Source organism: Talpa europaea, assembly GCF_964194135.1.
Source record: "Talpa europaea genome assembly, chromosome: 16".
Lineage (NCBI taxonomy): Eukaryota > Metazoa > Chordata > Mammalia > Eulipotyphla > Talpidae > Talpa > Talpa europaea.
Genome location: NC_140084.1, coordinates 21,911,518 through 21,980,995, shown reverse-complemented (window position 1 = coordinate 21,980,995; position 69,478 = coordinate 21,911,518). Strand labels below are relative to the sequence as shown.

General features: G+C 43.1%; 1 protein-coding gene across 1 annotated transcript; it reads right to left on the bottom strand.

The window, feature by feature from the left end:
- Positions 1 to 12,541: 12,541 nt before the first annotated feature.
- Positions 12,542 to 61,536, bottom strand: N4BP1 (NEDD4 binding protein 1; the record flags this gene model as incomplete). Its single annotated transcript, XM_084257516.1, has 7 exons — positions 61,324 to 61,536; positions 36,136 to 37,829; positions 21,451 to 21,581; positions 19,060 to 19,156; positions 16,144 to 16,251; positions 13,977 to 14,084; positions 12,542 to 12,899 (listed from the first exon to the last, which is right to left on the bottom strand). Exons 1-7 carry the CDS (start codon positions 61,519 to 61,521, stop codon positions 12,542 to 12,544), a joined length of 2,694 nt encoding a protein of 897 aa, XP_084113642.1. The 5' UTR covers positions 61,522 to 61,536.
- Positions 61,537 to 69,478: the final 7,942 nt, after the last annotated feature.

Sequence of the window (69,478 nt, the reverse complement as noted above, 5' to 3'; positions counted from 1 at the left end):
AGGCTGACGAGCAGGAGCTCTGGACACCAAGACAATATCCCTGAGAACAAGGGGGCTGGGGAGCCCACGGCCCCCTTTCATGAAACGCCTCCCCAAGGGTCCCTGTCTGGCTCCGCTCTTAGGCAGCTCCCCCTTGCTCATGGGGTACCCCAGCAATCGCCCCCCCTCACCTGGTGTCTCACTGCCCTGGGGCCTGCGGCATCGCTGGCGTCCACCTTCTTGCTCAGACGGGGTGTCTCCGCCATTCAGGCTGACGCGGTGGCCGCCAGGTCCACGGGAGGCGCTTCTGGACTCGGTGCTGTGGCCCCCGGCAGAGGAGGCTGTTTCAGGGGGAGTGAGCGGCGGCTGCCGAGCAGCATTTCCCGCGGTGCAGGCGCGAGGCCGGGCCTGTTACCTTAGCGCCGCCAGCCCCTCCACCCGACCAGGGCCAGTGCGTGGCCAGGAGTGGACCAGGGACGCCAGCTCAGGGCCTCGCTGCTGACAGTGCAAGCGGAGAGGGGGTTTCAGCGCCTGGGAACAGTGTGGGCCTGGGATTTCGACACCCAGTTTTTGTTTTGGTTTGGTTTTCTGTTGAAGGGCTGTTGGTGCACAACCTTGCTAGTGTTCTGAGAGCGCAGGGTACCTGGCCGCCCCCCCTTAGCTCTCCCATCACCAAAGCACCCACAGCCTCCTCAGCCCATTGTGCTCCCCCCTCCGTCACCCCTGCCCCCCACTCTGGACGCCTCAGATCTGTGGTCAGCTTTCAAGGGTTGGTTTCAGTCTTGGTCTGTCTGGCCGTTTTGCTGCGTACACACAGAAGCAGAGCCCCAGGAAGGGCCCCATGAGGCGGGGAGGGGTGTGTGGCTGCTGCTGTTCACCTCCTGCCTCCAGGCCCAGCTCCTGATAAATTTGCTTCTGGCTGCAGCCAGGTTGGGAAGGTGTCTGTTCTCGTCACCCAGTTTCTCACCAGAACATGGAGAAGTGCAGATCCGGGCCCTGCTTCGTACCCCATACACAGGCTCCCACAGGAGCAGAGGGAGATGCTGGCCAGCCAAGGGATACAGGCTGCAGCTGACTGCGTGAGGGACCTGGGCCACAGGTCCGTGAGGGCAGAGCCCAGGCTGCCTGGTTTGTGCCTACAAACCAGGAAGGAGTTCATGGTACAAGCTGCCAGACGCTGATGCACTGGGTGGGGCAGTGGATGAGCACCGGGGAGCCTCCCTGGGGGGCTTCCTGGAAGAGTGGGCTTGCAGCTGGCAGACCATCCTTCCCAGATCCCAGGGTCTGACCCATGTGGGTCTCACAGCGCCAGGCCTGTAACAGCGTCGGGACCGGCTTACGTTTCATACCGGGGCACAAACACCCAGAGAGGGGAAGGGCTGAGCTACAGGGAGTCCACAGAGAGCTGGACCAGAAGTGGGGTGTCCCTGACCTGAGGGAGACTGGCCTGTGGGCAGGGGGTGAGGATTTCCGCCATTGTCTCCCACCATGACTGTCCAGAGAGGCTGGGGCCAGAGTCCAAGTCTCCGCTCTGGACAGCTGGATGGATGCGGTCACCAAGCGCGGCGGACAGCAGGCGAGGGGTGTCCACCTTCCAGGGAGGGTGCCAACCCGGGCTCTGTGAAGGCCCTGGATGCAGGCCCGCTGGATGCCACACTTTCAGTTAAAAAAAAAACAACAACCAACGAAACACTTTGTTTTTGCTGCCTTTCTCTGGTCTACCGCCTGGGCATGTGATTCTGAAAACTGATACAATTTTTATAAGAAAAGTGCTTTTTTTCTTGGAAAGCTGCATAAGAGGTTTTTGGTAGATTTGCTCTCCGCAAGTGCCTCCTGGGTTCCCTTTGGCAGGGTCTGGCTAGTAAGGCCCTGGGAATGAGGGGGAAGGGTGGGGGCCCCACACAATTCCAGGGGGGGCAGTTCTGGAAACCGTAGGTGACCACTGCTTCTTGGCCACGTGCAGCAGGGCCATGCCCAGGAGGCCTGGAAGAGGCTTTTAAGAGTTCAATTCTGCCTGTTCAGGAGGAAGGTGAGTGAAGCCTTCTTAAAGCCCCTGAGAAGTCAAGGTTATGGATACCTGGGTCGGGGCGGGGGGTGGGGGTGGCCCAGGATTCCCTTGCAGAGACTGAGTGTACTCTCGGGGAAACTGAGGCTGGGGAGGAAGGAGCTCTCTGTAGAGGAGTTACACATTGAGTCATGGGCTAGGAATGCAGCTCTGACCCTAAGCTCACCCGTTTTCCAAAGAGGAACACGTGTTTTCCCGACCCCAGGGAAGGCCGTGGATCTTTGTGGGTACAGGCATCGGGACCGTCTTGCCCCTCGGTCCTGGATCTTGAAGTGAAGATGGAGGGCCAAGGCCTGGTTGCAGAGGAGACGCCCCAGCTCAGCGGTTGGAGGGGACTTAGTGAGACCATTTGGTGACAGACCCACCTGCCTCCAAGGATGGAGGGGTTCCAGCGCAGACTCTTCTCCCCTAGGTCCTTTCTCGTACCCCCTGGGAATGGAACTGGGTGCTTGGAATTTAGGCTGCCCTCCAGCTGCAAAAGCCAGTGAGGGCGGGGGCAAGAGCTGCCTGAGGCACAGAAACACAGGCTGGGAAGGGAGTGCATGTCCCTGCCGGCTCCCCCGCAGGCAGGAGAGAAGGCAGAACATGTCCTCAGGACACAGACACAGACCCACCTCCTCCCTGAGCCCTCAGCCTTTCCGAGTCCCTCACCCTGCCCCATGGCCTTCCTTTCCACTCGCCCCGGTCAAGAAAACTCTCCTAGCCACAGCCCCTCCCCGGCGAATCCCCTCTTACCCTATTCCTGCTTCTGGACTGCGGTGTTCCAGCTGTCAGTTGCCCGCCCCACCAGAAATTGAGTCGTCAGGAGGCCTGACTAAAGTTCACATTTCCATCAAAGGTGTTACAGGCTTCCTTTTTCTCTGAATCCTCTCCAACCTTGTTGTTGGGAGTCGTAAATCCCAGAGGTGTGAGATTTTTAGATCTCATTTTAGTTTTAATCTCCATCTCTCTTAATTAGGAGTGATGATGAACATTTTTTCATGTCTTTTGGCCTTCTGGATGTCCTTTAGTAGTGAATTGTCTGTTCATATTTGCTGCCCATTTGTTAACTGGGTTATTTTGTTGTTGGATTGCATGAATTGTTTTTTTTTTAATTTATCTTGGATATTAATCCCTTACCAGTGATATAGTGTATAAATATTTTTTCTCTTGCTGTATGGAATCTTTTTAATGAGAGGTAATCCCAGTTATTTATTTTTAATTCCCTTGTCATAGGGATTGAGTCACCAAAAATATCTTTATTGCTGATCTCTTAGAATATATTGCCAGTGTTTTCGTCTATATATTTTATTGTGGCAGGTGTTAGATCTAAATCTTCAATCCATTTGGAAGTACTTTTGTGTATGGTGTTAGTGAGTAATCCAACTTCATTCTTTCATGTATGGTTTTCCACTTTCCCAGCACCATTATTAGAGACTTTCTTTTCCCGCATTTTATGATCACAGATGTTTTATCACAGATGATGTGCAGATATATGTGTGAAATTATTTCTGGACATTCAATTCTGTTCCAGGGGTCCACGTATCTATTATTATACCAATGCCATATTGTTTTTATCTTTATTTATTTTTTTATTTTTAAAGATTTATCTATTTATTTTTATACAAGAGCTGGGGCACAGGCCAGAGGTGTGGGAGGATGAGAGGATTCACCAGAGACAGAGCGGGGAACAGAACAGGCAGAATGACTGAAATACACTGCTGAGGGGAGCAGCGGGCGAGACAGGAGAGGTCTGCTGCGCCATGTGGGATTCTCACCAGCCAGCCGGGATCGAACCCACACTGCACCACCGGGGAGGCCCGCCATATTGTTTTTAATACTGTTGTTTGGTAGAGAAGCTTGAAGGCAAGTGATGTGATACCTCTATTTCTCTCCTTTCCCTCAGGGTTGCTTTTGCAATTCAAGGCCTTTTTTGTGAGTCCATGTAAGTTTCAATATATTTTGCTCCATTTCTTTGAAAAATATTTCTGGGTTTTTGATGGGGATTGTGCTAAATTTGTCTGTTTTAGGCATCACAGTCATTTTGATTATATTGTTTCTCCTCCCCTCTACCATCTCCTTCCATCACTAAGTCCTTTAACAACATCTTGTAGTGCTCATGGTCACTGTATACCTCTTTTGTTAGTATGATTCCGAGGTATTTCTTTTTGAAGCAATTTTAAATGGAATTACCATTTTAATTTCTTTCCCCTCTGTATATAAAAAACTCTATGGATTTTTGGATGTTGATTTTGTAGCTTTGCTGTATTCATTTCTCGTTTCTAATAACTTTTTGATGGAGTCTTTAAATCTTCTATATGTAATCTCGTATCGTCCGCAAATAGTGATAGTTTCACTTCTTTTCTTATTTGGATTCCCTTTGTTTCCTTTCCTTGTCTGATAGCTCTGGCTGAAATCTTTAATACTATGCTAGGTATCCTTATTTTGTGCTGGATGTTATGGGAAGGTTTTCAGTTTTCACCACTGGCTATTATTTTGTGATATGTGGCCTCTTTTATATTGAGGTAGGTTCCTTCTATTCCATTTTGTTTTTTTTAATCATAAATGGGTGTTGAATCTGATAAAATGCTTTCTCTGCATCTATTGATGTAATTTTTTTTTGATGATATGGTGTATTACAGTAACTGATGTACACATATTAAACCATCCTTGCATCCCAGGGATGAATCCCACTCGACCATGACGTACTCTCTTTGTGATGCACTGTTGAATTTGATTCACCATTATTTTTTTGAGAATGTTTGTATCGATGTTCATCAAAGATATTGGTCTATGCTATTCTTTTCTTACGCTATCATTGGTTTTGGTATTAAGGTAATGTTGGCATAAAGGGTATTAAAGGATTCCTTTTCTTGTATTTTTAAAAACAAATTGAGCAAGGTGGGCATTAGTTCTTTAAGTCTGATAAAATTCATTTGTACAGTCATCTGGTCCCGGGACTTTGTTTTGTGGAAGATTTTATTACTGTTTCAATTTCCATGTTTGTGATGAGTTTATTCAGCTCATTTGTTTCATCCTGGACTAGTCTTGGCAGATGATGTTGATATAGAAATTTATCCATTTCTTCAAGGTTACTGAATTTATTGGCACAGTTAGTTGTTCGTAGTAATCTTACAAGCTTTAAGTATGTTGAATATCTCTTTCCAGCCCTGTGTGCTTATAATGCTTTTCAAAAAATCTGCTGATAGTCTGACTGATTTTCCCTTATAGGATACCCTTTTTTCTCTTGAAGTTTTCAATATTCTGCCTTGTTTCTCAACAACTTTATGGCTGTGTGTCTTGGTGTATGTCTATCTGGTATTATTTTGTTTGGAACTCTTGGGGTTTATTGGACCACAAACTTCTAGTTCATTTCCCAGAGTGAGATTGTTTTCAGCGATTATTCATTAAAAAGGGTTTCTATGCCTTTCTTTTTCTTCTGTGGTCCCTAGCTCTCTTATGTGGATGTATTTCCCTTTAGGTTGTCTCAAAGAGCTTACACTATCTTGATTTTAAAATTCTCTTTTCTGTACCTTATTCTATTATTGTGTTCTCCACTATTCAAATTTATCCTCTCCATTGCTTCTGTTTGTCTGCTATTAAGGTCCTCAACTGTATCTTTTAAATCAGCTATAGTTATTTCTTAACTCCATTATTTCTGAATATAGTGGCCTCATATTTTCAGTTTTACTTTGTTTTGTATCTTCTGTGGTTTTTTAAGTTCCATCAGCATCTACTAGACTGTTGCCCTGAATTCCTCTTCTGTCATGTTCCACAATGCCAGAGTGGGTGGCTCCTTTCAGAGTTTTGTTGTTGTTGTTCTTGCATCTGTACTGGGTTCTCCTATCTCCTCATTTTCAATTTTGTATGGGTTTTAATATGGATAAATTCTCAACTGTTATTTTTGTACCTGTTGGGAGTAGTTGGGGGAATGGTACCAGCCAAGAGGTAGAGGTATGAAAGAGGACTGGGGCAATAGGCATCAAGGGATCACTGCTACACCCAGGAATTTGATATTCTTGTTGTCAACATTTCTTTGTAGGGGATGGCAAGTGTTCCTGAGTATTTCAGCAGATGTGTCAGATAGCTCTGCCTGGACTTTAGTAGTAGTCTCTTCTATAAGAAGTCCAGGTGCTCTGACCCAATTCATGTTAATAGTTGTTCTATGCTGGGAGCCTTGGATTAAAGCCAGTAGACCCTGCTCTGTGGCTCTCTGACCCAAGAACCAAGAAATAAAGTGGAAGGTGGGTATGATGTACACAGGGGCTCACCCTGAACAAAGATGCAATCCTGGTCAAATTTTAGCTTTAAAATGTGCTCTTGGCATCGAGTGTAGACACGGGCCCCACTATGGAAGGCAGCTTCCTTCCAACATCTCCTTTGCCCAGGCAGAACAACTATGACCAAGGGCCCTCTATTCTGTTTACTAGGTGGGGAGAGGAGTCCATCTTAGGTGTCATTCTGGCTCCCAAGTCATCTCTGGGGGAGCGTTGCAATTTAAGGAGGTGGAATGGCTGGTTGGAATCCAAACCCTGAATCCTAGACACCTTAGTTTTAAGAATTGCAAGTGTCTTTGCATCCTTGTGTCTTTCAACTCCAATAAAACAGAGACCTGAGTTGTGAGGATTCAGCAAGACAGACGAGGCCTGGTGCATGCTGTGTGGGCCCTCAGGACTGGCTTTGCCCCCCATCCCATAGCCAGGCAGTGGCTGTGCAGGCTTCCCTCCAGTTCCCTTTGGTGATGACACTCAAGAGGCCAAGTGTTAAGGAATGGTATGTAGGTCTCACACCTGGACTTCTGGGGACCCACTTGAGGCTCTGAGGAAGGTGTCAGCAGTAACCAAAGTGCCTTGGCCTGGTCTATGCTTAGTGAGTCAGCAGGGACAGATGGGGGCATTCTGAATCTGGGAGACCTCTGAGGATTTGGAAACAAACCTCTGACTTTTGTCAGGAGAGACGAGGATGATTTGTAGGGGTAGAATGTTAATGCAGTCTCAGGCCACAGGAGAAACAGTCACCCAGATGGGCTCTATTTCAGTTCTGAACACACCAATTTCTCACCACGCCCGTGGAGAAGGAAGTACCACTCCCATTATTTTCCAGATGCAGATCTGGAAGAGTACAGACAGTCCTAAGTCCAAACAAACAAACCTGGTCTCTGCCCAGCTAGGGGATTCACATCAGGGAATTTTTGAGACACAACCTCAAGAGGAAGTGGGGGTGCTGGGAAGGGAAAGCAGCTACAGGAAATAGCCTGCTTGAGGGTGGGAGAGAGGTTTCAAGTTACTCAGAAACTGCCCTGGCTCTGACACCATTTTCTGAATGGTACTGAAGTTCTGTTGGCACCAGTGTCTGGGATCTTTCTGAGGATAGTCTCCCCAGCTTAATCTGCCAAGTCCAAGGAGAGTAATACATATTCCACACAAGACTCTTGATCTTCAAGGATGTAAATCCAAGCTGACCCTGCTCATGTAGAAGAGAAAGCACTAGAACGGGGCATCTAAGGGCCTGCGTGTGATCACGCTTCCATGAGGACAAGAACTCTTAAATCTCATGTTCCCAGGAATCTTGTCGTATTTCTGCTTCTCCCAGATATCATCAGGCAGGAAACTACCTCTTAACAGATCTGAACATGACATTTCTTGGCCCCCACCACCAGAGTAGAAAATCCATGGAGCAGCTCTGGTTGGATTAGTTTGGGCCAGGTATCGTTTCCTGGTCAACCTGTGGTCAGGAAGTTCAAGCATGCTGTTTGGCTCAGTCTGTGTTAGGTGTGCCTCCCTGATGTGCTGCAACCTTGAAGAAAAAAATGGAGCCAGGCCAATGCCTCATCTGAGGTCCAGCACAGCAGAGCAGTGGGTTCCTGAGCTCATCTGTTGAAAACTGATTTTTGTTTTTTAAGATTTATTTATACAAGCACTGGGTACAGTCAGAAGCGTGGGAGGGTGAGAGAATTCACCAGAGCCAGAGCGGGGAACAGAACAGGCAGACTGACGAAATACACTGCTGAGGGGAGCAGCAGGCGGCAGGAGAGGTCTGTGCCATGTGGGACCCTCGCCAGGAGCTGGGGATCAAACTGGCACTGCAGTGGCTGCAGGAAGCTTTGCAGCCCAGCTCTCAACCACTGCACCACCGGGGAGGCCCTGAAACTGGATTCTAAAGGTCTTGTTGGCCATCAGACACCGCAGTCAAAAAGGCACTGTCTTTTAGTTCAATTAAGCAGACGTTTATTGAGCACCTATTAAGTGCAAGGCACTGTGCTAGGTGCCATGGAAAATACAAAGAGTGAACACAGACGGTCCCTGCCCGCGAGGAGCTCACAGTCTAGAAAGGGAGGTAAGACACAGTACACGTTCAGCTGCAGTGACACCAGCCAGCGTGGTAGGTGCCAAAAGCAAAACACAAGTGCTGTGGGGTCACAGAATACTACGGGGGTTGCTTCTGGTCAGAAGCATCGGTACAAAGAAGATTCAGGGATGGGCCTCTGAAGGGGAAGCCATTTGGGAGAAGGACATTTCTAGCAGAGAGGAGGGGCATTTGGAGGCAGGAACCCACAGGTAACTGTGGGAATTGTGAGGTTGCAGTGAGTGCCTAGGGAGAGCTATACAAAGTGGACTAGTAAGTATGGCTGGGAGGTGAAGAGCCAATACTAAACTCAGGGAGTCTGAACTTGATACTCTGGCCACTGGACATCACTGGATGGGGAAGAGGGGTGACCAGCAACGCGCTTTTGGTAGATAAATCTAGCAGTGCCGTGTGGTCTGGAAGGGAGGAGAGCTGAGAGGTGCGATGACTGGTCAGGAGCTGACACCCGCATGAAGGCCATGAGAACATGACAAGTGGGTGACATTAAGACAAGGACAGGGTGATGAAGGGACGCATGGCATGGCAGGGTGGGGAAGGAGATCGAGGAACAGATGCATACTATGGGTCTGGGGAGTGGTTTAAGGATGTCACAGGGTGTCTGGATAGAGCTGGATATACACCCCTGAAGGGCAGGGCCAGAGGTGGGCATCATAATCACTGCAAAGAAGGAACAGTAGGACTCAGAGTGATCCCTAAGGGTGAATAGCCACCTGCAAGGGACGCACCCAGGGAGCATGCTGAACTTACAGATTTCCACGCTTTACTCCAGAGCTACTGAATAGATGCCTCTGGGGGTAATGCCCAGTAAGCTGCATTTTCCATAACAGCTGCCCCACCATTGAGTCCCAGAGCTGGTACAGTTTGAGAACCACCTGTGGAGAAAGTCTGCCAAGGACAAGTCTAAGAAAATAGAGCAAGGCCATTTAGGAGTAAGGGAAATCCTGGAAAATATGGTCAATGATGTCAAATGCTATGCTCAATGAGTGTGGATGCCACTCTGACAGGTTGAGAAGAGGCCTCTGAATTCAGTCAGTGGCCCCGACCACTTCTCCCAGACCATTTCTATGTGGTGGCATCAAGGTCAAATTTGCAAGCCGAGAAGTGAAGGCTGGAGAGGTAAGGGGAAGCAGCAATGGACAGAGATGATTCTTAAGGGAAATCAGGTTATTTTATCTTAATATAAAGGATCTGAAATATGTGAGGGGTGGTGGGGAGGTAGATAATGAATTCGAGTGAGTCAGAACAACTGACAACTACATGAGAAGATGAGAGAGACTCAGGACAAAAGGAGGACAGCTGAGGACATGGAGGTGCTGGCAGTGGACATGGAACATGAATTCCCAAAGGAAGGCCACAGTGTGGAGGTATGTGGGAGGCAGGTTGGGAGAATGGTGCCAAGCCCATCCTCAGTGGGCCCAGTGCCTGGGGTCATATCCCAGGGCGGGGGAGGGGCAGAGGTAGGGTGCTAAGGGCATCACGGAGAGCAAGGCTTCTATATGTGGATCCTGTTCCACAAGTGCCACAAGATGACTAAGCAAGCAAGACCCCATCCTCCTCTCACTGACACCAAGGCTGCAACAGGCCCGAGTCCCTGGCAACATGGTCAAGCCTGACAGGAAATGCTGACCCCAAATGCCTGAGATGAAGTCTAGCGTGCAAACTGCAGGGCCTCAAACACAGGCTGCCTGACAGAAAGGTCCAACAGGGCTGGGGAATCACGTAGGCCCAGGAACCACGTGGCACCACCACCTGACCTATCCTTAAAGCCTGGGAGGCCTCTCTGAGACCTGAGGCCAGTCTACTGACTGAGGATGGCGTCCTCTGTCCTTCCACAGCAACGCCACGAAACGAAGGACACAGAGCCACTCTACACCAAAGCCTGAAGGTGTCACAAAATGAGATGGCGTTGCTGCTGACATGCCCAAAGCAGCACTTCAGAAATCTACCACGGGAGGCAGAGACATCTCTACCTCCATCAAAAGTCAACAGAGATGTTCTACCACCACCAAGACATTCCTATGTAGCATCGACACTGAGCCAACTTTTAAGAGGCTGAGAACAGGTAATGACCTTTTTCTACTGGTTTGAAAATTGTTTCTAAATATTAACAAAACTTGATGGATTTCAGAAAGAATGGTGAATTGTAGTTCATGTTTGCTTCATTATGTTTCTCAAGGTAACTAATGCTTTTCTGTATATCCCCGCCCCCTCAGTCTTCTGTATCCTTCCTTCCCACACCTGAGAAAGGACGGGGGTGGGCAGGGAGCTCAGAAACAATACTAAAAACAGAGGCTTACCTAACTCAATGGTCAAAGGTCAGGTCACTTCCAGGTAGCCTAAGAAACTCCTGACCCTGGGCCAGCAGCTCCCTCTGGCATCAGCAAAGGCTCAGCTCCTACAGGAAGTCCTGGGGCTAACCCTTGGCAGTCAAGGTCCTTCTCTGAAACAGGAGAAATAGCGGACTGGCAAGGCTGCCGGGCCAATCCCTGACTTGGAAGGTCCGATGGCCCAGCCATTGCATCTCTGCTGTTTTTCAAAACCACCTCTTCTGAAGCTGAAGCACAAGGGGCTGCGACTGAGTCACTTCCTGGCCCACCTCAAGTCTTCCACCTCCAATCCACAGCTGGATGACAAGGGCAACCTGCCCCAAACCAAGAGCTGACAACCAGTTCCACATCAGGATGCATCTTAAAGGTGTCCAAAAGAAAACATGACTCAACTACAAGCCTGACCACCCAGAGGACTCTGGATTCACCCAGATGACCTCAGGACTCTAACACACCTGGAGGGAGTGGCAGGGAGAGCTACTCAGTTATGCTTGTGGCCAGCAAAGTCCCCTCACCACCAAGAACAAGCAGCACTGATTCCTCAGCAGCTGGTCCTGGGGCCAGGAGACACAATCCACAGGGTGGATGTGAGAGTGACCGTGAGCATCCTGGGGAGAGAACAGGTAGAAAATGCAAAGCCCTTTGAAGGTCCAGAGAATAGTAAAGTTAAGAATTACTGTGAAAAAGAACGTCACTGACACAAAAATTGGGCAACACTGAAAACAAACAATATTAAGATATCAATTCTGAGACTCACAGAGAGCTGCTTAGGAGGATACTAAAGAGATAAACAGGAAAAAATAAATACAAGGGCTCTGGGCCCCCATGGAAGCTACTAATGCTATTTATTGGCTTGGGTCATTCTTGAGAATAGAAAACCATCTTTTTTGGCAAAGCTGCACAAACTTCACATGGGGATTTTCACAATAATGGGGCTCTTCATTACACTCCCTCATACCCCATTATTATCTCCAGAAGCTAAGTCAGGACTTCTAGAGTCAGGTCAAAATATTGAGGCCTCAGTGAGGGTGTCAGAACACTGGGCAAGGGTCTGGCCCTGTGTGCTCATGCCACAGCCTGGATGTGGGCATGGCTGAGTGTTAACACTGAGCCTCAGTTCCCCCTCCTGCAGGTGACAGGGAAGAAGGGTTGTATTACATCAGCTCTGAAGTTTCTCCTGACCCTGATGCTCTGAGTCCTACTTTGCCCTGGTCCTTAACAGTGGCCGGGCACACGATGCCATCTAGTGGCACCACTTGTCCACTCTCACAAATGGCTCCAGGGAAAGATCTCCAGGAGCAAAAACCAATTCCTTAAAGACTCTTAACTCCAGGGGTGAGGGCAGAGGAGGCTGGTAGGGTGAGCACACTTCATGTTAGTGGACATGACATAGTCATCTCAAGAAAATATACTTTAAGAGGTCTTGCTTTCCCTAAGAAAGCAACTCTTTTTTTTTTTTTATTTATTTAGAAAGGCTAATCAGAGCCATTTGTCAATATTTCAGATTTAAGGAAAATAGTTTAAAAAACATAAAAATGTAAATACACTCAAGAGTAACTGCTATTAAACAGTTCTGAACAGGCAGAAAATGTAGACTTTCCTTTTACAGAAAATGTTAAATCTGTAATAGCAGCATAATTTATATATAGAAAAAAGCTGGTTCTGAAAACCCAGATTTTTTAATACACAAAAACATTTTTGCCACTATACACAACAGCATTTCCACTGGGAAATCCGTTTCTTCACATTATGTTACTTCTTGCTGTCACACACAGATACCAGCTCAAGCGTGACCTCCAGCCCTGAACTCCGCTCCCGACAGCCTTCAATCCAACACCATGGCGGAGAGTGCGTTCAGGTCTTTCATGTATGGATGGGCCACCAAGATCTGGTCGATTTTCAGTCTTTGCTCAGAGTCAGGGAAGATCTTCAGAAGGGCATCCCTCAGCTCGCTGGTTTCCGCAGAAGACCTCTGTGCTGGCATGGGCAGATTCTGCTGGATACTGGGAAGGCTCGACAGAAGAGGGAAGTGGGGTGGCTGAGGAAGCCAGTGGCTGGGTGGGGTGCCCTGAACACGGGCGGGAGGCTGGTGGCTGGTGCCGGCTGCCTGGGCACCAGGGACTCTAAAGCTGGGGTCAAACATGCCCACACTTGGCAGGGCATTGAGCAGCGGCTGCATATCTCTGTGGATGTAAGCAAAACCTGGTGAGTTGGCTTATAAGGTAAACTTGAAACCCTTCTGAAATATCTGCTGCTGACTTTGAGGCTCAAGACGCTGCTGCCTGGCTTCTGAAGGCAAGAGCGAGGACTCCAGTTCGAGTAGGATGACACTGATACATCTCCAGGCTGGCGGTGGCAGGGGTGATAGCTCTTTGTGAGCTAGTCTACCCACCCAGACCTGTGCTAGTTCGTTCAGTCGTTTGGCTCTAAATCAGGTGGCACCAGAATCGCTTGGGAGCTTTCAAAAGATATAGATAGCAGGGCTCTCTTCTGGAGATAGCGATTCTGTGTGGGCTTGATAGCACTTGGAAAACGGGACCTCCTCTGAGCAGAGGTCCAACTCATGGATTCTTCCTTCCTGCCAGGTCTGAGTGAGGTATTGGCACCCACAACTTGTATGCTCGTGTGTGTGTGTGTGTGTGCAAGCGTGCGCACGCACGTGTATAGGGCATCTGTTCATTAAAAAGCCTGACCTGATTTCTGGCTTACAGTTGAGAAATGGGACTGACTGAACACTTTCCCACTTCAACTGAAAAGTTAGTCCCTTATGAGGGGAGTTACTACTAACTTCTTAGTCAACTAGTTAGCACCTTTGTAAAGAGCACTCGGTGAAGGGAAAAAATAGGCAGGATCGACCCTGCGGCCAGGCTGCAGAGGCTGTGAAAAGAGCCAAAGAACACACCTTCTATGAAGTGGCGGCCTGGGGGTCGGGCCTTGATGCTTGCACACAGGCCTCAGGAATTAAAAGCTCGACAAAGGATTTCCAAATTAAGATGCTTGGGTAAAAGAGATTTACTGACAGCCAGCACGTGTTAAAAGTGGCTGCAATTCTCTTGCTATGCGTAAGAAGCAGGACCTCTGGTTTTTGGGGGAGGGGGGTGTCTGCATTCTTAGTTTCTGCATATATTACACCAGGACTAACCTAAGGCAATTTAAAAAAAATGTCATTTCTAGTCTTCAGAGACAGTACTTGCACTAAAACCCAAAGAACTTTATTGAAGTGACCTTGTAAATACAAGACAACCTGAGAAAGGAAATACCTAAGGAAGCCTTCCTTCCGAAGGAATTCTTCTAGTCGAGGACCACTTCTTCCCAGAGGATCATCAGGAACCATAAATATGTCCCCCACGAAGGTATACTGAAGCAATCTACAATAAAGAATAATTAACAATGCTGGAGAAAACACTACACTTTTATTGCTGCAGGAAATGAGAGTGGGTCTCAAAGTCGCCACCCAATTCCAATCAGTAGTCGCCTAATAAGACTATTTAGTTACCTGAAGAACTTCTCTTAAACTTCTCTTTTGAATACAAATACAACAGAATATAAGGCACATTTCTGTTGGCTCTTTGCCCTGAGCTCATTGTATTTAGTAGCTAGTATCTGTAGTAGCTAGTACCAGAAACTTTTATCAGTTGGCCTCATATTTCTTAGCAAGACTTTGAGATTTAATCTGGGCTTGGGAAGCAGTTTCTCTTAATATAACTCTCAATGTACTCTAAAAAGTAAGATTTAAAGACTGTCAGCTTCGGTTTTAACAAGTGTTCAACAAAGGTTTATTTCTGAATAAATGTGTATACAGTTAAACCCATTGAAGATAACTTTAAAAAATAAAAAAGGAAAGCAATGAAGAAAGAACATCTGCGGTCACTTGGACACGACTGATCAAGTCTGGGAAAAATGAACAAAAAATGTCCACACCCCTGCATTTGGTGTGCAGACTTTGGTTTCTGTCTTACTTTGTGAATTCTGAAAGCACCAGGCTGGTGTGTGAACATGAGCCTTGAATGCATTTACACCTTCCCTGTGTACACAGATACTAGCTACTAAATACAATGAGCTCAGGGCAAAGAGCCAACAGAAATGTGCCCTAGAATATTAATGGCTTTTTAACTGTGCCCAGCAGGTCAAAGACCAGATCTCAATTCAGCTATTAATAATAGTCTTTTAAATAGCATATGGGTCAAAATGTACCTAGTAATTAACTCTCACCTGGGCATTTACAGCAAATAATCAGTTTCTAAAATCCTCCAGTGATTTTGAAAAATCTAAATATAGGGCCTCCCTGGTGGCGCAGTGGGTTGAGCTCAGTGCTGTGAAGCTGTCTGCAGCCTCTGCAGTGAGGGTTCTATTGCCAGCTGGCCAGGGAGATACCCACATGGTATGGCAGACCTCTTCTGTCTCACCCACTGCTCCCCTCAGCAGTGTATTCAGTCAGTCTACCTGTTCTGCTCCCCACTCTGTCTCTGGTGAATCCTCTCACCCTCACATGCCTCTGGCCTATACCCCAGTTCTTGTATAAAAATACATAAATCTTTTTTTTTAAAAAAAGAAAGATATAAATATCACACACAGGGCAGCTGTGAAGCTCAATAGAGGCCAATATCTAGCTACATGCAGGCTGTTATATGTTCATTTATGATTTGTGACACACACGCCTCACCCCTGGCACTACCATAGATGACTGCCTTTTGTTTTAAGCTTTAATTGGTCAGATGATACCTGTTAAAAAAAAAAGTCCAAAAAGCCAGTGTTCACTGATTTTAAGGCAGTTTTTAGTAGTTGGGACATATTAGAGGATCATTACAAATAAAAAACTTAAAACAGTGAATGCTAAACTAGACTTTGCTGATTTGGGTGATATTCAAAGGTTTTCAATATAATTATATCATGACAAAACTGCTCAATGAAAACATACATATTACTGAAAACATAGAAATACTCTCCCTTCTCTCAAGAAGTAAAAAAGTCCAATGGCATCTTGCTGGAATCAGTTGTCATTAAACAGAACCTTCGTCGCTCATAGTTGAGCGAAGTAGGGAGGCTGGATGATCTGCCAAAGTCTCCCTGGGCATCAGGGTAAAGGCTAAGTTAGAAAGAAGGCCACTTCTGCTGCATCACAGTTAATGGAGTGCTAACCATGGCATAAAGATGTGCCCCTGCCTCCTACTGAGGAACACTGATCCCTTAGAAGCACCAGACACCCCAGCACACCCACACATCACTCACTGGGGCCTTGCTGTTTTGTGCTGGGTTCTCGCACTTACCTAGAGGAGCCAGCTATCCGATAATCTGGCAGCACACTATATGGTCCCCTATATTGCTTTCTGTGGGGCCAAATGATGTAAACACAAAACAAGTGCAGTGCAAGCAAAACTGAAGAATAAACAACAAAAAAATTCTGACCAAAGACAAAGAAAATATTACCTTTTCGTAATAATTTCTCTCCAAGAGACTGACTCAGTCACAAATTCTCTGAAGTTATCATTTGTTACAATGATGCCACCAGTTTTGTCCGCTAAGTGTAGCAGAAACCTACAGTAATATAAGAAAGGTTAAAATGGGCAAGCAGATATGCTTGGCTTAAAGCAGCTGTGTTGTAAGAAAACAAAAGGACTTCCCCTTGACAGGAAAATCACAAAGAATTTAACCAAGGCTGGGGAGCAGAAAAGTCAGGGCCTACCAGTGAAGATTAATCTGAAATACTGAAATTATTAGAGTGGCTATAAATGAAGCCTGGTTTTCAAAAAATCTAATTATCTCTCTCTCTCTCTCTTTTTAAAGCACTCTCAACCACTTTTCTAAAAGGATATACCATGATCAGTGGTAATAAGATAATGTATGAGGACTAGAGCAGAGAAGGGATTCAAGATGACCAGCCCAGGAATCATCATCCAGTTCAGCTGCTAAGCTGCTGGGCTTTAGGTCTATGATTAGCTGCTTGGTACAGTCAACTTTGCAATTGTTTCCAAAAAATTCATAGGTTCACATTTTCTATTCTGACTTAACAGCAGTCTAGAACTGTCATTGTCTACCCAAGTTAAAGGACACAGATTAAACATTAAGAAGGCTTTTATTTCATTGCTGGAGATTATTCACATTTGAACCCTCTTATAAAGAGAGATTTGTGGGGAAAACATGAAACACATCTCTGAGTCAGGATGACCACTTTCATCTAAGGCAATGCAGACAAAGATAATGAAATAATAAATTAAGAGAATGACTGGAATTAAGCTGCAAACAACTACCTTTATTAGTAGTAATTAGTACTTAAAGGGGATCAAAAAACCATGCCTTATTAATTTCAGAGATCTTAGAAAACCTTGGAATAAGAATGATTTAGCTCTTTTAATTTATTAATGATACTTTATAAATTATGTCTAACTGGCATGAATTGTTAGTAGTATTGTTGCCCAGAGGTATAAACAAAAACAGGTGTAAAGCTTCTGAGTGCATGTAAAATGAATAAGGACATATATTTCTATCTGCTAAAACCCAGAAAATTTAGCAAAAGCTTAGTCTTCATACTGGTATATGGGTTCAAATTCTGCTGGAGAACAGAACTGTAGTGTTAATGGATCTGAAGGTTCTTCAAGAGTCCAGTGGCCCAAGTGACCTTTCTCCCTATGTACTCCAGGGTCCCTAACCCATGACCACAGGGCTGGGGCAGGTGATGCCCACCACCTCAGTCTCCCAGCACTTTCCCACCCATGCCCCAGCCCAAGCTGCTTCTTCAGATCTAGCCCTCATGCATTACCTTTTTTCCACTGATGGGGACTCTCCCACCAACCTGGTGAAGGGGAAGGGGTTGTCAAAGAAAAAGCACTCTGGACCTTTTGTTGGGTGGTTGTTTACTATCATTCATTCATCCCAAGACCGTCCCTCCAGCCAGCACCTTTCTTGCTCACACATCTATCGGTCACGAGCTTGCATTACAGGCTAAAGAAATACTGTCTTCGATGTGGGGAAGTATTCTTGGAATGTTGGGCTGTCAGTCAGAACAAAATAAGGAGGGGACTACAGAACAGGAAAGGAGCAGCAGCCACCACTTTAGTCCCCACATAGTAAGAGACTGGCCAACATTCACATCATTAATAGGTGGATTTTGAAAACTTGTTCTCCAGCAATTGGTCAAGTCTGGAACCTTCTTATTTAATCACAGCAAAATTCCTTTATGTTACCTATTTGTGTGCCTTCTCTGGATCTCCTCAGGGCAAGTGTGGCAGATCATGTGTATCCCCAGAACCTGGCTCTGGGCATTAGAGTCAACTGATACTGAGTAAGGCCTTGTAAAAGGTGCAGATGAAAGCCTGTTGTTGTAGATGCACCAGCACCTAAAAAATGAAGCTTATTCCTATCACCCTAGGGTCAATTGAGACCATCTGCTATTATGTGGAAGAAATACTGAGGGCTCAGACATTACAATGACAAACAAGTCATTGGTCAAAAATAACCAGGAAATGTTTAAAAATCACTCATGATGGGGAGGTGAATTGGTACAACCATTACAGAAAGTAATCTGGATTTACCTTAAAAAACTAAAACTAGAAATATTGTAAGACCTGGCAACCCTTCTCTTGGGCATATACCAAAGAACATGAAACCATCAACAACCCCCCCCCCATGTTCTACAATGTTCATAGCAGCATTATTTACAAGAGCTAGGACATGGAAGTAGCCTAAATACCCATCAATGGACAACTGGATCAAGAAGATGTGATGGATACACACCATGAAGTGTCATATTTCCATAAGAAATGAAATACTGCCATTTTGAACATAAAATGCAGGAAATTTAAGAGAATTATATATAGCAAAGTAAGCCAGAACAATAAAACAAATACTGGACATTCATATGGATAATGTACAACTAGTGGACATTAATAAATATCCTGAGGGCTCTGAGGTTAAGGGGGGAAGGAAGGAAATGAGGGAGGGGCCCAAGGAATGATGGGGGGGAATATAAGGGTAGGAAATTTTATAGTGTTTGCTTTCCTAATCTGTTAAATGTTTGTAAAACAAAATAAAACAGAACAAAATCACTCATGGGTACCCCAAAAGACTACAATGCAGTCTCTGCTTTTACTTAAAGATTACCATTCATTAAAACAAAACAAATTACCAAATTCTAATCCAATAGCTTTGTTTGCAACATTCCTAAACCCATCCAGCAAAGACCAGAGTATATAACCTCAATGACCAAAAATATCAAAATCTTTACCCCTTAATCGAGTGGGTCCTTTAAGATTGTGATCTAGAGGCACAGATCAACTACACACTGAGCAGGTGGTTGGCCTCTCAACACCCCGCACCCACCTCAGAAAGGAAAACGGCCTTTCATACCTGTCATCATGAGAAGCAATTCTCTCTCCAAAGACCATGCGTGCAGGAGTTAAAGATAATATTCCAAGTTCCTGGAGCTGAGTTAAGAAGTGCTGTTCTGTTTGTGGAATAAGTTGAATACACATTCAGAAAAAGGTCATCTTAAATAAAGTAAATAAATGTATTCCCAATTGTTTCACTGGGAGAGTTGTGGAAAGCTCTACTGCTGTATTGACTCAACCAGACTCAATTTTACTAACTCAGTGGGATGGAAAAAAAAAAAAAAAAATCAAGGCACATACTAAGGCAAATGCAATGCAAAAACTGACTTCAGCTTATTTTTTTAAGATAATAAAGTTCAACTCATTTGCTTCTTAAATTAATAAGAGCAGCCATAAATCTACATTTAATGAACCCTGCTATAAACCAGTCACATCTACAAGCAGTAGAGGACAAAGAGAGTGATGACAGAGTCCCAAGACAGGGGCCACCCTGGTGGCGCAAGAGATTAAGTCTCAGCACTATGAAGCTGTCAGCAATCACTGCAGCACGAGTTCAATCCCTGGCCAGGGAGGTGACCCACATGGCACAGCAGACCTCGCCTGTCTTACCCGCTGCTCCCCTCAGCAGTATATTTCAGTAGATCTGCCTCTTCTGCTCCCCACTCTGTCTCTGATGAATCCTCTCACCACCCTGCACCTCTGGCCTGTACCCCAGCTCTTGTATGCATAAACAAATAAAATTTTTTTAAAAAAGAGTCCCAAGGGGCCTCCCCTGTTGGCACAGGCAGTTAAGTGCCGCGATGTGAAGCTGTCCGCAGCCTCTGCAGCGCGGGTTCGATCCCCGCTGCCAGCGAGGGTCCCACATGGTGAGCAGACCTCTCCTGCCTCGCCCGCTGCTCCCCTCAGCAGTGTATGTCGTCAGTCTGCCTGTTCTGTTCCCCGCTCTGTCTCTGGTGGATCCTCTCACCCTCCCATACATCTGGCCTGTACCCCAGTTCTTGTATAAATAAATAAATCTTAAAAAAAAAAAAATGGGTCCCAAGGCAGAGGTGGGAGCAGGGCACAATGGTAGCAGTAGTGCAGTGGGGGGACAAGCCATGCTGCCCTGATCCCAAGAAGGGTCTGCTCTGCCCCGATTCCTGTAAAAATCTGTAAGTCTGTAAAAATCTCCCTCTGGCCTCCCTGGTGGCGCAGCGGGTTAAGTGCAGCGCTGTGGAGCTGTCCGCAGCCTCTGCAGCATGGGTTTGATTCCCGGCTGGCCAGAGAGATACCCACATGGTGCGGCAGACGTCTCTCTCCTGCCACGCCCGCTGCTCCCCTCAGCAGTGCTTTCGGTCTGTCTGCCTGTTCTGCTCCCCACTCTGTCTCTGGTGAATCCTCACCCTCCTGCGCCTCTGCCCTATACCCCAGCTCTTGTATAAATAAAAAAAACTTTAAAAAAAAAATCTGGTTGGCATGCTATTTAATCTCTGTCACTTAGCTGTGGACATATTTATTAATTTTCATGGGGTGGGTCATGACAAAGGAGAAAGGAGGACCAAAGGCACATCTTAGTAAACCAGTAATAGGCAAAAAGTAACGAGCTCCACTTTAGATCCCCCACAGTACCCACCGCTGACCTAAGCTCAAATGGTGCTTTACTGTCCTTGAGGTCACAACACATTAGCCAACATAATCCAATAGCCAAAACAACTACAAAATTGGGGCATCTACCTCACTCCTTGAGAACTGCTCTTGGGACAAATACGCTGTCCAAAATTGAGGGCGGCTGAGATACCGGGAATTGTATACCATTTCCACCTCTGAAGTGATTAAGTTTTATTTCCCCTTTAGTGTGCGGGGTGGGTGCTGTACTTGCCCTTCCTCTCCCTTTCCCCTTTATTTCTAGATCTCACTGGTACGTTAAGCAGCCTGGAATAGCCCTTTCACTTCTCTTCCTGTCATGACCCAGGAAACAAACCTTAAGTTTCTCTGGCATATTTTATTATTCATGTGTGGCGTGCAAGGCGTATGATGAACAGAAAGGACTTACATTAAGTTATTCAAAAGTCCATCCAGTGATACTCTATTTAGGATTACAAGTTTATCAAGTAACCATTTCCAAAAATAATACTTAAAAGGCAGAAACCTAGGCCAATAGAAAGACATACGTAGTTTACTTTTTAGAAAAGCAAAGAAAATTTTTATGATATCTAATGAATTCTAACATAACTTTCATATGCCCCAAATGGTTTATTAGGCTGCAACACTCTTTTCAATTAATATTTTACTGGGAGTAAAGGATTTAGTCTTGTTTTTGAAACTGCTGTCTATGGCATATGGCCTATTCTAAGTGCATTTTGCAATTAATTGCGATTACTTTGCAATTAAACATCTTATTAGAAATCCAAAAACAATCAGTTTGCCTCACCTGTGACATTAGGATCACGTCTTGTTCTCCACTGTGGGACAAATACAGTGATGTTTCTGTTGCCAAGCTTCCAAAAATATTCAACCGCAATTGCAATTCCACGACAAGAAAAGAACTTTTTCAGACCATGTCTATCAAAAAAAAGGTACAATTTATTTCAGTTTAAAGTATGTGGAAGCAAGTTTAACCATGAAAAGGTACAAAGGTATAAACTCCATATACGACAAAACATCAAAATTCCCTTTCATATTCTACATTTTTTGACATTAAGTCACACAGTTTGCTACTTTGCAAAGCCAAAACAGAACCCCTTGTAGACATGATTCTTAATAGCTTGACGACTGTTCTCGTATCGTTTGCTAACTTGATTGCAGCTACAGTAGAAGGCACTTAGAGCTTCCAATTAATGTTTGTTTATCACATTTTTCATTGCTGTTTTCATACCTGAAGAGTCTATTCTAAAGAACCCTTCTTGGTCGCAAGCCTCTCAGAACGAAGTTTGTTGCTGAGGTAGAAGCGCTGTGCTCCTGGCTACCCCATCACATGGTCCTCACACCACAACCTTAAGGCATCTGGCTCCAAGAGGGCTCACCACTTTCCTGGCAAACTGAGAAACCTACTCAGTTCTTAGCTTCCAGGAAACAAGATGAGGGCAAGACTCAAATGAAACTGCCGGGAGCCATGATAGGTGATTTTGCTTAAGGAAGCACAAAGGAGGGGTGGGAGCATACAGACAAGCAACAGCACAGAATACAAGGCAGCATGCTTCTGCTGTAAAGGCCCAGATGAGCTATCCAGGCCACCCAGTCTCTGCTGCACCACTGAACTTGCCAACTGTACATGAGTGAGTGTGGCTGTGTTCCATATTAACAAAATCAGATGGTGGCCAGATTTGGCCCAGTTTATAACTCCTGGTGCAGATTGAAAAAGGGGCCCCACCTAAAAATCTAATGTCTATTCTCAAAAGAGAGGAGGGACTACTTAAAACATTCTCGAGCAGTTAAATGGAGAATATTTAAAAAAAAAATGTATCTGGGCCTCCCCGGTGGCGCAGCGGTTGAGCGCTGGGTTGCGAAGCTGCCCGCGGTCTCTGCGGCGCCGGTTCGATCCCCGGCTGCTCCCCGGCCACCGCCGGAGGATCCCACATGGCGCGCAGACCTCTCCTGCCGCCCGCTGCTCCCCTCAGCAGTGTACCTCGGTCCTTCTGCCTGCTCTGCTCCCCGCTCTGGCTCTGGTGAATTCTCTCACCCTCCCGCGCTTCTGACTGTACCCAGTGCATGTATAAACAAAACAAACAAACAAAATAAATAAATAAAACATGCCTCTATAAAAAAAAAAATAAAAAAAAAATTAAAAAAAAAAATGTATCTGTTGGCCTCCCTGATGATGCAGGGGTTTAAAGTCTCAGAGCTATGGGGAGGGGCGGAGCAACATGGCGGCGAGGAGACGCTGCGAGTAAGATCTCCCATTAAAAAAAAGTTAATAGGGAGGAAAAGCGGCAGGTCCCAGTGAGAACTGGGACACGGAAGATAAACGGACGACTCCAGCAAACTGCCCAAAGAAGAAAGTTGCCATAAAAGAGGACCAGAAGGGAGGGAAGCGCAGAACCCTGCTCCCCTCCCCCGCCCACAAAGTCGGCACTCTCCGACCGGCAGAGAGGAGGGAAACAACAAACCAAAACGGCCAACAAGAAAAACGGACGCAGCAAGTGGGACTGTGAGTGGAAAGGAACTATTTCAGCCACCACACCCCGTGAACGGGAGCTGTGGAGAACCCTGCAGGATCCTCCAGGCGCCATTAAAGAGAGCCCCGCCCCCCAGGAGGAGACCAGCACCAGCACACAGCCCCAGCCGCCAGGTAAGCTTGTGCTGAAAGCGGCGCGCTGAAAAAGCAGGCGCGGATCCGGATCGGATCGCAGCTGCCCAGGTCCCCGCGCCTGCGACCTAGGCTTGCGGGGAGACGCTTGGAGGCCCTCCCTGAGTGAGCAGGAACAAGGCGCCCAGGCAGGGGAGCGGGATTCAAAAGGCGCCATTCCCACGCCACTGATCTGGGCTACAGCCCGCGTCCTGGAACTGAGGGCTTTGGAACTGAGACCCAGGGCACGAAATTAGGGGCGTGGGTTCCCCATGACGGTGGGGCACAAGGCAGACACAGCATCCCAAAGCCGTTGAGGTGTACCCTACCATCCCTGCTCTGCTCCCTGTCCCACGGGGTGGAAAATCAGCTCCCCAAGGGCTCTAGGAGAGATCTCTGGCGCCACCTAGCGACTTGAAGCCAGCACAGGCTCCTGAAGGAGCTAGTGGCCAGCTGGGGAGTTAGCCCACACCGGGCCCCTTCCGAACAAGTAGTCTGAGCCCACAGGGAGAGCGAGCACCCACAGCCAGGGCAGACCAGGCGCGCAGAAGAGTGTGCCTGAGACCAGACGCGCAGGGAGTGTGTCCCACATCACCATTTTAGAACAGGGACATTTCTTCAGTAAAGACTACCTGCAGAAGGCTTCCTCAGGAGCCAGAGGTGAGCGGGGGAAGTTCGCCCACGCCAGACCCCCTCTGGCCTGCAGTCCAAGCCCAGAGGGGAGCAGGAACCCACCGCCGGGGCAGACCAGGCGCACAGGGGAGTGTGTCCCCACATCGGCATTTTAGAACAGGGACCCTTCTCCAGTAAAGGCTGCTTGAAACTGACAGATGACTCCTGGAAGAACCAGAGGGGAACAGAGAAGCCCACCCAAGATGCCGGCCAGTCCCAACAACACAGTGTCCCAATGCATACGGCAAATTAGAAAACAGACAGTAGGGAGGAGAAGAACCACACGCAACCTAGCAACTCTCCAGAGAAAAAGCACACCACAAAAAGAAAGCCAGCCCCCAGATTGCAAAGACAATAACTTGGAAGAATTTCTGAGCCTTCCAGAAAGAGAATTTAAAATTGCCGTGATTAAAAAACTGACAGAAGTCATAAAGGAAAACAATGATAAGGGAAAAATAATCAACGATCAGAAGAATGCAATTGAGTCCCTAGAGAGGGAAAACAATGGTCAGAAGAAAGAAATTGAGTCCCTAAAGAGGGAAGTAAAAGAAATGTAGGAGATCAAAGAATTAATGGAAGAACTAAAGAATTCTGGGAAAAGCAATGAAAGCAGAATAGATGAAATGGAAGAACGAATAAGTAATCTTGAAGACACAGAAATAAAAAGAACCAAAACAGAAAAGGAAAGAGAAGTACGAAGGAAAAAGAACGAGGAAAGACTTCGGGAACTATCTGACTCCATGAGGAAAGGAAATATAAGAGTTATAGGAATACCAGAAGGAGAGGAGAGAGATGTAGGAACAGAGAAAATATTCAAAGAGATAATTGAAGAGAACTTCCCAAATGTGAAGAAGGAGCTGAAAAATGACATACAAGAAGCAAGAAGAACACCAAACTTCCACGACGAAAGGAAAAATACAGCAAGACACATAATAGTAAAGCTCCCAAGAATCCAGGACAAGGAAAAAATAATGAAGCTGGCAAGAGGGAAGAAACAGATAACATTCAAAGGAAAACCAATCAGGCTGACATCAGACTTCTCCGAAGAAACACTACGGGCAAGGAGAGAGTGGAGGGACATAGTCAACAGACTCCAAGAAAACAGATGCCAACCAAGAATACTCTATCCCGCAAAACTCTCCTTCCTCTTTGAAGAAAGAATATGGACCTTCCCAGACAAACAGAAACTCCAGAATTTCATTGCAACTAAACCCCCACTCCAAAAAATACTACAAGGAGTCCTAAAGCCAGAACCTCAGAGGGACGAATAACAATGAAAGAAGGCCAAAAAAAAAAAAGTTATTAAAAGAATAAATAAATAAAATCAAAGGAAAGACAAACACAATGGCAAATACAGATGTTAACATATCAATATTAACTCTAAATGTAAATGGACTAAACTCTTCAATAAAAAGACACAGAGTTGCAGCCTGGATTAAGAAACAAAACCCAACCTTTTGCTGTCTCCAGGAAACACATTTAGCTACAAAAGATAAAAATAGGCTCAAAGTTAAAGGATGGAAAACAATCCTACAAGCAAATGGACCAAAAAAGAAAGCAGGAACAGCTATACTTATATCAGATAAAACAGATTTCAAACTCAAAAAGATAAAAAGAGACCCCAATGGTCACTACATTATGATCAAGGGGACAATACTTCAAGAAGAAATAACACTCATTAACATATACTCACCAAACGAAGGAGCACCAAAATATATCAGACAACTGTTGTCCTCTCTGAAAACAGACATCAGAGAAAACACATACGTAGTGGGAGACTTCAACACACCACTATCAACAATGGATAGATCAACAAGACAAAAAATAAGTAAAGAAACCAAAGCTCTAAATAAGGACCTAGAGCAATTGGGCTTAACAGACATCTATAGAACACTAAACCCCCAAAAAAACGGAGTACACATTTTTCTCAAGCGCACACGGATCATTCTCCAGGATCGATCACATACTGGGGCACAAGACAAACATCAACAGATACACCAAGATTGAAATCATATCAACCATCTTTTCTGACCATGAAGGCATCAAACTAGAAATAAACCATAAAAAGAAGGCAAGGAACTTTCCTACCTCATGGAGATTAAAAACCACACTACTGGAAGACCATTGGACTAATGAGGAGATCAAAGAAGAAATTAAAAAATTTTTTGAATTGAACGACAAGGAGGACACCAATATCCTAAATGTATGGGATGCAGCAAAAGCAGTAATAAGAGGAAAATATATAGCAATAGAAACTCACATCAAGAAACAAGAAAGAACGCAAATAAACAACCTAATCTCGAAGCTCAAAGATCTAGAAAAAGAACAACAAAAAAACCCCAAAACCAGTAGAAGAAAAGAAATAATAAAAACCAAAGCAGAAATAAATGAAATTGAAACTAAAAAAACAATCCAAAAGATCAATGAAACCAAGAGCTGGTTCTTTGAAAAAATCAATAAAATAGACAAACCCCTAGCCAGGCTCACAAAGGAAAAAAGGGAGAAAGCACAAATAAACAGGATCATCAATGAAAGAGGAGAAATCACAACGGACACAGCAGAAATCAAAAGAATAATCAGTAACTACTATGAACAGTTATATGGAAACAAGTTTAACAATCTAGAGGAGATGGACAAATTCCTACAACTCTACAATCACCCAAAGCTAGATAAAGAAGAAATAGAACACCTAAACAGACCAATTACAAGCAGCGAAATTGAAATGGTAATCAAAAACCTCCCCAAGAACAAAAGCCCAGGACCTGATGGATTTACAAATGAATTCTACCAAACATTCAGAGACGAATTAGTGCCTATCCTTCACAAACTCTTCCAAAAAATTGAGAAGGAAGGGACAATACCAAACACGTTCTATGAAGCCAACATTACACTAATACCAAAACCGAACAAGGACAACACAAAAAAGGAAAACTACAGGCCAATCTCCCTAATGAACACTGATGCAAAAATCCTCAATAAAATTTTAGCTATCAGAATCCAACAATGTATCCATAAGATAATTCACCACGACCAAGTAGGATTCATTCCAGGGACACAAGGATGGTTTAACATCCGAAAATCAATCAACGTTATCCAACACATCAACAAAAAGAAATATAAAAACCATATGATAATATCAATAGATGCCGAGAAAGCTTTCGACAAAGTGCAACACCCATTCATGATAAAAGCCCTTGAAATTCTTGGGATACAAGGAACATACCTCAACATCATAAAGGCCATCTATGACAAGCCAACAGCCAGTATCATTCTCAATGGTGAAAAGCTGAAAGCAATTCCATTAAGATCTGGAACAAGACAAGGATGTCCACTCTCACCACTGCTTTTCAATATAATACTGGAAGTCCTAGCCAGGGCAATAAGACAAGAGAAAGACATCCAAGGAATCCAAATAGGAAAAGAAGAAGTCAAACTATCACTATTTGCAGACGATATGATATTATACATAGAGAACCCCAAAAACTCCACAGAAAAGCTAATTCAACTCATCAATCAGTTCAGTAAAGTGGCAGGATACAAAATCAACACGCAAAAGTCAGTAGCCTTCCTATACACAAACAATAAATCTGAAGAAGAAGAAATCAAAAAAACCATCCCTTTTGTTATTGAAACAAAAAAAATCAAATATTTGGGAATAAATCTAACAAAAGAGGTAAAGGACCTATACAAAGAAAACTATAAAACACTATTAAAAGAAATAGAAGAAGACACAAAGAAATGGAGAGACATCCCCTGCTCATGGATTGGAAGAATAAACATTATTAAAATGGCCATCCTTCCAAAAGCAATATACAGATTCAATGCTATTCCAATCAAAATTTCAATGTCATTCTTCAAAGAAATAGAACAATTATTGATGAGATTCATATGGAATCACAAAAAACCCCGAATAGCCAAAGCTCTCCTGAAAAAAAAAAAAGGGAATGGAGGCATCACACGCCCAGACTTCAAACTATACTACAAAGCCATAATCATCAAAACTGCATGGTATTGGAACAAGAACAGACATACAGACCAATGGAATCGAATAGAAAATCCAGAAATAAACCCACAGATTTATGGTCAACTAATCTTTGACAAAGGAGCAAAGAATATGCATTGGAGCAAAGAAGGTTTGTTTAATAAATGGTGCTGGGAAAACTGGGTCGCTACATGCAAAAGAATGAAGCTTGACCACTACCTCACACCATACACAAAAATCAACTCAAAATGGATTAAAGAACTAGACATAAGACCTGAAACCATAAAATATATAGAAGGAAATATAGGCAAAACACTACGTGATTTGCACATCAAAGACATCTTTACAGACACATCACCCAAAGCAGTGATAGTGAAGGCAAAGATAAACAGCTGGGACTACATCAAATTAAAGAGCTTTTGCACAGCAAAAGAGACAATAACAAAAACAAAGAGAAACCCCACCAACTGGGAGAACATTTTTGCACCCAACACTAATGATAAAGGACTGATCACAAAAATCTGCAAAGAGCTGATGAGACTCAACAACAACAAAGAAAATAATCCAGTCAAAAAATGGGCAGAAGAGCTAAAAAGAAACTTCTCTGAAGAGGAAATGCAAATGGCCAACAGGCATATGAAAAAATGTTCAATATCACTTGTCATCAGGGAAATGCAAATCAAAACTACCATGAGATACCATCTTACACCAGTGAGAATGGCACATATTAAAAAAACTAGCAACAACAAATGTTGGCGAGGGTGTGGAGAAAAAGGAACTCTTCTGCACTGTTGGTGGGAGTGCAAACTGGTCCAACCACTGTGGAAAGCTGTGTGGAGATTTCTGGACCTACTAAACATAGAGCTTCCATATGATCCAGCAATTCCACTCCTAGGTATTTACCCAAAGGACACAGAAACATCAATTCCAAAGAACACCTGCACCCCTATGTTTATAGCAGCACTGTTTACAATAGCTAAGCTTTGGAAACAACCCAAATGCCCAAAAATAGATGACTGGATCAAGAAGATGTGGTACATATATACCATGGAATATTACTCAGCATTCAAAAAAGATAAACACATGCAATTTGCTGCAACATGGATGGCGCTGGAAGGGATCATGCTCAGCGAAATAAGCCAAAAAGAAAAAGAAAAATACCGGATGGTCTCACTCATAGCAGGAATCTAGAAAACTTAAATAAGGGACCAGGAAAATGAATAACTATAAGAAAGTGAAAATCAAAACCAACAAAAAACTATGAACCAGAGACACTTTTAGGGGGGCGGGGGCGGGAGGGGAGGGATTGGGGTCAGAATGGGGGGGCTGCAATTGTATGGGGAATATAACAATAAAATTTATTAAAAAAAAAAATAAAGTCTCAGAGCTATGAAGCTATGACCAGCCACTGTGGCATGAGTTCAATCTTCTGCCAGGGAGCTGACCCACATGGCACAGCAGACCTCTTTGACTTGCCTGCTGCTCCCTTCAGCAGTGTATTTCAGTAGATCTGCTTGTTCTGCTCCCCACTCTCTCTGGTGAATCCTGTCACCATCACCGCCCCCCACCACCGTACCACTGGCCTACACTCCAGTTCTTGTATGCATAAATAAGTAAATCTTTTAAAAAAAAATAAAAGGCATCTTTGAAAGTCTGGAAATTTTGTAGGTGGTAATTCATTTGTCTACACATGGGTATTAGAAAGAAAATAAGCCTACAATTCCACACTGTGATGCCACCACTGATGAGAATACATAATCTATCTTCACGGCTTCAACAACAATTTATTTTCCAGGGCCTCCCCAGTGGCGCAGTGGTTGAGCGCTACGTTGCAAAGCTGCCTGCAGCCTTTGCAGTGCAGGTTCGATCCCTGACTGCCGGCGAGGGTCCCACATGGTGTGCAAGACCTCTCCTGCCACCCGCTGCTCCCCTCAGCAGTGTACTTCGGTCCTTCTGCCTGTTCTGCTCCCCGCTCTGGCTCTGGTGAATTCTCTCACCCTCCCGTGCTTCTGACTGTACCCAGTGCTTGTATAAATAAATAAATCTTAAAAAAAATTAATAAAAAATAATTTGTTTTCCAATGACAGTAAATTTTGCTGATACAGGACTGCTTTCTCCACATGTCCAATGTCTCCTTGCTAAGTAGGTATTTCCATCCCTTGAAAGTCCTGCTACCTCACGCACGATGTGCCCTACATCAACCCTGCAAACTCCAGTTAGACTGACCGTGAAGTGCAGCTAGGAGGCCTCTTAAGGCCTGCAACAGCACTCTCCTTCGAGACAAATCCAATAAGCATGGCTTCAAGGTCTCCTCCACACTTGACTTATCAGAGGGAAATTAGCCAACCCAACCTTCTACTTCCACCACCACGTATTCTCCTGGTTTTAGCCAGATGATCTTACCAATGCACTCTTCCAGGCTCACAAAGGAAGCAGCAAAGGAAAAGCTCAATCTCTTGGCCCTTACCCCCTCCTTCCTCAAATGTCCTCAAATGTCATCTATGATGCTGCCTGTAGACACAGGCCCTCCACAATCCCTTCTTTCCTCCAAACTGTTATTTTCCACTGTGCAGCAGAATCACAGGAAAGAGGAGACAGAGGGATGAAGGGAAGAGGAAGGCAGACAAATGGGGTATTGGCATGAGTGATTTGGTAGAGGGTGAGTGGAACATGTACACATATGGAAGAAGAAAGACAGAATCCATGCAAAAAAATTAAAATTAAAAAAGACTCCTATTACAAATAAAAATACTTCACAGACAAGAGAGAAACCCACCCAGGTAACCTTGCCAGAGGTGAGGAAGCTGGTGTAGACAGCGGCTTCCTGACTCCTGGGCAGTGAGAGCCCTTCCTACTTACCACCCCACAGTGGTACTGCCCCCAGCAAAATCTAATTCTCACAGAGCAAGAATGGCCTGGACATGCAACTAGCGTCTAACATCCAGAAGAGGTGCTCAAAAACTTTTCCTTTTAGAGGCTAATGCCCATTTTATTCTTCAGGGAACCATAAATAAGATACTGTATAAGCTTTAGACCTCAGAAAACAAGAAAGTGAATAACCTTATTCTTCATGAACCAATCACTAAATGTTTATTATCTAAAAGTTTTAAAATATGGCAAGAATGTAGCAATATGGCATTTATTTCTGAAAACATAGGCTGGTAGTTTTTCTAGAAGGAATCTTTTTTCTAATCTTTAAAAACAATGAATCATTCTAATTGCTTAACAGCAAAGACAGGCCTAGAGTTAATGTCAACCACAGACTAAACATGAACATCCAAAATACAAGAGCCTTCAGTGCTTAGAAAAAGGAAGGTACAGTATGTGCTAAAAAGCAATGCACTAAAAAGCTTGTCAAGTGCCTCCTTGGCTTATTCAACAGATACAGATGTGTCTTCTTTAGGCTTCCTTAAATTCTGTGGATGGCAACAGTAAAAGCCAGGTGGCTTTTGGGTCCAATCTATTGGGTCACAGTGCAAGGGGGAGGAGGGGGTGGAATATAAAGTAAAAGAAAACTGTTGCTCTAGACCCCAGAAACTAGCTCCAAACTAATTTCCAAAGTAGTGTCTTCAGTTACGAGATCGTCACCTTTGATATCCCAAAAATATCTCTAGAGCAGTTCAAAATACAGATTTACCCAGAAAATACAACTATAAAAAAAAAAGAAAAGGAAAGGAAAAAAAAAAGAAAATCAAATAGAGTTCAGACTGTCTTAAAAATAGTAGAGGGTCCCTGACCCTTCCCACTTCAACCCCACATCCTGACCAGAAATAAATGTGCTGTCATCACTGTCTCCTAGACTCTCTGCAACCAAACCAGAGAAGCTTGGAGACCAACAGTATTTTGACTAGGTATATACACAACAACAAACCTCATTTACATTTGAGAAGGCCAAAGCTCTGGGGTTCCTAGTTTCAAATGCAAAATGAACAGATATACTGGACCTGTGAGATCAGGTGTACAGGCTTAAGAGGAAGAAGGTTTAAATTTGTTTCCATAAAAATGTAACCAAGTTTTATCACTTGGTTGCCCATACCCGGAAGTCAAGTAGAAGGAAGAGTGTCCGAAGAAACGAGCAGATGAGGGACAGATAACTTAATAAAAATCCCTGGCAGTCAAAAACCAGATGGGGCAGTTGTGGGGAACAGTGAAATACCCTCTCTGAGTTACTTAGAGAAGAGCTCCATTCTATAGCTTCCACTTAATAAAACAGCCAAGGGACCTTTATAGAGAAAGATGAACACGAAAAGTGTGAAACATGGTTAAAACACATAGTACTGGTACCTCAGGGGGTAAACATCATCTACATGGAAAATCGTCTACCCAGAGAAGTCAGGGGCTCTTATGCTGAAGTTTCAGACTGACAGAGCCGAGTGTTATCGGGCCACTGTGATGTCTAGCCATGTACCGCAAACAATTTCCATTTACTCATCAATTGACTCACTCATGGTGACAAGGGGGAAAAACCAAGTACAGATATGCATAATCCGCAGCATTAAATAGGATATTTTGAAATTTCTCATGGTGTTTACAAACTATAGACATCATGCTGAAGAGGCATATAAACAAAGTCTTTGCGAAAACCCTCGGACAGGTGGGCTCCAGGGACAAATGGGGCTCAAACCAACAGAGCTACTGCTCAAGGACTTAAATTTCCTTTTTAACTTCTTCCTCAACTAGTTAGGTAAAAGGAATGGGGTTTATTCAGTGGTACTTAAGCAACCCAAGACTTAAACATCCAAATGCTGCCATGGCCTAAAAACTTCACTCAACTTCTGTGGAAAGAGATGGGGTGAAAAGTAATATGGACACAAATGTATATAATCTTGAATAAGATTCTGAAATAATTTCATGTCATGTAAATTATAGGTAATTTTTACCTTAAAATAGATGAGGACATTCAGTTTTAAAAAGAAAAAAAGGCTTAACCACTTTTTTGTTGAATTAAACATATGACCTCAATTGAAATTTAATCTAAATTATCATTGGAATAGTGGTTGAAACAGCACGTGATAAATGTGTAATGAAAAGTGACTTTAAAAATCCTAATCTTGGGCCTCCCCTGGTGGCGCAAGCAGTTGAGCACCATGCTGCGAAGCTGTCCGCAGCCTCTGCACCACCAGTTCCATCCCGGCTGGCCGGGGAGATTCCCACATTGCACAGCAGACCTCTCTTGTCTCGCCCGCTGCTCCCCTCAGCAGTGTGTTTCCTCATTCTGCCTGTTCTGTTCCCTGCTCTGTCTCTGGTGAATCCTCTCACCCTCCTGCACATCTGGCCTGTACCTCAGTTCTTGTATGCATGAATAAATAAATCTTAAAAAAAATCCTAATCTTTTCTTTCATCAAAATTTTATTAATTTCCCATTCATTTACAAAAATATGTAAATTTGGAAACACAACTTTACACCTCAACATGTGTACACGATTCACTTGCCCTCTACCAAAGTTCTGGTGCCAATACCCTATCACCATGCCCACTCTATGCCCTGTTCAACAGCTCCACTGATAATCACCAGTTTTCAGAGTTTAAGAGTTATTTTTGTTCATTTTTTTGGTTACTTACATTCCACAAAATTCCTAACTTCCACTTGAAAACCCTTTCATTTTCCTATTTCACCTAGCACAATCACCTCCAGATCCATCCATACTGTGTAAGGGGGCACTATTTCACCTTTTTCATAGCTGAGTAGTACCCCACGGAGTATACCACAATTTCTAAACTCCTAACCTTTCTTAAGTCTTTAATTCATTCACTAAATTGTTACTGACTGGTTACCACAAGCCAGGCACGTGAACCCTAGGGGCAGTTCAGTGAATGGAAATGAATCACTGTCCTCATGGAATTTAGTTAATTCACATTTAATATTCAAATAATTTATTTAGAATATGACTTAATTTTACCCTAACATTTAAAAATTTGAGATGAAATTCACTTAATATCAATTAATCAAAGTGAACAAATCAGTGGCATTTCATAGATTCACAATGATCTACAACCAATACTTAGATCTTGTTCCAAAACATTTTTCTCACTCCAAAATAAAACCCTGTATTCATTAAAAGGTTACCCCCCCCCCAGAATAAGTTTATTTTAATTGCTTGTATTTTCAGATCAATCTACACCATCTTTTTAGGATAACATAGCCTTAATAAAAGTGTTGCATTTAAAATGAAACTTTTGTGAATTTGAAGAAAACTGAAATCCTCCAAAAGCACCAAGTGTTCAAAAAAAAAATTAACAGAGAGTTAGCTTGTGGTTTCCCTTACTGATTAACTCACTGGTTTTCAAAAGAGGTGACACTGTACTCAAGGATGTTAGGAAATAAGCAGCAGTGTATTGAGATGTCACAATGACTGGGGCATAGTGGGGGAGGGAAGGGGACCACTATGGGCAAAGTGTGAGGGACTAAATATGCAAAACATCCTGTCATGGTCAGACAGCACCAGTTTAAATTCCAATACTGATCCCTCTGAGAAATATCCTAGTTACTACTCAAAAAGAATTTTTGAAAGTGTCATTATCACTGTTCATTTATGTTCATTTGCATTTCTTATTCTTTGAACACTAATCCGGGAAATCTTTCTACATACAGAAACATTTAAAAAATGAATAGTATTACTCACAATCATGACTTAAATTTTATATGATTTGGCTCAAGAAATTTTAACAATGAGGAACTTGTAATGGACTTAAGACTGTGGGTGACTGAAATTGCACTTTATATTTTTACTTAGATCTGGGTTTCCCCCAAAGAACTGCCAAAAAAATAAAGAGAAATGAAGTGAAGGGAAGCATATTGCATAGTTTTACTATCTTCAAGCCATAATATTTCAAATGCTGGATTTTTGACAGCACAGTACAGCTTCAATAACTCAAAAAATAAAAATCAAAAGATTCCATGTACTTTGAAAAATTTGGTACTTTATGTTTAAGGAAAAATAATATATGTGAAGTTTCCTTTTAAAAAATGCAGGTAAGAGGTAGTTGGTCGGGTACAAAGGAAACAATGTTTGAAATGATGAAACAACACTGGTCACGAGGTGACAACCACTGAACAGGGTGACGAGCACAAGGGAATCCCAAATGATTCCAACATTGGCTTCATTACATTAAAGTCATCATCCATTGCCTTTGTTTGAAAATTCTAATAAAATAACAAATATAAAATAAGCACATATAGTCAAATAATAAAATTTCTTTTCAATCTCATCAAATATCTCTAAAATTCAGGGCATAAATTACATTCAGCAATTCTGAAAAGTATTTCAACTTCTTCACTCCATGTTCAGGTGCCCCTTTTCTTGAAATGCAGCTTTGCTAGACTTTGAAGACTTCTTCAAAATCAACAGAGTGACTTATTTTGAAAACGGGAGAGATTTTACCTAGCAGTTGCTGACACAGCATGACAAACATGTCCTCTAGGACTGGGCAAAGGCAATAGACTGCAGCAAATGAAACTCGGTCGGCAGGAATTTGTCCACGATCAAACGGCTGGTGCCCAGTGGGGTAGAGACACTGACTTCACCCTCACACTCTTCTTAGTCACTATATTAAACTATCCCTTAGAGAAGAAACCCAGTCTCACAGAGGTAGAAAGTCAGAATTCTAAGGATTCCCAAACATGCTAAATAGAAAAAAAAAAATCATTTAACACTTTTTATTAAAACAATTATAGAAACTTTTAGTAAAAGCAGAAGCAAGCCCATAAAGAAGTTCAAACTGGTGAATGTCCTTAAGAAGGAAACTGCTATCTGCTGTCAACGAAAACAAAACAGAGCTACATCACACTTATTATCACTGCACACTTGATTAGAGACTTGTCATATCATAGTACCATCCTCTTATTCAGTACCTACTGGTATTTATGGTATTAAAAATCCAATAATTTAAATAGTCTCCACATTGCTAAATAATCACTGGGCAATGCAACGTGAAAAGCCAATTTTTCTATGGTATCTTACAATAAGAAATATAACTTCATCAGGGAAAAGCACTGTACAACCCGAGAAGGTGGGATGACACAACTTTTATGAACAAATTGCTGTTTTTTCCAAATAAGGCTACAGATCAACTACACAGATACACAGGAAAAGGCCTATAAATACATGTAATTATTAACGCATTTGCTTAAAGATCTACTTAAAAGCAATAATGAAATCTGTGGAGAGTGGACTTACGTAATTGCAACATTGCTCCCATCTATAACGATGTGCTTCAAATCCGTTCTCCCTGGTTCGTTTTTTAATTCCAACTTGTAGGGTACTTTCAGAGTATCTCGAAACCTTTGAACCCCAGTAACTGAAGAATCAATGTGATCAGAAGGTCCTGCCAACCTTGCATCAGCAACTGAAGGTAACAGCTGGGGAACTGGTGGAGAAAGGGGTGAACAATTTGGTTTAGAATGAGGAGAGCTACAACATCCCGAACGGTTTTCACATACAGACTTCATATTATTTGGTGCAAGCAAGGGTTCTGCTTGCTGCTGCAAACCATTTTCAGGAAAAATTGTAATTCTGGGCTGGTGACTTGAAGCTCCTCTTGAAACAAAACTGACAACTTCTTTGGGACTTGAAGGAGCAACAGAGGGTGAAAGGCCATCAGTTTCAAGGTCTATGTTACAAACGTAGTTTGGATTTGAACCCCAACTTTCTTGTTTCTGTTCTCTTGGCACTGTTCTGAAATTATTAATTTTGCAATTTGAGGTACATGGTTTTGACTCTACTTTGAATGGCAACTGAGAAAATTTCTCCATCATATTTTGCTGTGTGTGAGTTTGTGTTTTCTTTGGAGTAGAATCAGTTGTAAGCTCATTCATGTTGCTACAAACACCTTTATTTTTGGTTTTGTTGGTCTCTGGATATAGAGTACCAGGTGAAAATTCTCTGTCTTCTTGGAATCTTTTATTTTCTTTTTCAATTTCCTCTAAGAGCAGTAATGGTTCAGTAGACGGCCCATACTCCCTAATGACCTTTTCAACAATTTCTTGGGAATAGCCCATGGTTTTAAAAAAGTTGACGAGGATGTTGTATTCCATTTCCTCAGTAGTGTCTTTTACATCTGGACTCAAATTTTCAGGATCAGGAGAAGAATCAGATAAGTCAATGATTTCATTTCCAGCTGATGTCTTATTACCATCATGTAAAAGCTCCCCCTCTTGAACATTTTCCAAAGAAAATTGTTTCTTTGTATGCCTTTCTTCAGAATCAGAAAATCTCCTTTTGTGACAAACTCTATCTTTGGAAAACGCCTCTTCATCTGGGGTTAGACCATTTATTGGAACAAAAAGTACATCTTGTGAACTAGAAAAGATTGTGTCCATTTGTTTTGTAAGCTCAGAAACAGGAGTCCCAGCTTTATTTCTTGCATCTTCTTGCAAAACAGTTTCATCTCTGGAAATATTCAGTCCTGTGACAGTGTTCTGTGTAAACTCTGTTTGTTTTGAATCTCCAATTTCAATAACATCATCATCTCCTGTTTCACATAAATTCTCCTCACCTTGTGTAAGTGTCAAAAGTTCTTTTTTCAAGGAAGTAGGCAAAAGCAACAAGTCCATTGTATAATTGTCTGCACGAGCTTCAACAAACTGTTTAAATTCCCTTTTCACCTCTGATTCTTTCTGACTGCTGGGGAGATTCTCATTATTCTCAAAGAGCTTTACAAACTGTTGAATATGACTTCTAGCCATAACCACAGCTTCAGCACTTCCTCTGATGCCAAGAAGACCAATGTCTAGAATGCAGAGATCAGCACAGGTGTCCTGAATCAAGCTTTTCAGAAATAGGTTCTTTGCCCCAACAAAAATGCAGTGCATGGCCTTGGGGTAACATTCTCTTTCTTCCAGTTCAGGCTCACAGATCCCTTTAATGTATTCCTGTAAAGAAGACAGAAATTAGATGAATTTATGAAAGCTCCTTACAGCACATATTATGTTACACATGTAACTAAATGTTCAAGCTGTACAAAAAATCAAAAGCATGAGAATAACTGGGGGAAAAATGCTATGTTTTAAATAAAAGATTTAAAATAACATATACCTTGCTTAATCATCTTCAGAGAAATCAAAAGCTTTGCATATAGATCTAAAATGCAGGTATTTGTAACATTTCCAATAGTGTATCTGGCAATGCAATCTCAGGGGGTTTCCCAGATGCACAGTGGATAATGACAACATTGGATTTATTTACATCAATAAAGACATATCTTTGCTTGTGTACTACTGCGACACAGTAAAAAAGTAAGATAATTAAGTCAAAGTACTTGAAAACAAACCTTGACTTTGATTTGCTACTATTATCTTTGGCTCCCAGATAAAATAAATTGGTCACTTAGAGGCACTCAAATATAACAATATTAATTCAGGGCCTCCCCGGTGGCGCAGCGGGTTGAGCGCCGCGCTGTGAAGCTGTCTGCAGCCTCTGCAGTGTGGGTTTGATTCCGGTTGGCCAGGGAGAAACCCACATGGCGTGGCAGACCTCTGCTGCCTCGCCCACTGCTACCCTCAGCAGTGTCTTCGGTCCTTCTGCCTGTTCTGTTCCCCACTCTGTCTCTGGTGAATTCTCTCACCCTCCCGCACCTCTGACTATACCCCAGTTCTTGTATAAATAAATCTTAAAAAAAAACCCGACAATATTAATTCAATAATTTTACGGCTAGTTTTCAAGAAAGACCAGACTATTTAACTGCAGACCTAAACATAAAAAAATCAGAGAGCTAGACAGTACTACCTTTCTCAGATATAAAGCTAAGGTGGGTTTCTAGTGACACATGGTATTAAAGGAGGCCTGAATGAGGTAGAAAGGGAACTAGGCTCTTAGCAATTAGGTTACTACTGAAGGCAGAGTGTGAATCAAGCAAATACCTGTGTGCACACACACAAATAATGAAACTAGTAACTTGGGCAGGGCTTGAGGTGCTGCGTCTATCAACAGTTCATTCTTTGTTACCACTGAGTACTATTCCATGATCTACTGAGGGACAGACACTCCGGTTGTTACTATCTGGGGCTATTACAAATAAAGTTGTTATGAACAACCATGTACAGATTTCCGTGTGGACCTAGGTTTTAATTTCTCTGAGATAAATGCTGGATCATGTGGTATGCATGTTTAGCTTTTCAAGGACTTCAGAATGGCTATGCCATTTTACACTTACATTTTACTAGCAATGTAAAATCCAATGCCTTGCATCAGCATTTGATACAGCCACTTTTTTTTGGCTGTTCTATTAAGAATGTAGTATATCTCATCATGGCTTTCATTTACATTTCCTGGATGGAAGTGATATCTGAGCACCTTTTGCTGTTTTCCATCTATATTTCCTTTTTAGTGAAAGGTCTGCTTAGTTTTTGGACTCCATTTCTAAAAAGATTACTTGGTTTTTACTGTGGCATTTTAAGAGTTCTTTATATATAAAGAATATATTCTAGGGCCTCCCTGGTGGCACAGCGGTTAAGTGCTGGGTTGCGAAGCTGCCCGCAGCCTCTGCAGCGCCGGTTCGATCCCCAGCCGCTGGGCAAGGGTCCCACATGGCACACAAGCCTCACCTGCTGCCCGCTGCTCCCCTCGTCAGTCTGCCTGCTCTGCTCCCCGCTCTGGTGAATTCTCTCACCCTCCCATGCTTCTGATTGTACCCAGTGCTTGTATAAATAAATAAATCTTTTAAAAAAAAGAATATATTCTAGATATGAATACTTTGTCAGATGTGTGACTTGAGAGTATTTTCTCCTAGTCTATTTGTCTTTACAACCTTTAGCAGGGTCTTTGTGATAAGAAAAGTTTTTAATTTTAATGAAGTCCATTTGTTGATTTCCTCCTCTCATTAAGTCGCAAGTCCCAAAGTTTTCTTCTATGGTATCTTCTAAAAGTTTCACATTGAAATCTATGGATCCATTTTGAGTTAGTTTTTTAAAAAGATGTGAGGTTTAAGCTCTGGCTTATGTTTTTGCTTAGGGCTCTCCAATTGCTCTATTACCATTTCTTAAAAGACCCTCTTTACTGCATTGCTTTCGTGTTGTTGTAAAAAGTCAGCTGGTATATCAAAATTGCATACTTCAAGTATATTCAATTTTTATCAAAAATACATCTAAACTTTTTAATGTTGGGAAAATTATGTTGAGCTTGTTTCTGGGTTTGGTATATTCCATCAATGATCTGTTCCTTTACCTGTACCATACAGTCTTGATTACAGTAATTATATGTTAAAATTGGATAGTGATTACTCCCCACACTGTTTAAAAAATTTTTTAAGCTATTCTAGTTAGTTCCTTTGCCTTTTTCCATATAAATTTTAGAACTATCTACTTTTAGCCATGGTGTTAACCTTGCATATTGATTTGAGGATAACTGACATCTGCTGAGTTCTGATGCACGAACACGGTATGTCTCTCCAGTTCTCCAGATCTTTGCTTTTTTTTCTTTCAAAAGTATTTACAGTTCTGAGCATATCAGTTCTGCATATGTTTTATTAAATTTACACCCAAGTATTTCATTTTTTAAGTGATTATCATACATGGCACTGTATTTTAACTTTGGTTTGTGTTCATTGTATATAGAAATACAATTCACTTTTGGATATTGATCATTTATCCTGTTATCACAATGAAGTCATATTTAGCTCTATGAATGCTTTCTGTCAAGTCCTCATTTTCTATGCAAACAATTATGTCATCTACAAATATATCTTTTCTCCCTCTGACAAATATGGCTTTTATTTCTTGCCTTATATGTGAGCTCTGCACTGAAGAGCAGGAGGAGAGTTGGTGTGCCTGCTTTATTCACAATTTAACAGTGAATAAAGTCTTTCACATTCAGTATATTAGATTTTTGGTAAATGTTCTTTATCATATTGAGGAAGTTATGCTATATTATTTTTTTTTCTAGGAACACAAACATGAATGAGCACTGAAACTTGTTATACCAATTAATATACTATGTCAGTCTGTTGATATGGTAGGTTACATGGACTGATTTTTAAATAGTGAAATTAGCCTATATCCCTAGAATAGTTGCCATTTGGTCAAGATGTTTAATTATTTTATATATTCGTGACGTCTATTTGTTAGTATTTTGTTAGGACATTTCTGCATATTTTGTATCTATGTTCTTGAAGAAGATTTGTGTCTGTAGTTTTCCATTTCTGTATTCTTTTTGTCTGGTTTTAGCATTAGGATAATACTATTTATTATCCTATAAGGATAATTCATTTATGAAATAAGGGCAAAAGGAAGTGTTCTCATACATTGTTCTAGAGGAGATCATGTAGAATTGGCATTAGTTCTTTTCTAAGCATTTTGTAGACTTCTCCAGTGAAACAATTTTGAATTTCATTTATGAGAATTTCAACTTGTTAATTCAATTTTCTTAATAACTATAAGTCTGTTCAAATTACCACTTTCATAGGGAGTTATGGTTGCCTGTACTTTCTGATTTCATATAAATTATCAATTTTATGTGTACAGTTGTTTATAGTATTTCCCTATTTTTTTTTTTGATGTCTTCAAGGTCTGCAGCTAATATCTTCTCCATTCCTAACATTAATTTGTATCTTTTCACTTCAGTGTTGCTAAGAGTTGTCAATTTTATTGATTTCCCCCCAAAGAACCAGTTTGTTTTTTCATTGATTTTCACCAGTTTCTGTTTCCAACTTCAACAACTTATACTCTATTTCCTTCCAGCTCGCTTTGAGACTACTTTGCTCGTCTTTTCCTAGTTTCTAGAGGTAGAAACAGATTATTGATTGAAACTCTTCTTCTTTTTTAATGTACTACATGTTATAATTTCCTTTTCAGCACTGTTTTACCTAAACACCATAAATTTTGATACACTGTATTTTTGTTTCCATTCAGTTCAATGATTTTTAAAATTTCCCTGAAAGTTATTCAATATTCAAAAGCATGTTGTTTAGTTTCTAAGTATTTGGAGATTTCCCTCTTCTCTTTCTAGTTTGGTTCCTTTGTGGTCATAGAACTCACTCTATATGATTTTTAAAAATTTGCTGAGATATTTTATGGCCCAGAATATGTCATACCTTAATATATGATGTGTGGGCACTTGAAAATCATGTATATTCTCCTGTTGTTGGGCAGTGTTCTATAAATACCTGGTTAGCTGATGGTATAACTGATTTTTTTTTTAATATCCTTGATTTTCTGTCTAATGGTTCCATCAATTGTTGACAGAGAGAAAATGACAACTATAATTATGGCTCTGTCAATTGCTCCTTTCAGTGCTGTCAGTTTTTGCTTCTGTTTTACATCTCTATTGCTAGGAATATACACACTTAGTACTATCATGTGCCCTCTTGGTGAGTTGATCCTCTTTTTATGTAATATCCTTCAGAGACTACTTTACCTGACAGTAATTTCATCACTTCAGCTTTCTTTAATTCACATAAATACATTTTCCCTCCTTTCACTTTAAAACTACCTATACCATTATACTGGAAATCAGTTTCTTGAAGACATCATATAATTTAGTTATGCTTTTAAAATCCACTCTGACAATCTTTTAATGTAATTGGTGTATTTTTGACTATTTAATGAAATTATTGTCAAGTCTGGATTTAAGACAACAATTTCACTTGTTTTCTGCTTATTCCTTATTTTTAATTCTTTTTACCTATCCAACCCTCTTTTGTGTCATGCAAGTATTTTCTCGTATTAAAATTTATGTTAATTTTTTACTATATAGTGTTTAAATCGGTCATGTTCTCTATTACAATACACATATTTAGCAGACCACTTAAAACTGATTTAAATGGGGCTTCCTGGTGGTGCAAGGGGTTGGGACGCAACCTATGAAGCTGTCTTCAGCCACTGCAGGAAGTTCAATCCCTGGCCAGGGAAGTGACCCACATGGCGCAGCAGACCTCTCCTGACTCTCCCTCTGCTCCCTTCAGCAGTGTATTTCAGTTGATCTGCCTGTCCCATTCCCCACTCTGTCTCTGGTGAATCCTCTCACCCCCGCCCACACCTCTGGCCTGTACCCCAGTTCTTGTATGCATAAATAAATAAATCTTTAGAAAAAAAATGAAGATCTGCACCATCACCCACCTTCCCAGCTTTTTGAATCATACCTTCTGTCAAATTTGGGGAGTCCTCAGTCATTATTTAATTTTTTTTTAGCACCACACTCGTTCCCCTTTACCTCTCCCATTGTTCAGAGTATGTAACTTCTATTGCTCTACCTTCAAAACTCATTGACTCATTCCTGTCATCTCCAATTTAAAATCAAGCCCACCCAATTTGTTTTTACTTAGGTTATTCTATTTCTCAATTCCAACTGTCCCTCTGGTCCTTCTTTATTATCTTCTATTTCTTTTCTATTAAAGAGTATATGGAGGGGCTCCCTGGTGGCGCAAGGGGTTAAGTGTCAGCACTATGAAGCTATTGGCAGCCACTGCAGTGTGGTTCAATCCCTGGCCAGGGAGCTACCCACATGGTGCAGCAGACCTCTCCAGTCTCGCCTGCTGCTCCCCTCAGCAGTGTGTTTTAGTCGATCTGCCTGTTCTGCTCCCCACTCTCTCTGGTGAATCAACTCACCACCCCACACCTCTGTTCTACACCCCAGCTCTCGTATGAAAAAATAAATAAATCTTTATTAAAAAAAAAGTATATGTGATTGTCCACTGGTACATATTTATAATAAATGTTTTAAAGTCTTGATTAGATAATTCCAACATTTGCATATCTTCACATTGATATTCACTTTCTTTTTTCATGAGTTGATCATTTTCCTAGCTCTTATATGCCAAGAAATTTTGACTATTTTGAGACTCCGGGTTTTGTTTAAATCCCATGATGAATGTCGACACTTTTTTCCTAGCACGTCATTGACCTAGTTAGGTTCAGGCTGCAAGATGCAACCTACCCTCTTAGAAACTGCTGTGATTTCAACAGCAATTTATCAATAGTTCTTAAAGTCTCTGCAACGGTATTTTTATCTGTTCACATGTGTGGTAACCAGTGGCTAGTCTGAAATCCAGTCACTTTCCTAAGTGCTCTCTCTCTCCCCACACTCTCCCCACCACCCCCATCTTTCTAATGCTTTGTGGTTCACTGGCATTCTTCATTTCAGTCCTTTAGTTAGAAAGCTGGTGCTCTTGTTATCCCACATTGCCTTGCATTTCTCAACTGTGCCTGGGTTCATCCCAAGGATTCAGAGAGAGTAAAACCAACCAGCGTGGTCCCACCCAATCTTAGGATCACAACTCCCACAATCAGAGAGGAAGGTTCTCCTCCCTCAAGAGTTCTGGCTCCTCCCTCAAGAGTTCCAATTCCACCACCCACCGTGGTTTTGTTTGGAATGCAATGGAATGGGAAAAAAATGGATTTTCAAACTACTAGGTGCTCCCTTCTCTGCTCAAAAGGAAATTTTCTGGCAGAAAGTTTTTCATTAAATATTTTCCCTTGAGTCAGAACTAGAGGCTTCTCCTTGTGCTCTGTGTATTGGTGCCTACTCCCAGTTTATGTTGTTTTGAGTTCAGGCAAGGGAGTAACAGGGAAACAAATGATAAATTTACCATTGGTTTAGTAGTACTTTGAACTCTGGTCTTCTTTCCCAATCTGCCTGCAATTATTTTTTTTCCAAGTTCTCAAATAGCTGCTCCAATGCATTCTACCCAGGTTTTACAACTGTATTTAGAGAGACTAACAGAGTGAAATGTGTTTACGCTTATATTACCAAGAACTGGAATCTCTTTGTTGCCTGCTAATATTTAAGTGATGCTTCCTGTTTAACGTAAGCATATGGTTGAATTCACACAGGTCAACTACTATGCAGCCACTGTTCAAGGAAAAGCTGATTACAACTACTTACTGAATGGCCATCAACAATTAGCTAACCTGGAGAGATAGATATCCCTCTACAAATGCAAGATCTTCGAAACACAAGCGCTAAGTCTCTAATTGATCCAACGTAAAACTCACCTATCAACAATGATGCCCAGACATAAAACTTCCAGCTGACTTTTCAGATTTAGCATGAAACATAAAAACAAAAACCCCATGTCAAAACAAAGGCTCAAATGTAAAGCCAGAAACCAATGAGGCAAAAGACAAAATGGCCGGAAACAAGGTAATGCAGGCAGGGTACAAAAACTTCAACAAAATTTTAGTTAGTGCTTTCAAACAGACAGAAGATATAAAATGATTCCAAAGAGAAGAACAAAAAAGTTAAGAAACCTCTCCAGGGAAAACCCTTCACAATGATGGTGCCCAGGGTAAAGAAGGAAGTGCCTGCACCTCCCAAAACCATAGCCAAAGCTTTGAAGGGCAAGAAAGCTGTGCTGCAAAGAGTTCACAGTCACAAAAAAATTAAGATCTGGGCCTCCCTGGTGGCACAAGGGGTTAAGCACAGCACTGTGAAGCTATCTGCTGCATGAGTTCGATCCCCGGTCCCCAGCTGGGCAGGGAGAAACCGACATGGAGCAGAAGACCCCTCCTGTCTCGCCTGCTGCTCCCCTCAGCAGTGTATTTCAGTCAGTCTGCCTGTTCTGCTCCCCAATCTGTCTCTGGTGAATCTGCTCACCCCCCATCTACCTCTGGCCTGTACCCCAGTTCTTGTATGCATAAATAAATAAATCTTTAGAAAAAAAAAAAAACTAAGATCTGCACCATCACCCACCTTCCCAGCAGTCCAAGACACTGCTGTTCCAAAGGCAACCCAAATCCTTGAAAAATCCCACCCAGGAGAAAAAAGCTTGACCACTACATCATCATGTGCCTCCTGACCTCCTAGTCAGCCAAGAAGAATAGAGAGGACAACAACATACTTATATCCAAGGCAGACAAGCACCCTGATCACACCTGATGGAGAGAAGGCCTATATTCAACTCACTGGCTATGCCGCTTTAGATATTGCCAAAGAAACACTAGGATCATTTAGACTGAGTCCAGCTGGCTAATTCTAAATACAATTTTTTCACCATTAAAAGAAACTCCAAAAGTACCACAAAAACAAGGAAACAAGAAAATGAGGGGGAAACAAAGATTTTAAGTGACCATGTAAGGTATCCCAAATCCAGATAAGTGGCATTCCAAATAGAAAGGCAATTAAAAATAACACAAATCATTTCCTGGGATCTAAACTACACACGATCCCATGCATAATTAGTGAAGAAATTGAATTCTGCCTGGGAACTAAAGCACTAAGATCCCAATTTGAAACGGTCCTAAGCATGGTTACTTTTTAAAAATCCACAAGAAAAAAATGCTGGGGGTAGGGTGGGACCTTGGTATAAAGAATTAACAATAGAATAATAGAAATCTCAACAGCAATGCTGGGCAAGTGAATAAGGAAGAGCAGTGCATTCAGAGTTCTAAGGGAAAATGATTTTCAAACTATAATTCTACACTATTCATATTACATATCAAAATAAGGGAAGACAGGGAACTCCCTGGTGGCACAGGCAGTTGAGTTCAGTGCTGTGAAGCTGTCTGCAGCCTCTGCAGCACGGGTTTGATCCCAGCTGGCCGGGGAGAATCCCACATGGCGCAGCAAGACCTCTCCTATCTCACCCGCTGCTCCCCTCAGCAGTGTATTTCTTCGGTCTGCCTGTTCTGTTCCCTGCTCTGTCTCTGGTGAATCCTCTCACCGTCCCCTCCCACACATCTGGCCTGCACCCCAGTTCTTATATAAATAAATAAATCTTAAAAAAAAATAAGGGAAGATAAAGACATTTGAAGGTACATTAACACTTTGGAAAATTACTCCCATGGACTTCTGAGAAACTATTTGATGATGAAGGTCACCAAACACCGGGAGATAAAATATTTGGTACATTCACTCCAAGACTGGCAAGTTGAAGTACAAGGATTTTACCTGTGCATCAGACAAGCTAAATAACCACCTGATTGAAGGAAAGACTTGTCCAAAGGGGTTCTCCAAGGAAAGAAGGCTCAATGAATAGATGATACAAAGGAATGCTTGGAAAATACTGGGGATATGTATAAAGCAAATTTTGCAAGTAGATGAAAACAGGGCAAATAAATCCAAGAAAAAGCAAAAGTGGAGCCAAAGGAAAGTATAGGTAATACAGTACAGGAGCTGGAGGTTCATGATCAGAATGCAGCTCATAGCTGGGAGGCTGCGAGGAGCATAACTGTACCTTAATCTACAAATCTACATCAACTCCATTTTAAGCCTCTATCTGACCATCTGTACTCCTATGCAATTAATAATAACTAGATTAGCCAATTTCTCCAAAACAATTCAATTCAAACATTTGCTTCCTGCTCCATCTTTTTCTTTAATCTCATTTCTAAAATGCCTCTCAAGTTCTTTCCCAAGAGCGTGATATGGTAACTGCCCCACAGGAAAGGACTTTCCTGCACTAGATAGCTGAGTATGATTCCTGAAACAGGATCAGGGCCTACATTCACTATCTACCATCGACTTCACCTGGAAAGCTCTTCAATTCTATAGCCTCTACAGCTCTCAATGATTTTATTCTCCATTCTTACCCAAATACAATTTTCAGGTTCCACTTCTGTCACTGTTCTCATCCACTGTCATTCTCATCTCATCCACATTTTAGGAGAGTCCAGAGGTCAACATACATGAATCCCTTCAACTGTCTCTCCCTTTTCATTTAAAAATTCTACCTGCCATAAATTCTTTCTCCTTGCTTCTGTTTCAGTCACTCTTTTCCCAGGTCTCGAGTCATCATTTCACTTTTGTCCATCCCTGCCCCATCCCTGCACATGTGTGGGTTTCCTGGGTGCTAGAGAACATTTCCTTCAGCCCCCCTGTCCATATGTGGGATGACCATTCCTTCTTTTTTCATCTTCACTTTTTTAAAAAACAGCCTAAAACTCCATTTCACTCTTACCTCCTGAAATCTAGATTCTGCCATCTATCAAACCGAAACCACCTCTTGAATGCCAACAAAGACAACTACCACCCAACAAGCCTAAGGGTCTCCCCTGTATTTCCTACTTGGCTTCTCTGCCGCATGCTACTATTGATCAACTTCTTGAGAAGATCCCTTCTCTTCACATTTCTGAGATACCGCGAGCAGTCTTCACTTCCAGCCGTTCTAATGTCTCCAAAGTCCTATGCCATCTTTCCCACCAGACGCTGACTGCAGATATTGCCCAGGGTTTCGTACTGGTCTCTCTCTCAACTGTATCCTCACAGACTCTTCCAGTTCCAAGCTTAACTTCTCCTTCTATGGGGATAACACCAAGTCTCAACTTCTAACTGTTACTACAGTCAGGCTGCAGACTCTCCCCTGGGCATTTCCACCCCACTATCCCACAAGTAGCTCAAACTTAACAGGCCTGAGTCAGCTCAAAGCTTTCCTTCACTCCCTCTATGGTCCCAGTTCTCTTTCAAGGAAACAGTAACCCAGATTCCAAGCTTCTGCTTTCCTCCTTCTCACCGCACGCAATTCTTCACAAGCTCTTCTCAAGTGAACACTGCAACCAATTCTAAACTCTTCTTTCTGCTGCCAGTCCTGCACATTTGCCTTGTCAACAGTATCAAAGTTGTGTCTGGAAGTATACCCATTTCACTTCCTTACTCAAAAACTTCCTAAAGCTTCTCATCACAGGATTCACGTCCAAAGCCACAGACTCATATTCAAAAGTCCACTGTGGTTTGGACTTTAGCATGTTTTCTTATTTTTGAAGCCTAATTTTAACCTTCCCTTCCCAAAAACATCTTACCCAAAAACGTCTCCCAAGAATGGGGGTGGGAGGGCAGGCACACATTAATTTGTTCTCTACACGCAACAGTTTTTTTTACTATTTTAAACGCTATCGTTTTTAACAACTCTACTGGCCAATACAGAGACTGGGCTTAGTCATTTAGCACAGATGTTCTCAACCAGGGGTGACTTTGCTCTTGCTGCAGGCACTGGCAAAGTCAAGAGATTTTTCTGTTATAACTGAAGGTATGTTCCTGGCATATTGAAGGAGAGGCCAGGGATGCCACTGAACATCCTACAATGCACATTAAAGCCATTCACAACAAACTGGTCTAAAATGTCAATAGTTCAACTGTTGAGAAACCCTGCACCAATCCATAAATGCCTAATAAATAACATGTCAAACCAGGAGTGGGAAGTTTGTGAACACAGATTGACATCCAGTCTGGTATCAGTAGCATGAATAACAGTGCAAGAAAGTGGCTAAAATGACAAAAGGGGCAGGGGGAGGTATTATTCCATTTTAATATTTTATATAACATTAATTAAATTTGCCAAACACTTCTGAATAAGGCAAAAATATGTACTTCCAATCATAATGGAATCCTCTCTTTAAAATGAAGATGTTTGTCTTCAGAGAGATCTATCTCAGTCTGGTCAAAAAGATATCCTTAAAAATCATGATTTCAATACTCTATGAAATTAACCAATTTGTTTCTAATGAAGCAATTTTATTCCAACATTCTTTTTTAGTGCTGACAAATATGCAGATCCTCAGTGCTCTTTAAACAACTTTCACATTCTTGCTGGTTGCCACACTCATGAGTTACCTATCTTAAAATCAGATTTATAACTTAAAAAAATTAACTTCAGCAGTTTTGTAGGACCCACGGAGATGTGCAGGGGCACCTGCTTGGAGTTATCAAGCTGAGTAACCAAAAAGGGCTGTGTAACTCCAAACTCATTTCAGTTCCAGAGTGAATATCAGCAAGGAGAGAATTTTACCTGCGCCATCTCTTTCATTCTGATTGTGTGTTTTTGCTTTAATGATTCTTGGCCACTGGTCCCTTTCCACAATGGTTCAGGGATCAGTAGTTACAAGCCACCAGGTCAGTGTCAGCTGTACACTTTACTTGCATGAATCTAGACCACAGGAATCTGGTTTTATGGTCTAGCCATGTGGTGATGCGTCAGTAGACAACAGTGATGTTTTCTGCTGGATAAGAGATTACAAAAAAATCTGGTTTTAGTCTATTCTGTCTGTGCAAGAGCATGTTTCAGGACCACTGAAACGAGAGCAGTCTTTTTAAAATCTGGACAGTTGTTTGTTTTTTAATTACCTTTGACCTGTGGCTAACAGTGTAGTCCAAAGTTGAAAGCTTTGTGCTATTTGTGTCGGTAAATCAGAAAAGCTGGTATTTTGTACGATATGAATATGTAATATACTTCTACTTCCAGGAGTGTGAATAAATTAGATTACAAACTTCCTTCGCTTCCAAATTTCCAATGAATCCTTTCGAAGTTGAAAATACTGTCATTTAAAAATGGGTTTAATGTTTACACTAGCATGCAGTTCATTAAATGCTGAATGTCGCATGTAATTTATTGAATACTGTACTGTAGTGTCTGGGTTCTCTCCATTAATGTACACAGCTGAAAATACCTGGGCCTGAAGAATGTTTCAGGTATTGAATTAAAAAACTGGGGATGTTTCAGTGATAAGGTCATTAATTTCTCTTTCTTCTGATGCAACTCAAGAACAACAGGAAGGGACCTCCCTGGTGGCCTAGGGGATAAGTATCAGTGCTACCACTACTGTGGCCTGGGCCTGAGTTGGATTCCCGGCCAGGGAGCTAACCCACGTGGTGCAGCAGACTTCTCCTGTCTCACCCGCTGCTCCCCTCAGCAGTGTGTTTCAGTAGATTCACCTGTTCTGCTCCCCACTCTGTCTGTGGTGAATCCTCTCACCCCGACTCCACCTCTGGCCTACACTCCAGTTCTTCTATGCATGCATGCATGAATAAATAAATCTTTAAAAAAAAAAAGGGGGGGGAGAGTAACAGGCAGAAGGCTGTCTACTCTCATGATCACGGTGCTCACTGGAAGATGCACTTCGCAGCCGACAGCCAGCATCACAAAGGAATCACACAGTACGTTGGTCCCACCAGGTACGCGGCACTTCTGCACTATCAATTTTGTAATCAAAATTGTTAAGCCAGAGACCATGTGCATAAAGTTTTACAACTAATCTCTGTTCTAACTGGTTTGCAGCAAATAATAAGCTTTTATAAAAATCTATAATGTGATAGCCTGGTAAGAACAAAAAACCACAAAACCCAAACTACAGAAACTGATTTCAAAAGCATTTTTCAGAATCCAAATTCATATAACAAAAATAATCCTTAGACAAATATGACCACTTAATACTAAATTCTGTTTAAAAATTCTTAACCTGAATTTATCAGTATAGAGTACAACACATACATAAGATGTTTTTTCACAAAAACAGTAATCTGAACTTCCCAAATCTTGTGGGATTACTGGTCAGATAAACTAATATGAATCATAAATAGTATTTATGATTATGAAAAATACAAAATTAAAGTAAATCAAGTTGAAATATAATGCTGACAATTTTTTTGCTATCAGAAGTTCTATGTTGCTCAGAGTTGTCAGCTGAAACACAATTTCCAATATTTTTACTTAACTTTAAGACCTTGGTAGTACTAACAGTAAATGGCTGATAAATGGATACTCTTTGGATACATGGTAAATTCCCAAGTGAGAGAGACACCAAGCATAAACACACAGAGACATATTTTCTTTCTTATGCAACCACAATGTGATGCTGCATCCAACAAAATCAACAACAATTTCCTTAGTATCATTGGATAACCCAGTCTCTATATGTCTTTTTCCAACTGTTTTAACTATTCTGATTTTCTTTTCACCATAATTACACAGTTAAGTTTCCTAGTCTAATTCATCACATACACAGTCTCATACAGATTATGCTCTTCTGTGTAAAGCTTCTTTCACTCAACACATTTTTTGAGATTCACCCATGTTACTGCATTTATCGGTAATCTGTTCTCTATTTCTGAGTAGTACACTTCTGAAAGTCTTTTACACCTAAACCATTTGGGGGTTTCCCAAAGGTCCATGGGCAATCAGTCACCTTAAAATGAGAATTCTAAAACTGATTAATTCCTCTGGAGTATATTCTATTAAATAGAATTTTAACAATTTTAAGAATATTAAGAATATTAACAACATTAAGCTGTATCAAATTGAAAGGGAAAATGGATCTACTTTTATTGAGTCTCTTTACTCTTCATGACAGAGTCATGGTTCATTAAGAATCCATCCTCCCTTTATAAAATTAAACAAATTCATAGTGCAATACAGGCCATAACTCTAACTTCATATTTAAGAACAAATCTCATTTAAGAAGGCATGGCAAAGTCACCATGACAAATCAAGATCTGTAGTTCACATAGGAACAAAGACTCAGGGTACTAGTTTGGTGCCTGGTCTGCGGCCTTGAGGGTCCCCAGACTTAAATGATATATCAAGTCACTTTCTGTCAGGTTGGAAATTTTATCAGATTTTGGGAACCCTGAGGAGAGGCAGAAACATCGAAAAGTATAAATACTACAGGTGAAATATGTAAAGATGATTTTCTTGATTTTTTTGTTTTGGAGATTTCCTAGCTTAAAAACAGAAAAGTAAGGGCCTCCCCGGGGTGGCGCAGCGGTTGAGCGCTGGGTTGCAAAGCTGCCCGCAGCCTCTGCAGCGCCAGTTCGATCCCTGGCCTCCGGTGAGGGTCCCACATGGCGCAGCAGACCTCTCCTGCCGCCCGCTGCTCCCCTCAGCAGTGTATTTCGTCAGTCTGCCTGTTCTGTTCCCCGCTCTGGTGAATTCTCTCACCCTCCAGTGCTTCTGACTATACCCAGTGCTTGTATAAATAAATAAATCTTAAAAAATAAAATAAAAAAATAAAAAAAACCCAGAAAAGTAAAAAAAAAAAAAAGACAATTAAAAATAAAACCAATAAACCAATTAGTTATTGAAAATGCAACCTAAAGTTCCTTATGAAATTTCCAGAGAGACTAATTCTCCAGTCTTACTAGTTAAAGTACCTCCAAATACAATGAGGCTCATCTGTATGCATGTATACGATCAACAGTGATCCTTGGAGATGATCAAAAAGGGTCACAATTAACAAAAATTACAGAAACTTTGGAAGTAAAGGAATGGCTATACATTCTTTCAATGTCATACTGGAGAACTGATCAGAAGGCCAAACCAACAATTATTTATTATCTGTCCAAAAGAACGTTCTTCAGTGACAGAAACAGTCTATTATTTACACTGTTCACATCAGTAGTCACTAGTTACACCAGGGCATTGAGCATTTGTAATCATGGAGCTGAGTATTTAATTTCATTCTATTTTATTTAAGTTAAACAGCCATCTGTGGCAATGACTATTTCTGGACAGTGCTAATTCAGTCTTCAGAGTATTTTCATACAAACCCTAGGAAAGAACAGTATTCACATTTTAAAGGATTATGAAAAAAAAATTCTGAGAAAACGACCTTGTGCGATCCACAAAGTTTAAAGTATTTATTACCTGGCTCTTTATAGAAAAAGTTTGCCAGTGTATGTTCTAAGGTATGGTGCTTTTTGTTTGACATACTGTTTATATTAACATATATTAAGTGCCAGTATCTGTGAAAATTACAGTTATTTGCAGATTTTTTGTCCAGTACACAGATGTTTTTTGTCTAAAATAAAAGATAAACCCAAACACTACAGTTTCATTACCTTGCAGGACATGAACCAGTTTTATACCCAAACTAGCAATCTTACTTCAAAATTCCTTAACATTACATTTATTTCCTCTAATGCTCCCTGAACTACTTTTCCTACCCAGCTCATGCCTCATTAATGAGTTATTCCCCCTTTTCCTCCTTTCCAAATCAGAGCTGGAGCTCTAAGTTCTCTTGTGACTATGAAGAGAAGGCTGAGAGAACTGCAGACTTTCACTCCAACAACCCCAACCACTACTGAGTCCTGGACTGTTGTTTCTTTAGCCTTCTTCAGAAAGAAAACGAAACTCCTGTTTTGTACAGGCTTCTGTTACTGCAGCCAAATCCATTACCTAACTGATGCCTCATTAGATTACACCAAAGTAATAACTTCATTATTTTCATTTAAAAAATAATAATAACACTGTGAATTAACCGTGTTGGTTCAAGATGGACACAGACAAAATGGTAAATCAAAACCACAATGAGCTACCACCCAAACCAGAGAGAATGGCCGGAAAAAGACTGGAAACAAGTATTGGCAAGGGGGTGGAGGAAAAGGCACCACGGTATGCTTTGGTGGGGATGTAGACTAGTCCAGTCTCTAAGGAAAACATTATGGTGAGTTCTCAAAACATTAAAAATACATTTACCATCCAGCAACCCTCCTCCTAGTTATTTACTCAAAGAATACAAAAACACTAATTTGAAGGGATATATGCACTCCTATGTTCACTACAGCACTATTTAAACAGCCAAGCTATAGGAACAAACAACAGATGAGTGGATGAAGATACACTCTGTGTATGCGTGTGTGTGTGTGTGTGTGTGTGTGTGTACAACAAAACAATGGAATACTACTCAGCAATAAAAAGATGAACTCTTACCCTTTGCAATAACACAGATGGAACTGGAAGAGAATTAGAAGGAAGACAAGTACCAGATGATTTTATTCATGTGGAATATAAAGAAACAAAGTAAAGGACCATGCAAAAATAAACACTTGATATCTGACTGCAGAACTAAGGCTGTGGGAGGGGGCAGGGTGAGGGGGTGGGAATGGCAGCAAAGTAGGAACTATAGAGGAAGAGAAATTGGTGCTCTGGTGGTGGGTGTGGTGTGATAACATACATCTGTAGAGCTGTGGGCTGATATCCTAAAACACAAGTATTGTAGTATAATAAACACGATTAAAAAAAATTTTTTTAAAGAATTGATAAAGATGTAAGTGATTAGTACATAGGGAGCGGATTAGCAGATAAGGAGTTTCTACCAAAATATGCCAAAATCACAACCAACTCATATAGAAAATTCACATGTAAATTCACACAGCTTTATTCATCAACTAATATAAATTACTAATTTGGTCAGCGCTAAGACTGAACAAAGCCTCCAAGTCGAAAAGAACCTCTTAAAAGAGTAACAATTAAAATAAGTAATTGTTTCCTTGAACAAAAGGACTTTCCTATGTTGTTACCGTATGACGTAACTTTTTTATACTGTAAAGATTCCCCCCACTTTGTTTTTGAAATGCATGACTGCTAACTTTAAATAATTAATTTAGTAAAATGCCACAGAACAAGATGGTGTGCTTGATTTCATTAAAACACAACCGCACTGGCTGGGGACAGACAGGGAAGCAAAACTAAGCTGTGGGCAATCTGACCCCAGCATCATCCGTGTCAATTACCCCTTATTTCAACATTCTGGTATACCCCAAAAAATATCAACAATGAGAAAAGACTGAACCATTGTTTCTTAAGAAGATGTTCATAACCATAATGAGTTAAAAATTCTAGGAAATGCAGGAAGGCCACCAACCTCCTTTCTGGTAAAATCAAAACAAAAACTCCATGTCACTACCTAGTATTACATTGACGAATGATTTCCTTCACAAGCAATCTACTGTCCAAGAGCTCATTCACGAAACATGGTATACTCGGGTCTGACAAAAGGAAATGAAACAACACAGGCTTTATCTTACCCCTCTGAAGTCAGTGCAGTAATAGATCACTTAAATTGTATTTCCTATATACCCTTATCTTCCTCCTCTTTACTCCACGATTACATAAAAACTTAAAAGTTGGGCAAGAGACAATTACCAACTCTTAAGACCTTCTCTTTTTCTTTTCCTCACAAATTAAAAATGGACTGGATGTTAGCCTACGGTAGCGTTTTCTCTGGTGTACTATAATTTCAATATGGAGGATTCATTAGTCCTCCAATTAACTTCCCTATAAGCCCTGCAGTCTCGTGTTCCTGGAGGTGACTGGCTGTGCCTCATGGCGGTTGCTCACTGCTGTGAGATGATGCCTGAATAAAACGACAACTGATGAACAGCTGGGGCTCCCAAATTCCTCACCCGAAAGAAGAAAGTGTACAACAAGCAGCCATGCCAGTTTCTGCTCTTTCATTGGTTAACCTCCCAAGACAAGCTCCTGGCTCACAACTAACTGCAGCACCCAATTTCCTATGGTGACCTTGGTGGCCTCAGCAGTGCATCATCTCCAGATGCCTCACACTTTCATCTTGTCTATCTTCTCACTTCCCTAAGTTGAAAGAAATACTTCCACTTTACCCTCCCACCGCTGTGACCCTTTAGTCCTCAGAGTCATTCTCAGAGTCATCCTCAGGATTCCTCTATACCCAACATTATGATTTCTGCAAATCTTTTCTCACAAACTCTAGAATTCTCCAAATGTTAGTGAACTTGTCCTCTGTCTGCAGGATTGCCAGAGTCTACTGAGGTCTCGTCCCTTCACTTTTCTCAGTTCAGTAAGCCCCTTCTGCTTTCATCTGCCGCCTCCCCAGTCAAAACCCCTCCAGGATGTTAGTTCCCTGAAAACAGAAAGTCAGTTTTGTGTATATTTTGTTTGTACTAGCCATTTCCTGGGTCTCACTTTACCGTGCTCAAGGGCAGCTTAGTTCCCTCAGTCCTTGTGTGTTGGCTCCACCAATCTCCATTCTGGGGGGAAATCATCACCTGCTAGAGAATTTCTGGATCGTGATAAATTAACACCTTCCCTGGCCCTTTTTAGTTCAATAGTTTTTTGCTGTTTTTTTTTTTTTTTTGGTTATCTTTTCCAGTGTATTTCCAACAGTCCATGCACATCCCCATCTTCACGTTCTCATCCCTCCCCTAAATGAACTGGCATCTTATTTTACTCAGACAGTACTGTAAGCCACCGAGGTTTTTCACTGCCTTCTCCAAACTGAGAAGTTGGCATCTCCACTCATCCTGTCTCTTACTATGGAAGCAGAGGTCCTGAACAGGCAATTCAGAACCTCAATCTGACAAGTTTTGTTGTGCATCCTTGGTAGCTTTTTATTTGTTTTTTCGAACATATATATTTTAAAGAATACATTAATGGAAAATTATTAAGATATAATTCACAGCACACGTTTGTTAAAACATAAATTAGTTGCCTGTTTTTTAAAAAAGACAGATTTTACATTATGAAGCCCAGGCGACTGGTTTCTTGTGGATGAGAAGGTCAGACATCACTGGACTGTCTGGCTGGGCACAGGCATTGTCCTGAGATGGCACAGGCCGGTAGTCCACCAGCTCCTCCCCTACCAACCAGCCATTCCCTATGCAGTCTGCCTACCTGGTCCCAGGGAGAATTTTGAATTTGTGGTTTTTTGATCCAAAGGAAGCCTCCTAATTCTCCTCACTCCCCAGGGTGAGATCTTTTTAATCTCTTCCTTTCCCACCACTGCCAGACTCCAAGAATATCACCCCTGCTTTGTACCTTTTTTCTCTGTGTGTATAAGGCAGCATATATTCAGTATCACCCCTTCCTCTCTGAAATTCAACCCTCAACACCCTTGTTTCCTTAAGTCAGCCACCAGTGGCCCAGTCCCATCCTGGTTACATTTGTAACACCTTGCACCAACTCTGATAGTTAAGTATATAGTGAGATACAGTTTCCAAGTTTGTCTCCTCTGCTATGCTGTGGGTTTCTCCAGGCTACAGATAGTGCACAGTGCCTTCTTCTGGCTTCCCTTACATTTTCAGACATTGCCTCTCTAGCCCTGAAGTAATGTCACATCATGGTAACAGCTGCTAAACACTCACCCCCAATTTCTTTACTTCTATCTTTACAAACCAGCAATGAGCCACTCTGAGTAGCTCAAGTCTGGAGGTGTAAATGCCGACAATGGAGGCACTTCTTAGACACGTAAATCTGGCGGCATCACTCAAGTTGTTATATCCCTTCCATAACTGCCCACTGCTTGCCTTCCTGGTAAATCCATGTTCTTCAATAGGCCTCAAGGGCTCTGTGACCAGGCCACTTTCTACCTCTGTCCATTTCCTTCATTCCCTTCCTACACGTGAGGAGTCTGTAATAAAATGGTATGATTTCATATCCCTCTGATTCTGCAAATGTGCTTTCCTCTGGGAATCTCTTATTCATCCATTAGCACCCAGTGGTTGCCAGTGGGCAACCCTTCCATTCCTGTATTATTGTGTTAAAAAGAAGCAGGCCCCCAAATGGAATCACTTATGCTAAGCCCCACATCACCAAACTGAAAGTTAGTTTCCGCTGTTCCAGAAATGGAACCATAAACCAGTCATTTGGGAATAACCTCATCAGCACTAGCCTGAAAGACCTCTATAATCCCCTAGAGGAAAGTAACCTTGCCACAACCACTGTTTACTAACTAAACTTCCTTGTCTCAGATCCCTCTGCCCATGAAAGTCTTCAGTGTGCATAGCTCCTTATGGCTCCTTCCTACCTACTGGATGGGATGTTGTCCATTCATAAAGCTTGAGTAAAAGCAGTATAATCTTTAAAGTCATGTTCACCTTTTTTTTTTTAAACATCTGCACACTGTACACATACTTCAAAAAAATACTAAATGTATCATACCCTATTGTTTCCCAATCTGTCTCCTCTCCTAGGCCTGGCATTCTTGAGGTCAAGAAGCAACAACTAGTTTACTTCCTGACAAGTTTTCTTTAAATGTAGGCTACCTGGCCCTATCAACCAATAGCACGTGCGATATACCCACCACCCTTTCTGCCAGCAGGGCTTAAAACCTCTCCATCATTCCTGCATCTGCTCAGCTGCCAAGTCCCAGTGAAAACCTGGTCACTCCACCACATCCAGTTCTAACATGATACAAAGTCCCTGCTACAGTTGGGTCTTCCGGCCTCCATGAAGAGCTTCAAACAAACCCTTCCCTTCTCAAAATTCCTCACTGACTTTTTCTTATAAGGCATTTGGGTTCCTGGAGGAATCATCTCTCACAAGGGACTGTGACACTTCCCACTAAGTTACTTCATGTTTTCTAGCTTCTAGTTCTTTTTTTTCACGACGACCTCCACCTGGAACTCTTCTCCTAGCTTTTCAAAGTCCAACTTACGTGCTGCTGCTTTCAACAAATGTTCCCTTTGACAAACTTGCAGACCACTCTTACAGAGCGTGTGACCTTTTTTTAACCACAGGACATTATCACTGTCTACCAAGCAGCCCCATCTCATCTCTTTAGCCAATGGAGATTTAACAAACATTCTCCTTACTCTAGCATTTGCTAAAGGGCGGTGAAACATTTTTATAGGAGGAAACCAAAATAAACTACTAAATAGGACTTAGAAGAGCTGAACTCATCTTATTCTAGTCAGATTCTACCAGTTACTGAAAAACTCTTTAAACTTTCCTTCTCCCAAACCTTCCCTTCCCGCCTTTACAGCTTAACTTAAAACTGTAGATGTTAAAGTCTGCATTCCTGTTAATAGTTTTCTTTTCCTCAAAAAAATATAAAACAAACTCCAAAATGAATTAACAAGAACTTAAAGAGACCTTAAGTGTGTATCACTTCTACCGATGAGTCTCAAGGGGGGTGGGGAGGTGAGAAGGATCTCTTAGATCTCTTAGAGGTGGGAGGGTTGGATTATGAGTAACACATATCACACAGATCAATGGGCAGGTGACACATACCACCAAGATACTGTAAGCCACACCTTTTCCAAGTAGCTTATGCTAAACTCTGCAGCAGGCACTGGCAAGAGAAGTGGAGCTGGGAGGGTCTGGCAGAATGAGCAGTGACGTTCTGTATTGCAAAGGGAGAACTTTCATGCTTGGAATGAGACTTGAGGAAAGCTGAACAGGGAGCAGACAGAGCACACAGCAAGGTTCAGTGAGATTAGTTAAAGATGACAGCAAAGGTTTAAGCTGAGAGATACTAAGAAACAGAATTGGGAAAATAAGGTGGGGTTGAACTAATCAACATTTTGTAAATCACAGAACTCATGATTTAGTTTAGTCTGAGGTAGGCCAACAGGAAGCCCAGTAGGTCTAAGAGCAGAACAACTTTTTGAGGGGAGGATTAGTCTAATAAGAGGAGGAAGGAGTACAGTGCAGGTAATGAAGGGACGGACACACACCAAGAATGAAGGTCTTAATAGCAACGAAGATAATGGAGAGGAATGAATGCATCTAAGAGACTTTCTGAAGAAATAACAGGACTTAGTCACTGTCACAACAAGCTTTTTAGCCCTGGTGAGTGGGAAGAAATTGCCTAGCTGGGGAGGAAAAAAAGAAGGAGCCCCAGAAGAAGTTGTCCAAAATCAGACAGCTGATTTTAAAAATTAAGAGCAGGAAAGTAAATTTGATTCAACAACTACACTATTTTAATTTAAGGTGTGGAGGAAAAAACATACAGTTAAGTGTCCAATCGCCTCTAAATAAGTGAAGAGCAAGCATCCAGGCTTCTTTGTTATCTAAGAAAGTTAGGAATTCAGGTGAATCAGATTCAAGGGCACAGAAATATCTGAAGTAGGATGCCAAATATGCACCCTCCCAAAGTTGAACTCCAAGAACGTTCATCATTCCCGAGGCAGGTATCAAGAATTTGGGCTCTGGAAACAAGTTTCCTGTGTTTGAAGCCTGGCTCCTCTCCCACCCCACACCCACCAACTCAAGGTGAAACTTAGATTTGGGGGGGGGGGGTACCTCAATTGCTGCCTTTTTGGCTTGGGGCAGGAGAGTAGTTGAAGGTGTAGAATGGGTGTAAGCCTGAAATGCTGATTTAGACAGAAAGCGCATCACCTTTTTTCAGTTTCAGTTTCCCCAGCTGTTGAGAGAGAGAGACAGAGACAAAGAGAGAGAGATAAAGAGACAGAGAGAGGGAGAGGGAGGGAGGGAAGAAGGGAGGGAGGGAGAGGGAGGGAGAGAGGAGAAAGAGGATAATGAAATCGATCTCATTGGATTGTAGGACTCCGTTTGACAATCCTTCTGACGCATTGAGTATAACAACATCCGATGGTATATGGCCACCAACAGTTTTAGTTGTTCACGTCAACACAAGCAATGATGCCATTTTCAACACTATTCCTAAAGCCCCTATCTCCATGACAGCCCTTCACTATTTTACTATTCCGGCTTGATCACATTTTCGAAGGGGACTGACATCCCCAAAAGGTTGAGAACGCCTGCAGCGGAGACCTGGGGAGAGAAACGCGGCTGAGGGGGTGGGCGAGGAGGCTGCGCGCCCGGCCAGGCGTCTGGCCCCGCGCACTATCTCGGGGGTGCAGGGGGCACGACAACAGGCAACCCTCGCTGCGCGCACACTCCCGGCCTGCCCCCGGGCCCCGCGCCTGGCACCCATCACATCCCCCACGCGAACCTTCACCACAGCACGGCGACCTGGGTGCTTTCGTCAGCGCCACTTTACAAACGGGGAAACTGAGGCGCCCGCAGAGCGAACCGCTAGCCAAGGTCACAGGGCTCGCCCGCCGAGAACGCAGGTCCAGTGGCTCCCGAGGCTGCGCTCTCGGCCCGCGCGCAGCGCGCCCGCTCCCAGGGCAGGAAGGAGGGAGCGGGGGGCGCCCCAGGACCACGACCGAGCGCCGGGCGCGGGCCGGGGAGGGCGGGCGCGCGGGGGCGGCGGCCGGACTCACCTTGGCGCTGTGCACCGCCTCCTGCGCCCCGTGGAGCTGCAGCCAGATGCGGGCGGGCAGCGGCTCCTCGGCGCCGAGCGCGCCCAGCACCGCCAGGTTCACACCGAACAGGCCTTCGATGCGGCCCCGGTTCCGCTCCAGCAGCGCCGCCTTCTCGGCGGGCGCCGTGAACTCGTCCAGCACCGCCAGGGCCGCCATGGCGGGCGCGGCCTCCCGCGGCGGCGCCGGGGGCCGAAGGCGGCGACGCCCCCTCAGCGTGCGGCCGCTACCCGCGCCCGTCAGGCCCGTCACGCGTCGCCGGCCCTTCCGGCCGCCCTGCCCCGGCCCGCGCCGCCCCGCCGCCCGCCGCCCGCCCGCAGGCCCGTTACACCATCCCGCCGCGGCCGCCGCAGCTTGGCAACTGCGGGCTGAGAACCCCTCGGTGCTCGCGCCGCCGCCGCCGCGGGCCGGGCCCCGCCGCCGCGCATGCGCCTACTCGTCGCCGTCGTTGCTACTCACCGCCCCCCTGGAAGGGCGGGGCGCCAGAAGTTGACGTCACGTGCGCTCGCCATGTTTGTTGTGGGCAAAGCGACGGATCCGGAGGCGCCTGGGTGGCCTTCTTTGGTGAGGGCACAGGGCTTTCGTGTGACGGATAAACGCGTGAATTTCTGGCGTGACGGAGAAGGAAACTGAGGCTCAGAGCCAGGAGGCGAAACCGATCCCTTGTCACGCGAGGGATTTGACTTTACAGATCTTCAAGTCCAAAGTCGGGCTCCAGCAATTCATCGATTGGCAAATAGGTCTCCGTCCGGGTTGCTCTCTCCTCTTCTCCCTCCCTGCTTCTCTTTTTCTCTCCCTCCTCCCTATTTTCTCCCTCCTCCTCTCCCCCAACTTTTTCTCTCCCCTGGTACCCTTCACCACCTCTCTTCCTTCCTTTCCTTTCTCTTCCCAGTCTTTCCCCCCTTGATCTCTCTGTGAAAATGGCATCAGGAAGAAAATGGAGATAATAATTATGTAAAATTGAAAAGCAAAAAAGCCATGAAGAACAAACGAAGAGAATGATTTCTTCAGGGACGATAGGAGGACAGTTGCTATAGGAAAGTTACAAAAAGTGGGGAATTAAAGTCTCACCTGTGATCTTAACTGTGGGGCATGGGCGAATACACACCCTTAACCCCTCTCCAAGTCTGTTTTCCTAACGGTAAAAACATAGTTTGCTCTCAAGTGTGTCTAAGGTCTTTCCCATATCTAAGTCCTGAGTCCTTGAAAACAGATTGTGGGCGAAAAGTGTTATTTCCTTCCTCTGGGCTAAATGTTTTGGATATAGCCAATAGGGACTGCAAGGATATTACTTAACCTTTCTAGGTCTTAAATTCCTCATCTATAAAAAGCTAACAATAGTACTTCCTATTGTGAAAACTAATACACTACCTGGACACAGTAAGTGATCACTAAAAATTAGCTATTATCGCTAAATTAGGGATATAATTAAAACTCCATTTTCATGGAAAAACTGAATTCTGCAGCCATAGTGAACTTGTAAGCCCAGGATCCCCCTCCATCTGTGTCAATTTCCCCCTGAGGAGAAAGAAGGGGAATCTAAGGATATTTGCTCTTGGAAATGACGTGAGGGAATGGGCTTGGTAAGAGGGATTGCCCAAGGTAAAACCTGCCTGGGATCCCAGCTGTGGGGGGGTTTTCCATGTGCCGAAGACACTCAGCAGGTGTGGTCCCACCAAGAGATGACTCAGCACAGGGAAAAGAACCACACAGACCATCAACTTCCTGCTCCCCCTGGGCTTTTCCCTTGGTATCCACACAATCAGCAAGCTTCAGGTAGATGACTTGGGATGAGTCAGGTGGTGAGCGTGGCCTTGCTGATAGATTGCACCTGGAGCTGGTGTTAGCCCATGTTATTTCCTGCCTTTTCCTTGCACTCATCTTGCATGGAATTGCTATTGTTCAGTGATCGGACAGAGCTTCCTCCTGGATGGTTCCTGTTTGCTCCCAGTGACTTCCTGGCCAGAGAGTCTTCATTGCTTAATTATAAGCAATGAGAAGAGGCTGCAGGAAAAGCACACAACGGCCCCTGCTCCTCCCCACAAAAACCCTGCCCTTGAACAACCCAAGCAGCACATTCTCACCCCCAGAAAAGAAAGTTGGACTATTATACTTTACTCAGATGTCACTGGGTTGGTGAATCAGAGATACAGCTTTTGGGTTTTTCACCCTTTTTAAAAGTCTTGCCAGTTCAGATCTGGTCACCATTTCCCTTTAGGGAACTCTCAAGGTTTCCTGAGTGTAGGGAACAAGGAGAGAGAAATCCCCTTTTAAGAAACTCCCTTGCTGCCTGCACTTTTGAACCACAACTTCCCTTAGCTGTCCAGCCTTGCCTGCCAGCCCAGAACAGTTTATGCGAGGGTGGGACCTGCAGAGTGCATTCCCCACGCTGTCCTTAGTCCCCATTCGCCAGACTAACCCCAGCAGCCACTGTGTTGAACACTTTTTTAACTTTTAGGAAGCCTGAGCCCTGGGTTGCACTGCCCTGCCCCCATATCTGCTTTCTGAGGTTGCCCACTATGTCAGTGACTGAGTGAATTATTTTCACCTCAGCCACATCCTCTAGACCAGCTTTGGCGGTAATAAAGATGACATTTTGATCTTTACCTGTGTGATGCCTGCTTTTATTTCTCAGTTCTGAACGCAGGAGGGCCAGAACCAGTGTGTATTGGCCTCCTCAAACTCCAATTGTGGTTGCTATTGTTATCATTCCTATTCAAAGATGAGGAAATAGAAGCTTAGCTAGGTTCTGGAATCTTCCACAGAGCTGGAAAATGAAGTGTTAGGAATAGGGATTTGAATTTAGGCAATATGATTCTCTGCTGCTGATCTCATATGTTATGCCTTTAAGACAACAAGGCTGTATCTGCCTCCACCCCCTCCTGGCCTTGTGCAAAAGTAAGCAAAAGCGGAGAATAGGTCCTCTGAGCAACCCCTGATAAATGGCCCCTGCTTGCCTAAGGTTCTGTCAAGGACCTTAGGCACACCGAGCCAGGCTGATAGACTCCAGGTGTCCCTGGCATTGCCTGCAGTCTGTAGGTTAGTGTGTCTTCCTGGATTCTTTGGTTTTGGGGTCATAACATCTAGGGCTTTCATTGGTGTAATAATATCTAGGGCTTTCACATGAGAGCTAGGAATCCAATTGTGTTTCAGCTGCACACAAGTTTAAATAAATTTGCAAGCTGTTTGTTTCTCTTATCTTGCTTGTCACTAGTTCAAGCCACCATCTCTTCCTTGCACACTTGTGGGGTCTCATACATTTTCCCTGGCCTCTCTTTAAATGTCAGGAGTAACTGCTATAAGATTGGGAGAAATTATTTACAAATATCACATAAACTCCTAACTTAGAGTTGCAGCTCTTGCAAAGATCTGTTTCCTGCCTACTCTGGCTATAAGACTTTGTTCACCAGGTTTAGCTTGCTTGCCTCAGGGCATTTGCATGTGCTGTTCCTCCTTGCCTTCTTTTCATTTAGTTAAATCCAGCTCAACAAGCAGATCTGAGTTCAAGAGCAACTTGTTCAGGACTTCATTCACTGGCCACTGGTGACTCAAGTCCCCTTGTGACAGGCTGGTGGGGATACCAGCACCTTTCACGCACAGCAGGGATGGTCTTATGTGTGCTGGTGTGATAACACTGATCCAGTTCCTTTCCAGATGTTATCAGCCCATCAGCTCTTTGAGGACCATGGCATGAGGCTGGATGGAGCTTTGTATTCCAGGAATGGGGGAGCTGGCTAGCTTGCAGCCTTTCATAATTGGGTATGTTAAGGGGGGACAGCACCCCAAGGTGGCAGGAGACTGGAGTCTCCAGAACCTAGTGAGCCAGTTACAGATTTTGTATTTTATCTTATGTGCAGAGGGAAGTGTTAAACAAAATTCAGCTGAGTAAATTTATTTTATTTTTTTAAGAGTTATTTATTTATGCATACAAGAACTGGGGTACAGGCCAGAGGTGTGGGGGCTGGAGGATTCACCAGAGAAAGAGTGGGGAACAGAACAGGCAGACTGACTGAAATGCACTGCTGAGGGGAACAGTGGGGAGACAGGAGAGGTCTGCTGTGCCATGTGGATCGAACTGCTGCAGAGGCTGTGGATAGCTTCATAGAGCTGTGCTTAACCCCTTGTGCCACCAGGGAGGCCCCATCTGGGTAAATTTAAAGATCTTAGTGGTTTTATTCAAATTTCACAAATCAGTCAGCATTCCCTCTAACAAATAGAAAGGTGCTCTGAAGAATCACACCAGTGTAAGATTTTTATAGGCAGAAGGGGAGTGGGGTGAGATGAGGAAAGAGGGAATTGTTTCAGGCTAGGTCCTTGGGGGGGCAGGTGATAGAAGGGGCCAATCTGTCAGATTACCATGCTCAGGTTGACCAGGAAATTCCAGACTAACTGGTTAAGATTACATTCCTAGGAGAGGCTGAGACTGTGATTAAATGAGGTCATAAGTCGCAGCTATTTAACAAATGACTCCATTAGCACCAGTGACTCCATTTTGGACTTGTGGTCTCTCTTTTCACAGAAACCTCCCAGGTTTTTTTTTTTTTTTTTAAGATTTATTTATTTATGCACACAAGAACTTTGGTGTAGGCCAGAGGTGCAGAGGGTGAGAGAATTCACCAGAGACAGAGTGGGGAGCAGAACAGGCAGATCTATTGAAATACACTGCTGAGGGGAACAGAGGGTGAGCAGAGGGTGATGTGCCATGTGGGTCAACTCTCTGGCCAGGGATGGAACTCATGCTGCAATGGCTGCTGATAGCTTGATAGGGCTGAGACTCAACCCCCTGTGCCACCAGGAGGTTCCCCCCCCTCTTTTTAAGATTTATTTATTTATGCAGACAAGAACTGGGGTATAAAGTGAAGGTATGGGGAGTGAGAGGATTCACCAGAGACAGAATGGGAAGCAGAACAAGCAGATCTACTGAAATACACTGCTGAGGGGAGCAGTGGGCGATTCAGGAGAGGTCTGCTGCACCATGTGGGTCAGCTTCCTGACAGGGGATTGAACTCCGTGCTGCAGTGGCTGGCAATAGCTTCATAGTGCTGTGTTTTTAACCCTTGCACCACCAGGGAGGCCCTTCCCCAGGTCTGAAAGCAGCAAGGGCAGCATTTAATCTGTGCTCTGAGATCTCTCTTCCTCCCCAGGGGAAGAAGCATAAAAGGGCCAGGGTGTGCCTAGGAAGAACACTTGGGAGAAGTTGGTCCAGGAGAGATAATGTCCTGGGAGGCCGGAGTGGGGACAGAGAAGAAGTCAAGAATATTTTCAGGGAGAGTCTCCACCTGGAAGTGCAGGGGGTGTCTATTCCCTTGGCTGCAGGAAAGCCTGGGTACCTCTGATGCTGCTAGTCCCCCTTTTTTCCCATTATCACTCCTTTGCAATTGTAGCATCCATGGTATTGAAACTGCTCTAACAATAACTCAAAGGGCTACCAGTGCTACAGTGTTAAAAAGAGCTATTTATGAAACTCAGTCATCTCAGGTGGGAGCACAGAGGGCCAAGCACTACCACGAAAATTGCTCCTGCCAGCGCCTGTGACCTGAATTCATAGCATCTCAACAATACATTGACATACTGAGCCAGAAAATTTTCTCTGTTTGTGCAGCCTGACCTGTGAGTTATGGGATGTTTGACTGAATCTCTGGGCTTTCCTCAGTAGTACCCTCACACTTTACTGGGGAGGGCAGCAAAAATGTCTCTGGATAGTGTCGAATGTCCCCTGGAGGGCAAAATTGCACACACACGTGCGCACGCTCACGCGTGCGCACACACACACACACGCAGAACCATTGGTCTACACAAATTCAAAGAAAGCCCTGATTCTGGAACTGAGCAAGTGGGAATTCAGTCTCCTCCTCCCTTCTCATGCTCCTGTGAGCTGCACTCATATCAAATGTAGTGGAAGCCCCTGAGTCTCTTGTGTGGACAATGTGAGAGGGTCCTGATCAATAGTGTGTTCACCAAGTAAGTGACAGCAGCTCACCACTCATTACCCATCACTGCTTCCATCTGCTTGTCTATAAACACATTCTTGCCAGACCTTCCTGTCTTTAAAGCTCAGCTTAAGTTTTTTTTTTTTCCCATGAGATCTTGTTGGCCCGTTCAACTTCCTGTGACTGTTAGGGGCAAATGAATGTGAATTCATTCATTCAGCAGATATTTACCATGTGTCAAGCATTGTTCTGAGTGTTGGGATATAACAATTTACAAAGCAAAGTATCCGTTCTTATGAATTCACCAGAGGGAGAGGACAATGAATGAACAAATGAATGAATGCATGATATAGTGTCAGAAAATGACTGCAGGAATTAAGAGGGCTCAATTTTCTAATCCCTTTTTGTCATACACAGTCTCTAAAGATAGCCTTCAACAGTCTTTCCCTACTGTATCCCCCATATTGTTCTTTACATCAGGAATCTGGGCCGACTCTGACTGCATTGACTAATAGAATTCAGTAGAAGCATTATTCCAGAACTTCCAAGATAAGTTCTTAGGACTCTTAGCTTCTACTTTCTTCTTCTTGGGTTGATTTTTTGTGGGATAGTCCAATTTGGAACCTAGCTGCCATACCAGGAGGAAGCCCAAGTAGCTCTGTGGAGGAGAACCAATTCTTCCCCCAACCCCAGCTAGTGACCAACACCAAATGTAAATGAGTCCAGCTTGGGACTTCCAGCTACCAAGCATTCCAAATGACAAGCAATAGAACCATCTGGTCAACCACAGACTCACAAGAAATAGTAAATTATTAATTTAGAACATTGCACAATTCTGGGTGAATTGTTATGCAGTGATAGATTAAAAAAAAAAGCACATCTAAATTCATAGCCAATTGGCAGTCAACCATAGGAGCCAGACAGATATTTGAACTTATACGTGATTGAGTTGTTTGGAGGATGTGGTTAGTTAATTGCTTTACTCATGTACAAGACAGATTCCAGTGACTGGCACAGCCAGACACCCTCAGGCCTTCTATTTCCCTCTTCCCCCACCCGCAGGTGGTGAGGCCCCTTCCTGTGAGACAGACAACAGACATGACAGGAACACACTCTTCTGGGCAGGCTGGCTCCCCAATTCTCCTGAAATCGTCAACCTGACAACTTAGTGGAGCCATAGGGGAGAGGGAGTGATGGTGGAGCGTCCAAGGAGATGGTCCGACCTGGCTCCTCTATATGAAGAATGAGGAAAAAGTATTCCCCAACAGTGACAGGGATTCTGAAATGGGGAAGGTACGAGCTACTTTGCATAGGTAAGACAGGGAAGGCTGTCATTTGAGGAGCTGAAATCTAAAAAGTTGACATCTGGACAGGAATCTGGAAGGAGTTGGGAGCCATGGGGATATCCTGACAAGGGTTATTAGTCAGAGCAGTTAGGAAAAAGGCCTGGTTGTCGGCAGAGCAGCAAGGAAGCCTGCCTGCCTTAAGGTGGGTGAACAAGGACAGGAGGAGAAGGACTAAGGTTGAGATGTGAGCAGTGTCCCACACTTGGGGGCCTTGGGGGCCTGTGAGGGATGTTGGGCTTTATTTTACATGTGATAGAAAGTCATTTGAAGTGATGGATGCTCTTTGATTAATAGATTCACCAAATCACAGAGCTGCAAGGGCCTCAGCTTCCTATTTGTGGGAAGCATGCATGAACCAGAGTGAAGGGGCTGCAGGGTGCCTGTAAGTGGTGAGGCCTCCAAACAGGCCACAAGGCTCCAGGTGATCTGCTACCTGTACTGCAGTGAGGTCCAATCCCAGAATGCTTACAGATGCTTTCAGAACAAAATGGCCAAACAAAAAGCATCCACCTGGTGGGATCTGGTCTGAGCCAGCTGGGCACTGGGAGTGCCCAGCAAACATGACTGTTTTTTTTTTTTTTCTTTTTAAAGATTTATTTATTTATATAAGAACTGGAGTTAGTCAGAGGCTTGGGAGGGTGAAAGAAATCACCAGAGACAGAGCAGGGAGAAGAACAGGCAGACAGACAGAAGACACTGCTGAGGGGAGCAGCGGGAGAGGCAGGAGAGGTCTGCCGTGCCATGTGGGTTTCTCCCTGGGCGGCCGTGAATCGAACCCACACTGCAGAGGGTGCGGACAGCTTCACAGCGCAGTTCTCTGCCCGCTGCACCACCAGGGAG